General features: G+C 46.2%; 3 protein-coding genes and 1 long non-coding RNA gene across 6 annotated transcripts in view; 1 reads left to right on the top strand and 3 right to left on the bottom strand.

The window, feature by feature from the left end:
* LOC309354384 overlaps nt 1–2,741 on the bottom strand; it is a 4,398-nt gene extending 1,657 nt beyond the window's left edge. The window contains exons 1-2 of the long non-coding RNA XR_014162232.1: nt 480–2,741; nt 1–255 (exon numbers count right to left, since the gene is read on the bottom strand). The exon at nt 1–255 is cut by the window's left edge and continues 1,657 nt beyond it. This is a non-coding gene — a long non-coding RNA (uncharacterized lncRNA). The remainder of the gene's footprint in view (nt 256–479) is intronic.
* Nucleotides 2,742–2,743: 2 nt separating this feature from the next.
* LIN7B (lin-7 homolog B, crumbs cell polarity complex component) lies at nt 2,744–13,185 on the bottom strand. 2 transcript variants are annotated; one of them, XM_081884470.1, is made up of 6 exons: nt 12,552–13,185; nt 11,561–11,679; nt 9,701–9,772; nt 6,871–7,080; nt 5,301–5,464; nt 2,744–3,086 (listed from the first exon to the last, which is right to left on the bottom strand). In XM_081884470.1, exons 1-6 carry the CDS (start codon nt 12,580–12,582, stop codon nt 3,065–3,067), a joined length of 618 nt encoding a protein of 205 aa, XP_081740596.1. In that variant the 5' UTR covers nt 12,583–13,185; the 3' UTR covers nt 2,744–3,064. The 2 variants fall into 2 exon arrangements, with proteins under 2 accessions (XP_081740596.1, XP_081740595.1); XM_081884469.1 differs by lacking the exon at nt 12,552–13,185 and adding an exon at nt 12,211–12,440.
* A 4,364-nt stretch (nt 13,186–17,549) lies between these two features.
* Nucleotides 17,550–31,424, bottom strand: SNRNP70 (small nuclear ribonucleoprotein U1 subunit 70). Of its 2 annotated transcripts, none has more exons than XM_081884228.1 (10): nt 31,277–31,424; nt 29,884–30,040; nt 29,683–29,745; nt 29,391–29,445; nt 29,132–29,196; nt 27,871–27,933; nt 26,894–26,975; nt 20,216–20,317; nt 19,060–19,147; nt 17,550–18,501 (listed from the first exon to the last, which is right to left on the bottom strand). In XM_081884228.1, exons 2-10 carry the CDS (start codon nt 30,028–30,030, stop codon nt 17,811–17,813), a joined length of 1,356 nt encoding a protein of 451 aa, XP_081740354.1. In that variant the 5' UTR covers nt 30,031–30,040; nt 31,277–31,424; the 3' UTR covers nt 17,550–17,810. The 2 variants fall into 2 exon arrangements, with proteins under 2 accessions (XP_081740354.1, XP_081740355.1); XM_081884229.1 differs by having other exon boundaries at nt 17,550–18,465.
* A 5,145-nt stretch (nt 31,425–36,569) lies between these two features.
* On the top strand, nt 36,570–66,009 carry KCNA7 (potassium voltage-gated channel subfamily A member 7). The gene is made up of 2 exons (XM_081884184.1): nt 36,570–37,747; nt 58,121–66,009. Exons 1-2 carry the CDS (start codon nt 37,172–37,174, stop codon nt 59,000–59,002), a joined length of 1,458 nt encoding a protein of 485 aa, XP_081740310.1. The 5' UTR covers nt 36,570–37,171; the 3' UTR covers nt 59,003–66,009.
* The last annotated feature ends 1,843 nt before the right edge of the window (nt 66,010–67,852 follow it).

Below are 67,852 nucleotides of genomic sequence, written 5' to 3'. Positions count from 1 at the left end.
CATACAGGTGTGCCCTTGGGATTAAATGAAAGACTAGTTTGAACAGCCTGCTCAGCTATCTATTTCGCTGTAAATTAGGAAGTCGCTTTACAACAGGGGCAGAGGCTTTTCGTCCATCTGTTCCCAACCTGGGAGATTTATTTTATTTTGTTTGCACGCAGAACCTATCAACATGAAGCTTTCGCTAGTGCACGCTTCGTTTTCTGCGAAGAACCTGCCTCACACAAGGTCAGAGACAATTTTGTCCATCTAGGCCTGGGTGGATAAATAGGGACCGCTTACCAGCGGGAAGGTAAACGGCGTTCCGTGTGCGGCTCTGGCTCGCCAGATGCAGCTTTGTCACGCTGGCCACGTGACCCGGAAGTGTCTCCGGACAGCGCTGGCCCCTGGCCTCTTAAGTGAGATGGGCGCACAACCCCAGAGTCTGTCAAGACTGGCCCGTACGGGCAGGGGTACCTTTACCTACCTTTACCTTAGGCCTGGGTGGAGAACCTGCAATCCTCTATATCAGGCATGCAGAAACATCTCTGGGTGTTCCTGAACTACAACTCCCACCATCCACCACTGCAGTGGCCGTACTGGCAAGGGCTTTTGGGAGTTGTGGTTCGGCAACAAATAGAGGGCTTCCCCCATCCCTGGCCTAGCATAACAGTGTTGTCTATTCTGACCGGCAATGGCTCTTCCTGTGTCTCAGGTATCATCCGATCCTTTCAGCTGAAAAACACCAGGGCCTGAACCTATCCTGGAAGAGTCGCCCAGAGTGGCTGGGGGCAAACCAGTCAGATGGGCGGGGGTACAAATAATAAAATTATTGTCATTATTATGAACTACTGCAGGCAAAGCATGGGCTGTACCCACTGAGCTATGGGTCTTCTTCCTAAATTGCACCCTATTGACACATGAAACCGGCAGATTTCAAGCAAACCTGTGCCAACTCCCAGCCTGGGCGACCTTTCTGCATATACTGTATTTTTCAGTGTATAAGTCTATATTTCCCCCCAATTTTTTAAAGTTTAAAATTGGGGGGTCATCTTATACATGAAATGTTGCAATTAATTATTTCTTAATTTGGGGCTCAAACAATTGGGGTGGTCTTATACATGGGGACGTCTTGTACACGGAAAAATACGGTAACTCTTTGGCTTGGCTTTATGAATGTCACGGCAAGTAACAGTGGGTTTCTCTGACCCATGCCAACTAATTCAGACTGAAGCAATCAGGTGACTTCAAGTCAGCATGGATCAGCTGAAAACTACAGGCTTTCGCATTCTGATGGGGCTGGGAGCCATGATATTTTATGTCAGCATTCTCAAATAGTTATTATGCAGCTAGAGCCACAACTTCTCCCCAAAATTCACCTAAACATTACTTTTTCACAAATCCTGACCAGAGATTCATTAAGTGCTCCACCTGCTGGTCAAAGAGTCAAACTGCACTGCAGCTTATTTCATTCTGATTTTTTCCCCTTTCTGCCAACGCTCTGATGGAGCTGTTGCCCCTGGAACTAACTGAAAGCACACCAGTGCAGGTAGATAAAAAGGTACCGCTGTGGCAGGAAGGTAAACGGCGTTTCTGTGCACTCTGGTTTCCCTCACGGTGTCCCATTGTGCCAGAAGCGGTTTAGTCATGCTGGCCACATGACCCGGAAAGCTGTCTGTGACAGGATAGTCATTTAGAGGCCCTGTTAAGAGAAATCTAAAATAGAGGTCTGTTGTGATTGTTATGGGGTAAGGGGGATTATCTTTTCTTACTTAGTATAATCTGGACAGACATTATTTACATACACGTCGTGTTATTCATAAAACTCCATAGCGTTTTGCTGTTTTTTATCTCATTAATCCTCACAGCAACTTTGCAAGGGAGGCCATTCCAGTCCCCATTTTACTGAGGCCGAGTGTACACAAGCTTACCCAAAGATCGCCAGTGAGCTTTGCAGCTGAAATTATTGTGATTTCCCACATCCATATCCAACCTTGTTTTGCTTTTTTCTTTAAAAATCACATTCTACTATGGGTTGCTATAGGAAAAAAAAATGGTTTGGCTTGGTAAAGTTGTAGTCCTAGAGTACTGAGACAATTCTCTCCCTCCAAGGCTCTTATCAGTATTAATTGGCAAGATATCCCAAGGAACTCAAGGGCACCAAATATGGGTTTTCACTGTTCTGTCCTCACAACAACCCTGTGAGGTAGGTTAGGCTGAGGAGAGAGAGGGACAGGTGATATGGTCAGCCAGGTAGATTTGAACCCAGGCCCAAAGCCAGGGCTACACCACGCCTTCTCATCAGTGTTGGCGTTTCTGTGTCTAAGCCCTATATGGCTTATGACCCTCGTACCTACGGGACCGCCTCTCCTGGTATGTCCCACAGAGGAACTTACGGTCTTCAAATAAAAACATCTTGGAGGTCCCGGGCCACAGAGAGGTTAGGCTGGCCTCAATCAGAGCCAGGGCTTTTTCGGCCATGGCCCCGATCTGGTGGAACGCTCTGTCACAAGAGACTAGGGCCCTGCGGGACTTGACATCTTTCCGCAGGGCCTGCAAGACAGAGCTATTCCACCAGGCCTTTGGCCAGGGCGCAGCCTGACCCCCTCCTCTGGCAATCTTCACAGAACTTTAGCTTAATGGTTGCCATCAATTTGATTTTAATTAATTTTTATAATGAATTGTTTTTAGAATGTTGCACTATTTTATTGTTGTTAGCCGCCCTGAGCCTGGCTTCAGCTGGGGAGGGTGGGATATAAATAAATTTTCCATTTTCCTCTAATTTGTTATAGCCCTGCACATCATAGGCAGCAAAGAACAGGCTCTTGGGAGCTTTGTGGTACCTTCTTCAGTTTCACAAAGGGTAGGGACTCACACAGATACACAGTCACTCACACAGAACATCTTTAAATAAGAGGAATGTGGAGAATAAATACTGTACATAGGAGCCTACCTCCTGGCAAAGAGGAGGAAGGCAGATAAATATGTCTCCTGCTATACAGATAAAACCATCGGGGAGGGTGCGGTGGGGTGGGGGGAAAAATCGCAGGCCAGCCCAAACAAACCAGATAGATAATGATGGAAATTATCCTCGGGATTCCAGGGATCTGAAGAAACAAAGAGAGACAAGAAATACCAACCGTGAGAGCAAGCAGGGAGACAGGCAGCCACAAAAGAAGTTTTTCTTAAAACTCTAAGAAAGGACTAATTTTTTTTCATATGGCCACTCTAGTTAACTAATGTGGGTGGTGCTGTGGGTTAAACTACAGAGCCAAGGACTTGCCGATCAGAAGGACGGCGGTTCGAATCCCCACGACGGGGTGAGCTCCCGTTGCTGGGTCCCTGCTCCTGCCAACCTAGCAGTTCGAAAGCACATCAAAAGTGCAAGTAGATAAATAGGTACCACTCCCGCGGGAAGGTAAACAGCGTTTCCGTGCGCTGCTCTGGTTCGCCAGAAGCAGCTTAGACATGCTGGCCACATGACCCGGAAGCTGTATGCCGGCTCCCTTGGCCAATAAAGTGAGATGAGCGCCGCAACCCCAGAGTCGGCCACGACTGGACCTAATGGTCAGGGGTCCCTTTACCTTTGTCTAAGAGCAAGCTAGGATGTGATGATGGCAAGGGAGAGGCAGGAAGAGGTGGGTGACAAGAAAACCAGATCGATTGGTTTCTGAACAAAGGTGAAATAATGAGGAGGAGGAGCTAAGGACTTTGCATTGTTCATTTCCTATGTTCCTTGTACCACAACCATTTTCTGTAAGCTTGAAAATCATATGTAACTATTAAAAGGGTTAAGGGTTCCTGGTTAACATTGCATAGTTATGATGCTGCCTCTTTGCGTTACTGTCGGTCACCTGCTTCAGTCAATTTCTGAAGACACCTCCTCCTCGTCTCTGACCAATCATTAAAGCCAATCATCTTCTGCATGTTATCGAGAAGCGAGGTGATAGGGAACCAGGCAGAGGGCCTTCTCGGTGGTGGTGCCCACCTTGTGGAACGCCCTCCCATCAGATGTCAAGGAAATAAACAGCTATCTGACTTTTAGAAGACATCTGAAGGCAGCCCTGTTTAGGGAAGCTTTTACTTTTGACGTTTTTTATATTCTGTTGGGAGCTGCCCAGAGTGGCTGGGTATAAATAATAAATTATTAATATTAATATTGTTATTATATTATCATGCCTTATTGCATTTCTGCACTTTTTACTGATGTTGTCAGTACTTTGCATTGATCGTTTTCTTGTACAGTTGTACCTCTGGTTGTGAACGGGATCCGTTCCGGAGGCCCGTTCGCAACATGAGCAGAACGCAACACGTGTCTGCGATTCTGCAGGTTGCGATTTGCCGCTTCTGCGCATGACGTCACTTTGCATGTCTGCTCATGCACAAGCGGCGAAACCTGGAAGTAACCCTTTCCGGTACTTCCGGGTCACCATGGGACACAACTTGAAAACACTCAACCTGAAGCAAACGTAACATGAGGTATGTCTGTATTGCTTTTGGAAATTTGGGTTTGTTTGCTTTTTTAAGTTGCCATTTACTCCTTAGATATATTTAAAATAAATGGCCCTAAATAAATTAATACTGAGGGTTCTGCACCCGGATTTCTCCTCTCTTCTGTGCCTGCATTTTCCCCTTGCCATCACCCAACTGTGTCAATTGCAAGACGCTTTCTGGGAAGTATCAAATATTGACCTCTCTCCCTCTCTCTATAGGGACACACAGATTACCGTATTTTTCGCCCCATAGGACGCACCGGCGCATAGGACGCACCTAGTTTTTTGGGGGGGAAATAAAGGGAAACAATTTATTTTCCCCCCAGGTGCACTGCGCTAAGCCCGAAGCTTGGGGCGTGCTGAGCTCAGCGCGCCCCAAGCTTCTGGGTGCCGGCAAGGTCTCCGCTAGCCGTGGGAGAGCCGCGTGGCTCTCCCATGGCTAGCAGAGCGCTGCGCTAATACCGAAGCTTGGGGCGTGCGGAGCTCAGCACACCCCAAGCTTCTGGGTGCTGGCAAGGTCTCTGCTAGCCGTGGGAGAGCTGTGCAACTTTGCGCGGCTCTCCCACGGCTAGCGGAGCGCTCTGCTAATCCTGAAGCTTGGGGTGAGCGGAGCTCTGCGCAGAGAGGGGGAGATTTTTTTCCTTGTTCTCCCCCTCTAAAACAAGGTTTGTCCTATGGTCAGGTGTGTCCTATAGAGCGAAAAATACAGTACACCTCCTGCCATCTCACCTTCCAGGTGTGGCAGCCCCGCCCTCTTCTCCTCCTGGCCACCCAAACTATCCCCCGGGAGAACCACTTGGAAAGCCCCATTTCCCGGCCCACTCTTACGAGTAGCTGTTATGCTGCTGCCGGCGCCGCGCCGTCCGCATCTTCTCAAAGCGCGCCTCCATTTCTTCGAGTACTTTGGGCGTGTAGCGCACAACCAGCTTCACGGTACCCTGGGCTGCTTTCAGGAGCTCCACCGCCCGCTCGTGTTGCTCGCCCTCCACGCTCTGCAGGAAACAAGGAAGAAAAGCGACGCCACAAGAGCAGTAAGTGCATTTCCTGATGCAAGACTCCACCTTTCGCCTCCCATCGTCACTGCCGAGGTCCGTGAGAAGCAGCCGTCCCTGCCTCAAATGACGTATTTATGCAAGCGGGACTAGCAGCAAAATGCTGCAGTGTGAAGCCAGCCCTGTTTTCCCTCTCCTTAAATGGCTCAGGCCCGCAACACCTCAAGGACTACCTGTCTCCATAAGAACCTACCAGGACCCTGAGATCATCTTCCAAGGGTCTCCATCGTGTGCCTCCTCCTTGAGAGGTCCAGAGGGTGGCAACACGAGAATGGGGCCTCCTCTGCAGTGGCTCCCCGTCTGTGGAATGCTCTCCCCAGGGAAGTTCGCCTGGCACCTTCATTATACACTTTCAGGCACCAGGCGAAAACGTACCTCTTTAAACAGGCCTTTGGCTGATTGACATCCAATGCCCTTTTAAAATGTGTTGGGGAGAGGGGATTATTGATTTGTTTCTGATCTTTTTATTACAGTGGTACCTCGGTTTTCGAACATAATCCATTCCGGAAGACCGTTCAACTTCCAAGGCATGTTCAAAAACTGAAGCAGTTACTTCTGGATTTACGGAGTTCGAAAACCGAAATGTTAATCAACGGAGATGTTCGAAAACCGAGGTACCACTATATTTCTTATTTTATTTTATTGCGATTTTATGTTGTGAACCACCCTGAGATCTATCTATAAATAATAAGGAAAAAAAATAACTATCAGCTGGAGTAAACCTCCAGATGAACAGCACACATGTTTTTTTGGAAACCATGTAATTTTATGTATTAAAGGTAAAGGGACCCCTGACCATTAGGTCCAGTCGTGGCCGACTCTGGGGTTGCAGTGCTCATCTCACTTTACTGGCCAAGGGAGCCAGCGTACAGCTTCCGGGTCGTGTGGCCAGCATGACTAAGCCGCTTCTGGCGAACCAGAGCAGCGCACGGAAACGCCGCTTACCTTCCCGCAGGAGCGGTACCTGTTTATCTACTTGCACTTTGACGTGCTTTTGAACTGCTAGGTTGGCAGGGGCAGGGACCGAGCACCGGGAGCTCACCCCGTCGCAGGGATTCGAACCGCCGACCTTCTGATCGGCAAGTCCTAGGCTCTGTGGTTTAACCCACAGCGCCACCCGCCTCCCAATTTTATGTATTATGTCTATATAAAATCAACAACACATGTGCAACCACAAATAAAATCAGCCAATCAGCATTCCGCAATTGACTGAGCACGCTCTGCACCTCCAGAGTTGTTTTGGATCTCCACCCAACCCAACTGTTTCCGCTTCCTGCGAACCCTTATCCCGCTCCCATACACCCAAAGAGAAGCCTCTCGTATTGCCTGCCCCCCAATATACACACCACGCCATTGACCGACAGCAACTGATCTCCTCGCTTGAGGCCGCCGTGGCGGTCAGCCACGCCCCCTGGGATGATGCGGGAGATATAGATGGGCGAGTTCTGTTCCTTGCCTCCCATGATGTTGAAGCCCAGGCCTTCGTCTGTCTTGGGCAGTTCCACAACCCGTGGGTGCGCGTGGCCTTCGCTCGCTGCGAAAGCAGCCACCGTCGCCTGGATATGGGGAGGAAGCAGAGAGGATTCTGCACCAGTATTTAGGACTGTTTCGAAGACTTCTTTAAAAGTCAGTGGCAACACCCTTCCCCTCGTGCCCCAATTCCCTCGGGTTTTCGTTTCCGACTCATCCCTCATCATCTCTCTTTGAAGGTGATCCGGAAACTACAACTAATCCAGAATGTGGCAGCTGGACTGGTGACTGGGAGCGGCCGCCGGGACCACATAACACCGGTCCTGAGAGATCTGCATTGGCTCCCAGTACGTTTCCGAGCACAATTCAAAGTGTTGCTGCTGACCTTTAAAGCCCTAAACGGACTCGGCCCAGTATACCTGAAGGAGCGTCTCCACCCCCATCGTTCAGCCCAGACACTGAGGTCCAGCTCCGAGGGCCTTCTGGCGATTCCCTCAGTGCGAGAAGTGAGGTTACAGGGAACCAGACAGAGGGCCTTCTCGGTAGTGGCGCCCGCCCTGTGGAATGCCCTCCCATCAGATGTCAAGAAAATAAGCAGCTATCTTATCTTTAAAAGACATCTGAAGGCAGCCCTGTTTAGGGAAGCTTTTAATATTTAATGCTGTATTGTTTTTAACACTCAATTGGGAGCCGCCCAGAGTGGCTGGGGAAACTCAGCCAAATGGGCGGGGTATAAATTATTATTATTATATCATATCATCATTTATATGCTGGCTATCTAACTGGGTTCCCCCAGCCACTGTCAAATTACTCAAATTAACCCATGTGCATATTTCTACCCAGGGTTCTGCATACTCTATGCTAAGAATTTGTAAATAAATTCAGTGCCAAGATAAACTGAATTTTACAACCCCATATAAATTATGCAGATTGCTCAGCTACCATGTCATCACTTATGTTGTAAGACCTATTCTTTCTTTTCTTTTTCAAGTTATTGGGGCAGGCGCTACACAGGGCCCTGAAGCCTCACTTCCAATAACTGGAAAACATATTAGTCCCCAAACTTTCAAGCATATATTTGGGCCTATAAGGACTAGAAACTTGCTTTTTTAAAAAAAGAAATGAAAGCAGAGAATCTCAGAAATTAGATTTTGAAACTACAGTAACATTCTGTGTTCCCCCTCCAACCCCTACAAAACTGTGGCACACATACAGTCTTGTATTCCCCATCCCTCCCTCCTCCCTCCTCCTCCTCTTTTCCTTTCGTGCCATGCCTTTTAGATTGCAATCTTGCACACATAAGGACAACCTACTTTCCTGTTGCTTTTACTCATCTTATGCAAGCCGCTTTAGAACACTATCAAGCAGAAGAGCACAGGGAGACCACTTTATAAACAGCCCATTTCTAGCAATTTTCACATCATATTTGAAATACAGATATTAGCTGTAAGGAAGCTCCATTCGGTTGACCGCCCTGTTTCCAGCACAGGGCACCCAGGTGCCTCAGGGAAGCCAAAAGCAAGGCAAAACAGCCCTCTCTTGCTGTTGTTCCCAGCAAACTGGTACCCTGAGAGTTATACTGCCTCCAAACCCAAAGGGTGCATATAGCCATTATGACTAATAGCCACTGAAAGTCTCTTTGCTTCCCGGGTTGGTCTAATCCCCTTCTAAAGCTATTTAATCAGGGCCGGACTAAGCTGTTTTTGCTGCTTGATGGCATCTTGCCCTCATCCCGGCCCCATGTCAAGGTGCTTGCAGCCAAAGGCCGGTCAAGTTATTTTGACACCCGATGCACAAAAATCCCACTGGTACCTCTCCCTGGGTGTACAACCATCGCATAGTAAATAATAGTTTTAAAAAAGCCCAGTAAAACTAAATATCAGGTTGCTGTAATTCCGTGACATTGAAAATGAGCTGTCTGAGGCATCTGCCTCACTCTGTCTAATGAAAGGGCCGGTCCACAGCCTTTTAAGCAGTGTTAGAAACTCAGCTATATAAGTTAGGCACCAAATGGCTCCTTAAACCAGGGTCACAGTCGCCAAAACGGAATGCTTAGTTGATTTTGGGGCGAGACAGCTCGGAAGCAGTATTTTTCAATACGACTTTGTGGTTGGTTCCTGAAATTCATTCCGATTGTGAAGATAAACTATTAATTCTACAAGATGGGCTGCTAGTGTGTGAAAACAGCCAAGATCCAAGGTTCACCAGGCAGGCATCTCTAGATGGTGGAGACATCAGGCACCATCCTGGCACCTGGGAAAGTCAGGTGCAAAACGCGCCTGGCTAATTTCGAACATTGCTTTAAAGCTATCTAGTACCATTACAGCAAATTCAGTAAGCTGAACGAAATATGAATTCAAGAGAACTAGCAACTTCAGACCAAGCGTTGCACAAGAATTCTAAGGAAGAGAATGATAAAAAATATATAGTGCAGTTTTGAAACCTGCAGTTGAAACCAATGCCGTTTTGAAACCACTGGTTAAAATCAGCACAGCTTTGAAAGGTTCAGCCAGCCACCTCTGTTCAAATTGGCATTTGGCTGGATCCAAACATAGACCAAAATCGTATTGCTTGATCATGCAAAATTTGGTTAAATTGTTTTAAGAGGAATCCCAACAAGCAGGCAAACAACTTCCCAAAATACGTAGCAGGTGGTGGAGGGGAACCTACACAACAGGAAACAAAGCAATGGGTTTCTTCTCATACCTTAGCCGTGGCATGCGCCCGAATTTCAGCACTCCCTGTGATATCCAGTGTGTCGTACAACTGCTCATAGACCTGTCCAGAAAAGAGACAATAAAAGGAGGGGGGTCAGGGAGATTTGTCCGCCGAGTCCAGAGTTGACACCATTTGGAACACAGGTGCTAAGGAGGATACAATACTTGAAAGAAGCATCCGCTGTGGAATGGGAATATGGGATGGACAGAACAGGAGATAAGAGGGCATGGAAGCAAGACCGGGGGGTGGGGAGAGCAGGTAGAACATCTCCTTTCATGGTGCTATGTTTCTATGATTCAGTCCTCGGTACCTCTGAGTAGACCTGAGAAATACCCCAGTATGAATCCCTGGCGAGCTGCTGCCTGCCAGTGTAAACAATAATGCTCTAGATGGGACCTATGGTCTGAGTAAATATATAAGGCTGCTTCCCTTCTTCTTAATACAGTGGTACCTCGGGTTACAGACGCTTCAGGTTACAGACTCTGCTAACCCAGAAATGGTACAGTGGACGTTCAGGTTGCGAACGTGATCCGTGCGGGATGCATGTTCGCAACCCACAGCGGCAGGTCTGCACACACGCGGGTTGCGATTTGGTGCTTCTGCGCATGCGCAAAGCGCAATTTAGCACTTCTGCGCATGTGCGACCACCGAAACCTGGAAGTAACCTGTTCCAGTACTTCCCAGTTTCAGTGGTCCGCAACCCGAAAAAACGCAACCTGAAGCGTCTGTAACCTGAGGTATGACTGTAATGCTCTCGATGGGACCTATGGTCTGAGTAAATATATAAGGCTGCTTCCCTTTTTCCTAATACAGTGGTACCTCGGTTTACAGACGCTTCAGGTTACATACGCTTCAGGTTACAGACTCCGCTAACCCAGAAATAGTACCTCGGGCTAAGAACTTTGCTTCAGGATGAGAACAGAAATCACGCGGCAGCAGTGGAAGGCCCCATTAGCTAAAGTGGTACCTCAGGTTAAGAACAGTTTCAGGTTAAGAACGAACCTCCGGAATGATTTATGTTCTTAACCCGAGGTACCACTGTCTTGACTTTGAGGGGATACAGAAGGGATTAGGAGTGTTTAAAGGAGAGTCCAGACAGAGGCCATTTCAGACATTTTCCCGTGAGAGGCAGCAAGTGGTGTCACCCCGCTCCTATGAAAGGCGCACAGTGCACCAAGGCCCATCAAGTTATTTCGCCACCTGAGGCTGAAAAATCCCACAAGCACCTCTCCCCTTTGCCTAACGTTAAAAGCGCAAATAATAATACAGCTAAGTAACTAATGATTTGAAGCTCTTTTTAGGAAACCTGAAATCAGCTCTCTGAGGTGAGCACCCAATAGTAGGGCCGCCTTGGTTCAGAGGCGGAGTTAGGGAGTGTAACTGGTTTGCCCGCCCTGAGTGGGCGCTGCAAGAAATCATAAAAATCATGGAGTTGGAAGGGACCCTGAGGACCATCTAGTTCAACCCCCAGAAATGCAGCTGTCCCATCCGGGCGTTAGGATCACAGCGCTCTAACCAACTGAGCCATCCAGGCACGAGATGATGCAGAGCGGAAGGCCAGAGGCTAGAGGCACCAAATTTTGGCGTTGTGCTGAAAATTGAAAGCCCCAAGTCTGCCACTGCCTGATTGCAAACATAGGAAATAGGTCGGGGTGACAGGGGAGTGACAAGAGGCCAGATGCGTGTGACACAGGTGCAACTAGCAGTGACAGGTGGGGGAAGCGGGTGACGAACTGGTATAGAGGAGGAAGGCCAGGCAAGGAGCGCGGGAAAGGAGAGACGAAAGTATAAATGAAGGAAAGGAGAAGCGTCTGCCAAGGAAGGAACTAGGAAGAGTCGCTCGCTCACCTCCCTGATGGCCGAGCAGAATTTGCTCTGCAACACCCTCTGGAGGGCTTGGAGTTTCTGAGGCGGCACCTCCCCGCTGCGCTGCAGCCGCTCCAGCAGTTCAACCGCCCTCGCCACATCTGAGGAGAGGGAGAAGAGGCGGCGGGGTTGTCAGCGGAGCGGGAGGAAGCCCCGGGCCGCCTCGGGCGACGCGCCTCGGCCGCCCCGGCGAACATCGCCTGGCGCTTCCCTTGCGCTCTCGCCGCGCGTAAAGGAGCGCGCGCGAAAGCGAAGATCCGGGCGAGCTGCGAGGAAGCAGCTCCGATCTCCTCCTCAGCAGCCATGCCGAGCAAGGGAGGGAGGGAGGGAGGAAGGAAGGACCCACCCGCCACCTCCATCTTTCCGCGGGATCTCGCCTTCCCGCGCGCGCCCCGGCGATGCTCTCTTCCCTCCCCGCCATCCCCCTGGGACGCAGCGAGGGCGCACGGCTCTTGCTCGTTTTGGTGCGTCGGAGCTGGCGGATCCATCCGCCCCGATCCTCCTCCTCCTCCATGTACGCGGGGATCTCCCCCTTCCAGCCACCCGCCGATTTCTCCCACTCCAGGCCAGGAGATGCCCACCCCTCTCCAAGTCCATGTCTCCCCTCCTTCTCCACCGCCGGCGCAGCTTACCCCTCTCCAGCCCCAGAGGCTCGGCCAGCGCTGCCATCTTCGCTCTGGCGAAGCCCCACCGCCGCCTCTCGCACGTCAACGCGCGGAGAGCGGCGAGGGGAGGGAAGAGGGCTTTGCAACCTGATACGCCGCAGCCCTGCCCGCTGGGCTGCTGGTGCGCGTGTCTGCCGCGGCACGTGCGGAGGGCGCCCGGCCCCCTCCCGTGCACCGCTTAGACCCGGCGGCCAGGAGATGCGCGCGGGCCGCGCCGCACAAACGCCCGACCGAAGCAGCCCGAGGAGGAGCCATCATCCTGCGCGCGCCTCTCCACGGATTCCCCCCCTCCTTTTCCACCTACGTACCGCGTCCGACCCTTAGCCGGTGGGGCACCATGGTGGACTGGCCCGGCGAGATCCTTGGTCGTTGCAGCAGCAGCAGCAGGGCGAAGCGACGAGGGAGATCCGCTCACCGCTGCATCCCCTGCTCCCACCCGTGCAGGATGCGCAGCGACTTCCTTTTCTCCACCCCCACCCCGCGAGAGTGCCTTACGCGGATGTTAGCATCGTTATTAAAGCGCATCGCAGGTGAATCAGCGCTTTGAACTTGCCACTTCTAGGCGCCTTTGAAGAATCGGACGCAACCCAACCTCCGTGCAGAAGTCCCGTGCCTTGCGCACACGTTTATTACAGGTTTGGAAAGCGCTGAACAGGAAAATATCTTTGTTAATGTTTCAGGCCTCTTTTCCAGAAGCTCGCATCCAGAGCGAAGTGGAAAGCAGCGGTCCCGTCAGCAGGTGACTCTCACTGTGTCGTTTTTCCCCTTTAATTTATCCAGCTGGTCTCAAGTATTTTTTATAGTAGGCGGATTGTGTAATGAAAAGCTGACGGCGAACACCCGACAAACATGTTACATTTGCACAAACTATCTGGAGCATAAAAATTATACACGCTGGATTTCAATAGGATATATGGGAAGGTAGACGGCATCTAAGGTGGGCTGCATTGCAGTTCAGGATGCAAGAGCCAGGGAGAGGAGGTAAGATGGGGGCTAGGAGCCTACCTGTTTCTCTTCCCCACTGACTCATGCAGATCCCACGGGTTGAACCGCCATCACCATCTATTGCACAAGATGGATGTGAAGATCAAATGGAGGAAGCAATCACGTTTACCAAAATTAGCTCCCTGGATAATTTTCATTTAACAAAACTTGCTGCTTGATTATAAGAAAACCACTTACCCACAGGTGCCTCCATCTTGCCAGGGTTCAAGTTCAGCTTATTTTCACTCATTCACCCCATCACTGCATCCAGGTACTGACTGGTCCAGGGCCTCCAAGGCCTCCTGATATAGATGTTACGGAGAAACAGGGCTGAGTGGAAGAGATTGTGAAGAGCGCTAAAAGGGCCTCTCCAAACTGAGGGAATGGGCAGTAGCATGGCAAATGCAATTCAATGTGACATAATGCAATTCATGTCACATAAACATTCATGGGGTGACCAGGAACGAGACCTTGGATAGCTTGATGAAGATGTTAATCCATTGGGGTGGCAGCTGTGAATAAGCTAATTCCACATCAGGAATCATTAGGACAGGAATTGAAAAGTAAAACTGCTGATATTAATGAAAGCTATGGTGTGGCATTTGGAAAACAGTGTACAGTTCTGGTCATCTCAAAATATTGTAGAGCTGGAGGCGGTTCAGAAAAGGGCAACCAAAATGATCAGGGGTGGAGCAGTTCTCTTATGAGGGAAAGTTGCAGTGTTTGGAGAGGTAAGAGGTCACATGATTTGAGATTTACAAATTCATGCATGGCATGGAGGAAGTGTATAGTGAAGTTTTTCTTCCTCTGCAATGGCCATCCAATGCAGCTGAATGTTTAAAGATTATGGGCAGACAAAAGAAAGTACTTCTCCGCAGAGTGCAGTAAAACTATGGAACTCACTGTTGCAGGTGGCAGTGATGGCCAACTTGGAAGAGCGTTAAATAAACTTAGGTTGGCTATGCTCTGCTTCCAGAAGCAATATCCTTGAATTATCACTTGCTGGAAATAATACTAATACATTTCTGGCTGTGTTTCCCCAGGCACTGCAGGTGGCTTCCAGAAGCTTGTGCTTGGGTCCTGCTTGTGGGTTTCCTACAGGCATCTGGGTGGCCACTGAGAACTGACCCAACATGCTTGCAGAGAAATTGCCACCACTAGTCCAAACCTTCGGAGGTAAAGACTCCACCAAGGGTGTGCCCTTCCGAATCTTCGAATGTTGGACCAATGACAATTTGAGACAGCCCCATGGTTGTCATGGGACCATGACTGGCCCAGCAGCAGAATCCACATGGATACTGAAGTCAACCAGGACTATTGTCCTACGATCCTCTTAACACCATGTCGGAGACCACCTCTGCCAGCTTGGTTAGGGATGCCACTGGGCAACAGGGTGGCCAGTAGACCAGCAGCTCCCCCAATTTGTCTTTCGAGCCCACACCAGATGCAGACCTCTAAAACCACCCCTACATCAAGAGGTATTCTGGTAAAGGAGATGGTGTTTCTATGATAGCCAACACTCTCTCTCTTGACCCAGTCCAGACTGGTGTTGTATTGAGTACCCAGATGGGCACAGCTGAGTGAGGTCAGTGGCACCCAGTGCACCCCCTTCATCCACAATTAAGCCATGGATGTGCATGGTCCTATTGTGGCATTCATTTATAACACCACCGAACCAGAGGAGCCAGTAACCTATGAAGGAGTAGGAAGGCTGCAACAGGGGGCCATCTCCGTCCCAGATGGTGGTCAGCCCTTCCATTCCAACTATAACTTCCCTGGCCCACCACCACTGAAACTGGGGCATCTTCTCAACTCCCTGCTATCTGCTGACCCAGATACTGTACAACTTAGTGCCATCATTAAGTGTCACCTACAAAGCTGGGAGATTAGGCCACAGGCCAAGTAGAAAGTGCATGCCACACTCCTCTTTGCCTCACTCAAGGGGAACCTGCCAAACAAAAATTCCCCTTCCTCCAGGCTATTGCCAGGTCATGGGCCTGTCTCCTGCAATGCTTGACCTACAATTCCCTATCTTGATTGACGGGTGCGTGCCCCTTTACCTCCCCAAAGGCAGCAACCCCATCACAGTCAACTCTGCCAGATGTGTCAAGTCTGCTGCTACAGTAAGGCAGGCTCTGGACCACCCCCATGCCTTAGCTGACAGGCAGTCAGTCAACATTCAAAGAGTATCACTGCTATCGGCACATACTTTAAGCTGCAGGCAGGTATCTAAACAGGACTAACCGATGCAAGGCAAACTCTCTCTTGGTAGCTGGGTGAGTACATCAGGCAGGGGCCATGGAAGTGCCAAACAGCCCCTCCCGGCATAGTCCCCCTGCAGATCTGCTCTCATGAGATACAATTTATATATATATGTCCGCCTGTGGGATTATCATTTGGGATAAAAATGTTCTCTAGCAAAGCACTCAATTTTTCTCCAACAAATGAGCCTGCCGTGGTGGCAGGCTTCCCACACAAGAGAAAAATAGCATGGTAAACAGCTCAGACACAGACCAGCAGATGGGGCTTCTAAGCAAGAGTTCCACAGCCCATGCTCATAGCCTACATTTCTCCCACACACTCGGCTACTGTTCCAGGCATCCTTACGCAATTCTCTACTCCAGTACCAGTTTGGGCTAGCAGCTGTATGCAGCTTGCCTCCTTGCCAAATTCTGCTTGTAGGAGCCTGCCCTCCTATTAAATTAAGCTGCAGTAGAGATGCAGTACGTGAAGGACGATGAGCCATGCAAATGTCTACTTCCCTAAACGAATGATATTAAGACCCTCCAAGAAAAGTAGGCCCCTGCTGAAGAATCATAAAAGGTATTTCTTAATACCTCCATCTCAGCCTAACTATTCCTATTAGCAGATGTATTTTGTATCCAGGGGAGGTGGCAGCAAGGGCACAAAAAACCTTTGATTCTTTCTGCTCATCTAGTGTAATCTACTCATCACCAAAGCTTTCAGCCGCCACCTCTAGGCCTTAATGCCAAGCCACAACTCCAGCTTCTGAGCTGCCAGTGCTAGCAGGGTTATGTGTACACTACGGTTTCCTAGGAATCTCTGCTTTCATATGACTAAAACAGGATTCTGGGCCTTCCCAACACAGCTTCAAAGACATACAGTGGTACCTCGGGTTAAGTACTTAATTCGTTCCGGAGGTCCGTTCTTAACCTGAAACTGTTCTTAACCTGAAGCACCACTTTAGCTAATGGGGCCTCCTGCTGCCGCCGTGCCGCCAGAGCACGATTTCTGTTCTTATCCTGAAGCAAAATTCTTAACCTGAAGCACTATTTCTGGGTTAGCAGTGTGTAACCTGAAGCGTATGTAACCTGAAGCGTATGTAACCCGAGGTACCACTGTACTTGAAAGTGCATGGAGAAGTACAGTGGTACCTTGGGTTAAGAACTTCATTCATTCTGGAGGTCCATTCTTAACCTGAGGCACCACTTTAGTTAATGGGGCCTCCTGCTGCTGGCCCACCGCCACCCGATTTCTGTTCTCATCCTGAAGCAAAGTTCTTAACCCGAGGTACTATTTCTGGGTTAGCGGAGTCTGTAACTTGAAGCGCCTGTAACCTGAAGCATCTGTAACCCGAGGTACCACTGTACTGGCAAAGATCTTGAAAGACAAGGAGGCTGGCTAAAACATGCCCAGTGAGTTGCAGGTATAAATCTTGTCCCCGTCCTTGCCTATCACTTAGAATAAGTTATTAAAAATAATTTTAAAATGCATACTTCTGAACATACAAATTGTGACAGTCAACTTTTCTTAGTGTAAAATCTGGATTATTTGGACACAGAACTAGTTTCTTTCAGTACAAAATATACAGCCTTGACAACACTGGACCTAGACTTTCTTCCTATTGCTGGGCTCCAAATTAAATACTCCCAATCCTTGGCTTTTATCCACAACAAAACCTAAACTTCGTAAAGTACCTTCCTCACAGATGCCATCATTAGGCAGAGTCTAAATAAACTTGAGCTTAATTTCAGTGCAGGGATGAACCCTGCTTGCCTTTTGAAATACTTCCTCCTAACCTATTTTTAGCATTTGGTCACGAACTTCCTATTATACCACTCCTATAACTGAATTCACAGAATGAAGTTCTCACTGCCTTTCGGTTCATTTCCAACTTCTGCTGCTCCCCCCCTACTTTTCACTGCAAGCAAAAGGCTGAATCATTACTCCATTACCAGTAAAGGTTCCAGCAACAGTAATGCGTTTGACATATAACCAAGACCTTCTTTGTGGATCTCTGAGCCGCCGAAAACCTGGAATCCAGCAGAGCCTCTCTTTAAACATGTCAGTTCCAGACACACTTCACATGGAGAAGAAAACATTAACACCACTTTATTCTTGTTTAAAGAAAAATATCCAAATACACAAGGGATCCGTGGAAGGTTACATGTTAAGAAGAAATGGGGTAGGACAGGCAGAACTGAAACAGACTTACCCTTCTAAACAAAACCAGTTAAAATCAATTACATCAACTGGCTGATGGGGCCTCATTGGTTAGGCAGCCCGGGAGACAAAAGCCTCACCTGACTGGACCACACGGGGCACGGATGCGTCTCCATTCATCACTCCATTGGGGGCTCCATCATATATCCATTCTCAGTGGACAAATAACCATCAGCTGACTGCATGGATTCTTGGTCCAGGAACATATCCTGGCTGGTTTCTTCCAAGGCCTCTCCCATGCCATTGTCCTGCCCCCTCTCTTCCCGTTTCTCCCCTCCCCGCTCCCCCCGCTCCCGCTTGTGCTCCCTGTCGCGGTCCCTGTCTCTGTCCCTATCACGACGACGCTCTCTGTCACGATCCCTGTCTCTGTCTTTGTCGCGATGGCTGCGCCGCCGATCCCTCTCTCTATCCCTGTCCCTGTCCCTATCTCTGTCCCTGCCCTTCTCTTCCCCCACTTCGGGCTTCACCTCCAGCCCATCTACGCCCATCTCGCCAAGGGTGGCCTCATCAGGCGGGGCCTCAGCCACTTCTGGCAGCTCTTCCTTCTTGTCTCTATCCCGGTCCCGGTCCCGCTTGCGATCCCTGGAACGGCTGCGGCGCTTGCGCTCCCGGTCTTTATCCTTGCTGCGCTCCCGGCTGCGCTTCCGCTCATCTTTCTCTCGGCTCCGCGTCCGCCGCCGGCGCTCCCGGGATCGGCTGCGACGGCGTTCCCGCTCTTTGTCTCGGTCTCGGCTGCGGTCTCGGCGATCCCGCTCCCGTTCGCGGTCTCGATCCCTGTGAGCCGGGGTGGCGGCGAGGGGACAGAATGTACTTTCTCAAATGTCAAGTAATTGTCTTTAACTACTACTTTGGCACTGTACAACACAAGGGGAAAGCCATGATGGCATCTATACAAGGACACATCTGCACTACAAACCGGTTTAACTGTCATGTCTTCCATGGTCCAGCATTATAAAAAAGCAACACACAATAAAAGGCTTGCAATCCAAACTACCTTAATCACAGAATCTGGTTTAATACCCTTATCTTTCCAATCAAGGGGGGTGGGGGTTGAGACAAATTATACAAATCTATTCAAATCTGTCCCATTTTGTGTGTATTTAATTTTTAAGAGATACAAGAGGAGGGTCTGGCTGCAATTGAGAAATGTTCTAATTTTAAACGCTAGGATATTTGCTTTTGACTTTAAGCCTATAAGCCTTCTGTACATTTAGCACACAGTTGGTGCTAAGTAATACTTTGAATGGGAGCTGCCACCAATCATTCTCTTGTATTATAAATGAAATTCCTTCAACAGTATAACTTTTTGAGGGGAGAGGGAGAATGGCAGTGATACCGCTCTGTTCTACTTTATGCAACTCAACTCACCTTTCATCGTATCGGGAGGTGTCATCCCGGCCTGAATGTCTGATGTTGACGTCAGCACCTCCTCGCCGGGTGCCACCGAGACCACCACCTGCAAAGGAGGGGAAACAAGAAGAGTTTGGATTTGATATCCGCTTTATCACTACTCAAAGGAGTCTCAAAGCAGCTAACATTCTCCCTTCCCTTCCTCCCCTACAACAAACACTCTGTGAGGTGAGTGGGGATGAGAGACTTCAGAGAAGTGTGACTGGCCCAAGATCACCCAGCAGCTGCATGTGGAGAAGCAGAGACGCGAACCCGGTTCACCAGATTACGAGTCTACTGCTCTTAACCACTACATCACACCGACAATGTTGGGTCTTTCCAGGCTTGTTCACAGTTAGAAGGCCAGGGCTGGAAGAAACATCGTCCTTCAGACTTGTATGCCTAGTGTGTGCTGTTCTAGTTCTAATATATCTTGTTTAAACTGAACTCATTTGAAACCAGAGGGAGGGAAAGGATCTCTCCTGGTTTCTGAGCCACATATGCAGTGAGAACAATTCCTCCTGCCTCGCAAAAAACATACGGAAAGCAGACCTTGCCAAATGGAGGGATCAGAAGGAAGGATGAAAGCACCTTGGAACGGTTCATGTTCATCTTTCCAGAAACTGACTAAGAATCGACAAGTACCTCTGGCCCAACACAACAACCTTCAGAGAAAACATCAACAGATCCCTATCCGGCATTATCTTGAAAACTTCTCAAGCACAGGGGATTTCTCTACCTTTCAAAAGCATTTCTCCACTGGCAAACAGCTCCCACATGTAAGCAAGTTTTCAAAGAAACGTTTAACTCAAGTCTACTTTCCTCTAGTTAAGACCTAACCATTCTTGGCCCACCCTCAGAAAACATAGGGAATAGCCACTTTAAGTACACAACTCCCTATGTTTCAGTTTCCTTCTTTCTGGGCTGGACATATTTAGTTCCCTCAGTTTGTCTTCTAGATCTCCACTTACTAAATGTCAACATCCTTGGTGGCCAGAATGCAGCAGTCTAGCAGCACTGATGTCTGCCCCTCACCCCCCCCCCCCGCCAAGACTTCTTGGGGCTTGCAACTATCAGGGACAAGGGTGGGGCAGAAAAACTGGCAAGCACGGTATAGCTCTCTGCACACACTTACCAAGCCTGCGTGGGCGCCATCCTTTCACCGTGCGGCCTCTCTCTACGTCCACCAGCACCCGCCTGCCATCTATTTTTTTCCCATCGGCGTGCTTGTATGCCGCTGCAACAGATTAGGAGGGGTATCCAGGGGGGAGGGGAGGGCAAAGGGAACTGCCATTATCCGGACTGCACATCAACAAGCCCACCCGCCCCCAAAGACATATACCACACACACGAAGGATTCTGAAGGAGGCTCCCATGGCCCCGCTGCCCCGGGCGAGGGATTGCTCCACATCTGCTTGGGAAGTGCTGCCTCAAAGCTCGTCCTGAACACAAGGGCTTGCCTTGATTAAAGTAGCTGGGCAAAATCCACATCATGGTGGGAGTGTGAGGGTGGGGGACACAACCGGCAAGTAAACTTTATGGGCTGCCTGACCACAGCTGCCCCAGAGCCCCAGAGTTGTGGAGCAATCCCCAGCACCACCTCACAATGTAGCCCCCTGGCCTCTGCTGCAAAAAGAAGGAAGGTTATTGAGCAGTCAAGACTCACGCTACATACATCACTTGCCCAGAAGGAAAAAGGCTGGGTACAGACAAGCAAGCCCTCCACCCCAGCCCTCCCAGCAAACCTCAGAGTGGGCCAAGCTCTGCTGCTTATTTGTACCCCCAGCCAGCCAGTCCCAAGATTGGCCATGCCCCCAAACCCAACCCAAAAGCAAGAGTTCCTGCCATCAAAATAAATAAATAAAAATAAATAGGGAGGGGGAACCAAACTGGTGAAGGGGAGGAGGGAAGAGGGATATAGAAATGCTTTCTAGGTTACAGGGGAGTGAAAGGTCTGGTGGGGAAGGAAGAGGGTAGTACGCACAAGGAAAAACACTCAGGGAACTGGCTGGCACCCTCGCTCAACACTCCCAGCCCACTTTAACCCACTATCCCCCCCCCGCCCTCACCCATGCCGCTTTCAAACCCACTGCAAATCTCTAGGACGACTTTAAGGGGAGAGGAAATGTTCTCAAGCCACTTGCTAAAGGAAGGGTGGGCGAGCACAGCTAACAAGTAAAAAGGAAATAAAAGCATTTACCTGGAGAAACTACTTACAAAACCATTGCAACTTTTAACTCCTCAAACTCACTGCATCGGGCTGCTAGCGCTGGGGCCCGAGGCGCAGCTCCCCCCTGCCCGGGAGCCCCCGGCTGGGGCGGTATTTTGGGTTTTGCATTTTAGCTGCTGAGCCGACCTTCCCTGCCTTACCTGTCTCAGCAGCGGAAGTCGGACACTCAGATCCCACCCCACCCTTGCCAGCCCCTCCCCAGTCCCCCCAGCCTCACCCCACTCCCCAAAACTACACAAAACTCTAAAGAGCTTGAAGATAGTTTATGCCTTAAGGGGTCCTTGCAAGCTTGGTGGCTCCCACGCACCACCACTCCTCAAATATACTAAAGGCACCTATATGTGGTCAATAATGCAGGCGTGGGCAGTAGGTCCCATGGTCAGTGAAGCAGCTCTAGACACTACCAGAGGACTTCAATCCACAAATTTCTGAAGTATTCCCTTTTAAAAACATGCCCATCACCAAATTCAGAGAGCCAAATGTTGCTATTGTTTATTATCAGTTATCAAAGTGCTGGGTATCTTTTTAAATATAGAGCAAGATAGTTGACTGTATGTCTTTTTGGGGACACTTTCAGGAATGAAATTTTACTTTTATTGAACATGCACAGTTCAAAAGAGTAGGGGAATGTGTGTACAGTTATTTTTAGATAAAAATGCAGGGGCTGTATTTTGTTGAGAAGCACAAAAAATTAACTATAATGGTTTAAAGCTAACCATGTGCATAAACTGTGCATTAGAGAAAAAATAAACACATTACCCTTAAGCATGCACATAAAAAAGATAAGAGATAATCTCTCTCTTCGATGTGGGTAAATAGGATTTTCCCCTTCCTCATTCATGCATATATGCTCAAGGAGGATGTTTCTCATATACGTAATTGGGGGGGAAAGGGTTGAAATTCCCTTCTTATAGAAACAAATGGCAAAAATCTTCTGATGTACATACATTTAATGGGAAAATATTACTTCAGAAAAAAAAGACTTGGAAGCTCTCCATTTCAAGCAGAAGGTTCCATGAAATAAAGAAAAAAGCACTGGCTCTAACTTATTATGGCACAAAACATTTTCACCTGTTCTGATTTCACCTGTTCTAAATCCTGATGCAACAGTACACAGCAGAAAAGCTCTGATTTTTTTTAAAAGTCCAAAAATCGGTTTCTTTGAAGGAGGATGTATTTTCCAACGGTCTGCCATCCCCCTAACCTTCATTTAAAAAAACAGAACCAAAAGTGGAGATTGTTCAGCTACTAGAGAAAGCTGTGGAAGGCGGAGCTTGACAAGATCTTCATCGTCAAGTCAGGCTTTGTCGAATGACCAATGGCAAAGATGTCATCCTGGGCCTCGAAGCCCTGAGAATCAGAAGCCAGTCACAGTCTTGGGGCACGATGACAGACCGCCACCCCCTACAAATTGAGTCTCCAAGTCAGCCTCATGGCTCATTTCCAAAATGGGCAGCCAGTGGACCAAAGTCAGCAAGGAGCAGCGTCCCTGCCCCCCATATTCACCACCATTTTATTGAAGATGGGAGACGAAGATGGGCCTTTTCTCCAGTGAAGAGGTCAGTCCATGGTTGGGCGAGTCCCAGATTGCTTACCTGAAACCACCCTCTGCATTGCATCTTACCTTCCTGGGACGTTTTATAATTAAGCACAATGGCCCTAGCATAAAAATCCCCAAGCTTTTCTCAGGGCGTTCAAGGGCTTTGAGCAGCAGCAGCAGCAGCAGCTGATATGTTGGGGAAGCTCACCTAGAACAGCTCTGTTGTCACATTACAGTTAGGCCTGAAAATTTACTATTTCAAGCCCTTTCTGGTATCCCATCAATGACCAAGCCCTGGGTTTTCAAAGCTTTTCAATGCCAAGTTAGACCTTCAAACTTTTCTCTCTAGGAGAGGCCAGTTCACAAGTTACTCTGGATAAAATGGTGAATTCATTTTTTCATACAGAAATCTCACCACAAAGAGATTCCTAATAATTCTTCATGCTTTCATTTGCTTGCCCAATTAATAAGAAGAGGCAAGGACACGCAGGGTGTGCATTTCCATTCACTGTACTTCTCTCATCCTTTTTATAAGGGCACACCTTTATGAGAACAAATCAACAGAGAAGAATGTATAAGGAATCCCTCCACCTTGTGACAAGATTGCTATGTAAAAGATGAGTATGAGACTCTCTGTAAGTAGCACTTAATCAGAATTTGGCAAAGTCACACTCTGCTCTGGATTGCTGGAGACACATAATCGCAATGCTGGGGAGGGAGCTTTCAGAATTTACCAAGTCCCTCAAGGAGCCAACAGCGAACACCTGTTAATCAGCACACTAAGCAGTTTATAGCTCCAATACTAAACTCACAGGCACTCTTGTTTTTTCCTGTTCTTTAATAGATCCAAGGGCAGCACTTACCGCTTTTCCCCTAGGATTCAGAGGTCAGCAGTTAAGTTTCAAGGGCAAAGGTGGGTTTTTCTTTGTTTAATTAACTTCCCAACCTTGTCAACAGTGCCCCAAAGCAAAGCAGAGGTGGACAGTACATGCACATTGGCCTTTATGGTTTGCGATTTAGCGATATACTGCTGCCTTTGACATTCTAGATCTTGCCTTGCAGACGATGGCAAGCTGAAGGTCCCCATCTAAATCCTTATTAAGTTTCAATACTCCAAAGCTTAAAGGCCTCTGACGGAACACATCCTTCCAACGTAAATACTGGGAGGCAACAGGATGGTCCTTTTCAGGTTTAAGTCCTGAATTTTACCAAGCCTCCCCCCACCTTGGCATTCCTCGCTATAGCCTGCATTAGGCAGGGTTGAGGGCTCCAAATACTACACAATTGAAAGATCTAAGCTAAAGGAGCCAGACAGAAAAGAAGGTAACAAGAAAGAACAGCAAGGTATGTGTGATGTCTCTGAACTGCCTTCTCTAGCAATAATTAGGAACCCAGCAACAGTGGTATAGTTGCCTGCTTGCATGTTAAAACCCACATTGGGGGATCAACGATTTAGAACCTCTGTTGAGACAGACATCCCAACCGTGTCCCACTTTGCAGGTCCCATTACGGCCTTGGCACGCCCTGCAAGGGTAGCCAGAGGAATTACTCTACATAGCTTTGTGCTCCCACTCTTGCTAACTACCCAACCACCCATCAGCTTCCTAACTAAAAGCAGAGCTCAAATATCCTCAGTCCTGGTTCCTATCAATCGAAGAGCGCAGGCATAAAAATGCACTCCCTCCTAAGAAACACACATCAGCCTACTCAGGGATTATGTACATTAACAGGAGCATCAAAAGATATTTGCCTCCAAGTTTGGCCAGGGGCAAGTTGCAGTGGCTCATGGTAAAACATTGCTAGTCAATGCAATTTCTGTACCTAGAGATAAAGCAGCAAAGCCAAAAGATTTAAAATGTAAGGCCCCGTGTGTCTCAGTCTGATTCAAGTGACCCAATAACTGGGAAGAATCCTCCATTCCACAAATGTACAATCTGTTAAAACTCTTAAATTCAAGAACTGACTCAAGTGGTAGTTGATATAGATGTTTGCTCTCCCCTAACACAGCTGTGCAAATAATTGTTCAGAGGATGGCTTCCCTTTCATTCCTAAGCTTACCAATACCACTCTCACTGCTACCAGTCACTCCACTGCCCAGGCACCTAGTCCGGGTGTCTGTCCAAGTGAAGTGAGAAGACAGCCAGGTACACATGCTTTATGATGCTACCTTGTTTTCAAGATAGAATAATGGAGCTTATATGTGAGTGGCTCTATCCCTCTGGCACTGGAGGTGCTTCTTTGGGCAATTGTCACTGGCCACAAACATCAGGCAAGTGCTAAATTACAAAGCTACCTTAATATGCTGCTTAAGCTAGAATGCTTAAGAATGATGTAGTCTGGGGTTTTCCTACCTTTCCAAAGGGGACTAACAGAGCCCAGTCCTTTCCAAAGAGCACTAACACAATCTAACCCAGGTCTGTCAGGATATTTGGGAGCCTAGTATTAGCATCAGATTTTACCATCACTTGTGTCTACACTATTAATGTAAGCAGTGATTGACAGTGGAAAGATTAACATTCTCATGGCGATTTCAGAAAGTGACCTCAAATACTGTGATGCTTTCTTATGTGTGTTAATGAACTGAGAGAAAACATTTTGGTCTAGCCAGTCTGAACAGGACTGAGGAGCCCCTACCTACTTGGGGCAAACATAATAAAATGATATTTTTGAAATAATTCTCACTCGCCAACTGTTTCTGCCTGCGTTGTTTAATGATTGCCAATCCAGCCTCACAGACTGCAGAGCGTAAAACAGCACATGTGTGTCTTGGAGAGGGAGGGTTCACTCAGGATATTTGAGCCCTACTGGAGAGGGCTGACCTATTATTATTCTTCCCTCCCTCCCCATTATATTTATGCTGCAAAATATAAGGCCAACAACCAAGCATAAGGAACCCATTTCTCCTTCTCCTTCCACACAGAAAGAACAGCGCAGAAGCCAGAAGAGAAACACATTCCTCTTCCTTCCTTCCCTCCACCCCACCTCCACACTAAGTCATGTCACCTAGCATCTGCCTTTGACCTGGCTTGTGTATAGAAGTGTGTTGGGTACTGCGGTTTCTTACCAATTATACAAACCCTTATACCAACCATACAATGAGATGTTGTAAAGGGGAAGCATAAGGATCAGCTGCAAGCCAGCAGTGGCAATAGCCATCAGAAAGGTGGCTGCAGTGACAATAAGAACACAGAATTAATACACCCCGCTCACAACACGCCTCTCAACAACAGCATCTTTTCAAAACACAGCTACAGGTCAAAGTTACACTTGCTTTAGAAGAACTACTTCTTCACAGCATTCATTCTCCCTCTTTAAAAAAAATTAACAGAAAGGAGATGGGCAACAGTTCAGTGTGTGGGGGCAGCCTTTATGACCCTGCTGGGTTCTGCAATGCAAGCAGGAACTCCAGCCTGCCCAAAAAAATGCTGGCATGACTAGTTAGTTGCCCACCCTCGGTCTACAGGGTTCCCCCCAACACAAGGGAATCTTGAGGGGTAAAGATGAGAGCTGTTGAACTGTTGCCTGTTACTTTAGCATACACACGCACCCACACACACACATTGCATTTGCAGCACCCCAGCTACGTTAATTTCTTTTTTCAGAACTAGACAAAGAGATGGAAGTGATGCTCTCGAAAGAGAGCAAGCCTACCTAGAGTAATACTGAGATTCCCAAGTCCAAACCCTACATGAATGATTGAATGACAAAATATATAGGGAGAAGAGGGTAAAACTTCCTCCCTTCTGGATTCTACTGTTGATGTGAATGCAAGGATTCTCTCCCCTGCCTCCCCCTCACTTTCTATTATTGGTATGACTGGAAGGGTCCTCACTCGGAAACCCAACAGGGCCAGATTAACGGAACTTGGGTGCTTGCCAAACCAAGCCAGGCTCCCCCACTCTGTACTTACCTGTTGGGGGGAGCCCAAGCCCTCAAATAACTCAAGGGCTTTGAAAAAACATGCTTTTGTAATAGAAAAACTAATTTATAAAAAGACAAAACACACAAATCATAAAAACATCCCAGAAAACTATTGTACTTACAGTGCATGTCACGTTCATGTTCGTATTCAATGAAGGCGTAGCCACGTGGCTTGCCGGAGTGCTTATTGTACACCATATAGATCTGGAATGGAATTGAAGTGGCAGCAAGGGTTAAATGTATAGCCATAATACCTTCTTAGGACCCAAATGAAGTCCATCTCCTTATAAAACCCCATCACTTGAGACCACAAAGAGGAAAATGGTCAGTACACATTCAACTCTTGGCTGACCATGCCTGCTATGGTGTAATTAAAGGGGCATTTCTGCAAAAAAAAAGATACCTAAGTGATATAGGAAGCTCCAGATTCCAAAGCCCACATTACATTTTGTGTGAACGGAGCCTAGAAATTCCCACTGTGCCCTCTATATAGAGTAGCTGTGAGAGCACTAGAGAAATGAGGAAATGATAGCAGAGAGATGAGGAACGTAGAAATCTCAGGGAACAAGTTGTCTTTCATGTGTGTGCTTTAAAAAAAAGAAAAAGAACAGTGCTCCAATGAGTTCAGAGATAGAAACAGCTTTTTCCCAGGGGTCACTTGCACCTCTCTCCACCCCAGCATTGTGAATGTCTTTGATAAAATGATCTGAGAGACAGGAGGCACTGGAAAGATAGAAATGTTAAAATCAAGTTGGTTTATCCTAAACCACAGAACTAGAGATATGTTCCAAATATATGAAGTGCTTCTGATAAATCAGAAGCATTTGAATGCAAAACAATCATATTTGAAATGAAGTAAAACGATGTGGGAAGAAAACGAAGATTAAAACTTGCTCTTTTAGAAAGAGGTAAACGGGGAATAAAACAATGAAATTAGGGCAGAAACCACTCCACCCACCCACCCACCACAAAATACTGGTCTACGCAATTCATCACTGGGAAATATGGTGATAATTATGTTCAATAAATTATTATCTGACAGCTATTGAATTTTATTGATTGATTGCCAAACAGATTCAAAAATAACCTTTCTACTTACTCTTTTGATAGGGCCATAAACTTCAAACTCCCGCCTCAGCTTGGATTCTGTTGTGTCATAGTTCTGCAAGGAAAATGGGAAGTCAAATAAGGAGAAGGCATAGAGATTATAACTGGTAGTTGTTTTTGTTTGCTTTGCAGATATGACTTAGAAGGACATAAACAAACTGACAGAAGCAATTAAAGGTTCACAGAAGAGAACCCATTTCTCCCCTCAAAGAGCAATATATGATGCAGACCGCATGCTACACAATACAGTATGCACAAATTCTGAAATACCCTGGGAACCCTTCTGTTATTTTCTCATTTATGTGTATGAAATAAAACTTTACCAATCTGCATAGCTTTTCAACCAGACTATTTGAATTCCAAATATTCATTGTAGCTCCAGATTCTTCCACAATTTTTTTGCAATCACTGCCCTCACCAAATAAGCAATTAAGGCCCTAATTTTCAAACCATCATTATTATTTAAAAACAAATGTAATATTTATTTCTGGGGATTTCATAATTTGTTGCCTTAGTTCTTTTGAAAATTTCCTCAAATATCTCATCCTTTATGACATGTCCACCACACGTGTTTGAAATACCGTTTGTCTAAAAACCTCTACAACATAATGCTTATGCATTGTTGTGAAGTAAGAAATTCCTAAGGGAGTTAATTGTGTTGTCCCAGTCCTGTTTCCCAGACTTTTCTTAACTCTTCAGGTGACTGCATGTCCATTGTATTAAGAACTAATGCAAACTGGAAACTAGCCCTTTACATCTTTGTCACTTCTAAAATTATCTTCTCCTACTGACCCAGGTCTCTGGTTGCTTGTCCCATAATGTGGGGCAATCTGAAAATGATCCTACCTGCTACCATGAAAGCCACACAATGTTGGGATGGTATACTTAATGCTTCCACGGCTCCCTAGAGCCACATTCCCATGTAAAATTCCAATAGTTTATGAAGCTTAGCCCGTTTCTGTGATTCAGAAATGGCCTGTTTCTCTCAAGAAAATCAGAATGACCTTGTATCGGGACGACCTGGCACGAGGGGTTCTTTGTGCTCTTTCTGTACTTTTAACACCACCTTAAAAGCTGTGCCATAATTTTTAATCCTGGTTTTTATAAATTTATTTACATAGGGAAGTACTGTTGGCAATGGTGGAAATTGCTAAAGCTGTTTGTTTCCATCTGTAATCTAACCTCTCTTACTGGTAAGGACACTAGCAATTTATTTTAAACAAAGTGTTGGCAGAAGGAAGAAGGTAACTTACAACTCTGGCCACAAAGAGAGTCTTGAAGGCATCTCCTTGAGCATTGGGATCATTGTGCGGGTCCCCTGATTGGAAGAAGAATAAGGTAACGGATAAGAAATGAAGGAAAGGGGGGGGGATGTTCTTTCACACATGTGAACATTAGGCCCATCTTAAGATGAATAAATGAAACATTGAATTCATTCATGGTTAAAGACCAAAAGTGGTGCGACTTTCACAAAGTTCATTCCTTCCCCCACTGCTCCTCTCCCTGACTTACACATCTTCAGCTCAGTCTCAACCTCTTGTTGCCGGCGCTCAATCTTCTCTCGCCTCTGCAAGGAAAGGTGTCAAGGACAGAATATTAATGCTTACCTTCCAGTTCAGATGAACTACCTGAAGAAATACATCCCTTTGAAAACAATAGGGACCCATAAACCCCAGCTTCTAAGGAAAAAAGCTACCAACAAACAGTCAAGGGTGGAACCTGAGGCATTCCCCCATGCAATCTAGGAATCCTGGATCAGAGCTACTGTTGCAATAACCCACAAATTGCTATGCCCTGTACATACCTTCCGTTCCATTCGTTCCTCACGTGTCTCTGCGCGGGTAGGAGGAGGAGCATCACGTGGGTCCTGTAAGAGAAAGAGCTCATTTTTAATAAAGGACAAAGTGTTGAGAAATAAAAGCTGTTCTTGCAACAGCCAAATTCTGCAGGCACTAGCCAACGTTCTAACAAATTACAAATCAGGCCAATTCTTATAAGTACTTACTTCAAATTCTCGAATGTAGGGGGCAATGCCACTGTAGGGCTGATTATGGTGCTTCTCATGGGGTAGTTTCTCCAGAGGAGGTAGGTAGGGTATAGGATCACGGGGGGCAAATAGTGCCAACAAATTTGGGGGCAGGAATTGCGTCATCTTGGAAAACCTGCCACACATAAGAAAAAGAACAGACACTTTGAGAACAGGATAACAGTTCCTGGTGCAAACATTCCCTAAGAAGTTCTTAATATGGCACAAGAACTGTTAGTAATCTACATCTTTGCACAAATCAGTTAAAACAACAAAACACTTCTGAACATCAAAGGTTGGAAGCTGGACATATAGTACAATCCTATGTCCATTTACTCAGAAGTAAATCATACTAAGCTCAACTCAGTATCTCTCAGGCTCCCTCCTCCCTATACTACACCTCTCTTATCAGTTGGTGCAGCAGAGAGTAGTGTTGCAATACTATACACACGCATCTGGGAGTAAGTAGTCCCAGAGAATGCCACTGCTAAGGGACTGCTTCAAAGCAGGAAGTCCTGTTTCGAATCTGCTCCAATCTGAGGCCTGCTCCAGACATGCAGCAAATGGGTGGGTGGGTGGGAAGGGGGCAGAGTGGACTGTACCATTCCACATCGCGAGTGGGCAATTTATTACTGTCCAGCGCTCCTCGGGGCCCCTTCCCCCTGCGTACAAAACCACTTGCGAGGAGTGAAAACAAGCAAGCAAGTTTTACAGACCAAACCGCTCTCTCTCTACAATGCACAGCTCTTCCCATCTCCGTTTTCACAATACAGGAGAGCATTCAAAGAACGTGAGCGCACACATACGCACACCTGCAGTTTGAAGTGGTACAGTCCATTCCACCACCTTAGCCCTCCCCGTCCCGTCCTCCCCCCCCCTCATAATGCATTGGTAGAGGCCTCAGAAAGTGGCCTTATGGAGGGGGTGGGAAATAACCATATGGTGACCTACCTTGCAGGGCTGCAGTAGAAGCAGACACAGCACTTAAGTGCAGTGCTTTGAGAACGATGTGAATACAGTACCACAGTTACTACTACTATTATTACTATTATTATTATTATCCCAGGAGGTTCCTGGATCCCTCCCCCTCTTCACCCAGAATCACAGCCTCTCCTCTCCCTCTTTTTTTTGTAATCAGCCTTTGCTTCTCTGCCCCCCCACTTCATAAAATCGCTGCCCTTTAACCTCCCCCCCCAAAACACCCGTTATTCCCAAGCCCCTCCCCTCTGGCCCAACCGCACACAGACACGCGCGCGACAAATGGGGGGGTAGAAAAACACCACAACAGCCCCACTCCTTCCTCTCACGCAGCGCCCCCCCCCCACGGTTACTGCCCCCCGCCCCTGGGCTGCGACCACGCTCCCTCACGTACTCGCCGCCTCTCTTTCACTGCGGTGGGCCGTGGGCGCTCTTTCCCTCAGATGCCTCGGCGCCCGCCGCCGCCTCAGGCTGGGCCTAGTCCGTGCTGCCTCTGCGCATGCTCAGCCTCCAACATCCAACCAACCAGTCCCCCGCCTCCTCCAGTCAGCATGTCCAGATCCTTACGCGGCCGGCTCTTCTTTACCGCCTTTTTAAAAACGCGGCGATCCCTCCGCGCGAGTTTTACGGTTGGAAGAAGCTGAGGGGAGGCGCGGGTGGGGGAAGGGCTAGGGAAGTAGTCCTGTTAAGAAGAATAAAATGTTACGTATTAGGTGCGCTGAGGCCATTCGAGGGTGGGCGAAGGTTTGGAGTGTATCGCCTCGGGGCTATAGAGGGGAAGCTGCACATTTTGAATGTTTCTCCTCTGAGGAGTTTTAACACCCCACCAAAAACAAAAACCCGCTCCAAAGTCCATGTGGCATTTTGCTACCTTGAACCCTTCCTCCTGACGCGACAAAAACCCGCGCGCAGGAAAGCTTTCGTTGCTGGCGCATGTCAACGTGCCTGTGGTAAATCTCCCGTGGAAGGGAGTTCCGTCGGTTACCTCTGGCCAGAAGGACGACTAGAAGTTTTTGCCCAGATTTTCCTGATGTTGAATACAGAGAGCAGGGGCAATCTTTTCCCACCTTCAGATTTGGTGCAAGAAGCTGTTTTTCCGTTAGCACCGCATAGTAAAAAGTGTTTACCGATTACAGTAGAGTGGTTAAAGTTAGATTAAGGTGCAGTCTTGGGAAGAAAGCCACACTAAAGGGAGGAGCAGTCTGGTTTCTCACAGAAAGAGAATAGGACCGGTTCATTTTGCCTCATATCTCAGGTTCTACTAAGGCCAGAAACCTTTTTTTTTTTTTAATATAATGGTAACTAGGAGCCAGTATAATGGTTTGAGTGCTGGACTTTTCCCACTTTTGAGCCATGAATCTCACAGGATGACCTTGAGTCTCTCAGCCTAACCTACCTCAGAGGATCATCATGAGGATCAAATGGGGAGAGGGAGAACCATGGACACCACCTTTGCGTCTTTACGCCAGCAGTTCTCAGGGACAGGAGTTTCTATCATATTCGTGGTGCCAGTGTAAGTAACAACCTTTGCTACATTGCAATGCTGCAAAATGAAAACAAAGATTCCATGTTCCTTCCTGCATTGCAGGGGGTTGGACTAGATGACCCCAGGGGTCCCTTCCAACTCTTAAGATTCTATGATTCTATGTCAACAGCACAACATCGCCACACAACAAGCCCACACAAGGCAGCACCTGGACATATATGCACATAAACACAGACGTGAACCCAAGTTAGGGTAAGTGAACAGGACAGATCAAATTTCATTTGGGAAGTAGGATAGTGTGTAGCAGGCAAACCACCAAAGCAATAACATGAAACGGAAACGAGACGCTTCTCCAGCTCACAATCATCATCATCAATTTTATATTCTCCATCCATATGATTGGGCTGTCACAGTCATTCTGGGTGGCATCCAACAAAAATACAAATAAAGCTTTTAAAAATTGAACATTAAAAGCTTCCCAAAACAGCTCACCAGAACCTTAATTACTGCACAGCAGTTTGCAGAAAGGAATATATCTGAAGTGAATTGACTGGCAGCAGGTGGCACTGTTAGATAGTGAATGTTTCAGAAATAGTCATCAGGAGAAGATCTGCCTGCTTGTGTAAGGTGAAAGAAAGCAGTAATACATAACTTTTCAAGATTTCTTTATTGGCATAAGTTAAAACAGTAAAATCATAAAATTCATACAAAGTCATCCAAATACATTGCTAATCCAAACACAATATATAAAAGACTAGATAACCACCATTGAATAAATCAGGCAACTTTAGATTTAGCTTTAAATATTTAGGCTAAGTACCCCAAAACAATCTTGGTAGTTTTGAGAGTATCATCCCTCAGGAAATATTGGATTATAGACTCTTTGCAAATCAATATTTTGAGCTGTAAGGGAGTCGGTAGGAGATCTCTGCGATGGGTGTTGAGAAGAGGGCAATCCAAAAATATGTGATGTATTGGTGTTTTCTTATTACAGGAACAAAATCTGATCTGGAAGGAGATTTTTTGAAACCTTCCAAACAATACAAATGAGGGGAATGCATTTAGACGAGCTAGCACAAAAGCTCTGCTATACGATGGAGTATCTAAATTATAAAAGTAATTAGGCATTACTCCATGGTGGGGCAGCAATCCTTTTCAAGACTCCAGGGGATATGGTGAACCTGCTCTCCTTGCAATATGGATGTAAATTGAACTCTGAAAACAAGTTAAGCCCTTGTCTGTTTTAACAATCCACAGTACAGTGAAAGGTGTGGCCATAAACGGGGCAGAGAAACAGTTTGAAAGTGTCAGCTCCAGATACCCTGTTCCCCTCATGGCCTAAAACTGCACAGAGCAAAAGGTCTGAATGTCAAGGCTCACAGCATACTAAGAGCTACAGTTCTATGTAAATAGGTGTGATTCCAAGGGCACAGCACAAAGACAACTGGAGGCCTTATGGATGATGATATTGTGCTCACAACCATTACAAGTTAAGGAAACACAGCAGTCTGTGGTGTAACTTGGATTAGGCAGAACAGACCAGATTCTTTAGACCAGAGTGTGTAAAACACACCCAGAAGCCTTTAATCCTTTTTCTTACTGCAGGGATGAGGAACCTGTGGCTCTCCAGATGATGCCTACAAACCACTTACAGACGGGTTGCTATGAGAAATTCACACTAAAATCCTGATGCTCTTTAATTTTTTTTATTAAATATAAGAAGAAAAACAATAACAGGAACAGACGTAAAGACCCCCGAAACCCTCCTGCCCACCCCTTCCGTCAATAGTACTATGGTACATTGTAATTATACAATGGTACATTGTAATAAATTCAAGTTTTCACATCATCTTTTGTTTCTACAGCATAAAGGGTAGAGCAAAAAGTCTGAGCAGCAGTCAGTTCATCATTCACAAAGAAAGAAAAGTTATTTTTCCTGGAAGGAGATGTAGTCTGTATTTACAACATCCAAATTTGTAATCAGTATGTAAGTCCAGTATTGTTGGTGTATGTAATAAATGGCCAAAATGCTGATGAATTTTGATGAGGATTTTTTTTAATGCAAAATGTAGAGAACTGAATTTTAGATTGGAAAAATTAGAAATTAGACAGAACCGAAACTTATCGATTCTTCCATCCCTTGCTGGCTGGAGTAACTATTATGATTAGTAAGCTACTGATTAGCTCATCCCACCTTGCACTGCTACTATTTCATTATCTGGGACAGAGGCTTTCAAACTTCCTTCCAGAAAAGCCTGGGCTTCCCTCAATGTTTATCAGGCTCTTCAGTTAGAAGACCGGTAATGGTGGCAGTATCCTTGCAACATACCTTGCACACCACTATCAAACTTCCATGCCAAGTGCAGCCATGGGACAGGGCTAGTCATTGTCCCAGGATGCATTCTCAGTTTGCACTAAGCACCAGTAGTAGGGATAAGTGAAACTGCCTATTTCAGCTTTTCTCAGTTTCTCATTTTCCAATTTTTTCTTTAAAAAGAACTGGACTTTTTGAAGTTTGGAAAGTGATAGGGAAATGCATTGAAAAGTGTGGGGAAAGTGTAGGAAGATGTGCAAAGACTTGGCAAGCAAATCAGGATGAACGCAGGCTGAATACACATGCTGTATATAAACCCCTTACGCTGGCAAACAAATCAGAATAAATGCTCAATAAGAAACAGATACAATCTGAGCCCCGTGTATGCTTTGTGCAAACAAATCAGGGTGAAAGCTCAATAAATAGGTTGTCTGGAGGAGCCGGATAGCGAAAATACCTGAATGTTGAGACTCTCACTAGCATGAGGAAAATGCTTGAGGTGCATACATCATCATCACCGCTTAATATTGATAAATGCATCTAAAATATACTGGCTGTTGTACATGGTTAAAATGAACAGATTCCTGCTTGCTGACTCACAATCGAAAACACATGAGACAATTTTGTATGCACCATACATTTAAAGCACATTTACAGCACATCTCCCACCCCCAATAACCCTGAAAACTGTAGTTTACCCCACACAGAGCTATAATTCCCAGCACCTTTAATAAATGACAGTTTATTGCTTCAAATGTGCCATAAGTGTATGTTGTATACACAGTCTTAAGGAGAGGGGCAATGGAGAGAATGGGAAACCTTTGTATTTGTTGAGTGAAAAGCAATTTTTTTTTTTAAAAAAAGAGTTAAATCCCGAACAGTTATGAACCTAGCAGTAGGAAGGAAAATAATTGAAAAAATCAAATAGAATATCCAGAAGGAAATGTGGGAGAGAGACATTTTGAATCAGTTCTTAAAGGAAGAAAGTCAAATATTGAGAACAAGAGAGCAATGCACAAGGGACTGTGGGAGAAAAATGCAAGGAAATTAGAAATAACACAAAGGGAATGAAGTCTGAGGATGAAGCTTTGTTTTCGGTGAAAGGAGAAGAATACAGAAGAAACAATAAAAAGATTAGAAGAACAACTATCATTAAGAGGCATAGAAGATGTTTAAACTTAATACAATGATGAGGGGTGCCATTTGTGCAGGGCCAGGACATCTTGCTACTTGAGTCAGAGCAGCAAATCCTCCCCGCCCCCATCTAGAACCCAAGTCTGGTTGAGTTATTTTGGCACCTGAGGCAGAAAGCCCTACAAGTGCTTCTCTTCCCCCCACACCCTCTGCAGTAAAAATACATTAATAAATAAATATAACTTTGTTGCCCTATCATGACTCTCAGCCACTTGTGGCAGCTGCCTCACTCAGGCTTATGGTAGGGCCGGCCAGCCCTGTGTTGGTGTGTCTGCATTTTCTTTGAGCGTGATTACTGGCAAGCAAGGATAGAGCTAGTTTAGCTGTCAGAGAAGCCTGGGGCACTAAATATGATTTAGTGTGGCGTCTCCTTGGCTGCTGATCCAAAGCTCACAACAACCCTTGAGTCCTCCCAAGTCTCTCAGCCTAGCTCACGAGACCCTGCTCTGTTCTCAGAGACCCAGGTGTTCTGGCAGAAGCACCACTCCTTCTTTCTAGACAGCACAAGAGTTCTGGCTGGCAGACCTCCCTACCATCTTGAAGGTGCCCTGCCCACCCCCTTCTCTGCCCCGGGCACTCTGCCTGCCCCTATGTCACCGCCATTCCAGTTATTTTTAGCTCTCCCCTCCTCTGATCAGTGTACTGCTGGGGATGGGGGCGGTGCTGGGTTTTTTGGCAAGGGGGCCAAGAGTCTGTACCGTCCTGGGCAACCTGATACCTCTAGGTCTGAGGAAAGTGTTTACAGGCAGAAACCTTGGACGCTGGCACTAGAAGGCAGGGGTGTTCTCAGAAAGGGGACATAGAGAAGGGCAGTGGGGAGGGGGATCTAGATTGCGGGTCTAACCCCTTTGCAGAGAGAAAACCAGAGGAAGCTTGAATGCAGTGGAGCAAGAGGGGAAGAGTTAGGGAGGTGGCACGTGGGTGTCAGTGGCAGGAGACTGGCATTACGAAAACAAGTTCATGCCAAGAAAGGAAAGAGATGGTGTGAAGTAGGGAAGGGGTAATAAGCAAATGAGAAAGAGAGAGAGAGAATCAAGCCAGAAGCGAGGTCAGATATGCTTGAAGTAAGGAGTGGATCAGTGAAAGGAAAGGAAAGGGCGCTAGAACAGCAGGAAAGTAAGAGAGAGAAGATGCCATCTGAGATTCAGATAACGGCGTGAGTGAACTGATATTGGGAAGTGTACAGATAGCTGAACAGCCAGAAACCATTCTCTGGAGAGGGAGAGGGCATCAGGGTGAAGTCCAGCTCATGGCTCCTGACCTCATGCTAGGATCACTGTAGCTGCAAACCTGCCATGGAGAAGCTATTGCCACCAACAGCAGTGGACAATGAACCCATTGCCAACGGCGGGGGGTGTCGGCACAAGGACTGCTGTGAGCGGGTGGTGATAAATGTTTCGGGCCTACGCTTCGAGACCCAAATGAAGACCTTGCTCAGGTTCCCCGACACCCTACTAGGTGACCCGCGACGCCGCGTGCGATACTACGACCCACTGCGTGGTGAATACTTCTTTGACCGAAACCGGCCCTGCTTTGACTCCATCTTGTATTATTACCAGTCGGGAGGGCGGCTCCGACGACCAGCCAACATCCCCATTGATGTTTTCCTGGAGGAACTCAAGTTCTACCAGCTAGGGGAGGAGGCACTCAGCAAATTCCGCGATGATGAGGGCTTCATTAAGGAAGAAGAGCAGCCCATGCCTGATAGGGAGTTTCTCAAGCAAGTGTGGCTGCTCTTTGAGCATCCAGAGAGTTCCCAGGCTGCTCGCATTATCGCAATAATATCAGTGATGGTCATCCTCATCTCTATTGTGATCTTCTGCCTGGAGACCCTTCCTGAGTTTCGAGATGAGAGGGACATGTCGTTGCCGGTGAGTGACTAGTTCCACATTGATCTTTCTTCTCTGCACTTGCTTCCAACGTTTGTCTTCTCTTAGTGGCACTGCCATAACATTTTTAGTAGGTTCCAAATCAGGGTGAGGTCCAGAGGGTGGCAATATTGGGCATTTGCCAGGGCTCCAAGTCCAGCAGAGGGCCCACCACCCTAGCAATGCTACCATTTCCAATTTGTTCAGAGTATCCAAGAAGGTCAGGTATCAGAGAGTTCTCTCCCAGTGGGATGGGCACTGAAGGTGCCATTCCTGAGTCCAACATCCTAGAGCCAGTGGCATTAAAATGTATTCTTATTTCCTAGCCCTCAAAATTGTCAGATTATAACTAAGCCTTCTCCAAAGTTTCCACATTTTATACAACTTTCATATGAGTCCTGCTTCACTACTGAGATTTGGAAATAATCATCTACCACCACTACCATCAAGATAGTAGTTCCACTAAAATATAAGGGTATTTTTTCACAGGCAGAAGAGAGGGAGAATCAATTGATGGCAAATATTGAATCTGACGTATGAAAAATGTCAAATGTGACTTTCATATTTTATTTTTTTAAACCCTTCTTTTTATTTCCCTTTCACCACATTACTTTCACATGGAAACCTCAGATTTAGGATGTCTCCTTGTGATAGGGCAAGTCTTCAGTCTATGAACCCCCAAGGCTCTATATTGGCCCCAATATCACATAATATAAATTCCCCAAATAAACTGTTTCTTACCTATAATTGCAGAAGCTCTTTAGTGGGAGTCGCATATGACCAGCTGTGAATATTGGGGGCTGCTGTCTAGTATTGGAAGAAACAGGAGGCAATTCAAAAAACTACTGATGAGTCAAATAAGTGAATTTTTTGGGAAGAACTTCAGCATTCTCTTCTCCATCCCCTACTATCCCTCAGAGATATAGGTCCATATTGGAACCTCTCAGGGCCATCATTAAGATGAAAGTAGCAGAAATAGGGATAAATCACAAGCTATAATATTATGGATTGGTAAGTATATCTCCTGTGAGGCTATGACATCCTGGAATTGTGGAACAATGTCTTAGCAATGAAATACATCCCACAACCCTGCATGCTATGCTTTCATATTTTTAGCATTTTATCTTTATATTTTAGAGGCAACCTGAACACTTTTGAGAAGGGTAGTAAAGGTGGATTCATACAGCTTTGGTTGCCATCATCTAGCCACAAATACATGTAGAAAATGATAGTGGGAAGGGTCCCATTCCAATACATATGGAGATTAATGTTGATGGGCCCACAGCCTCACCATACCTTGGGCCCTTCCGATGTCCCACCTACACATGTGTCTCTATTGGGAACAATCCTGTAGCAGTGGGAGAAACATTTGCATGAATTCACACTTGGAGGTTTAATGTTCTGAAAAGATGCCTTTTCTAGTCTACAGCCCCAAACTGCAAACCTTCAGAAGCCCCAGATCATGTTGCCATCTTCAGTGCCTACACCATCTGTGTGATATTTCTAACCCCCAGTCACTGCCGGGTGGTTATAATCAATCTTCTGATGCTGTGGAATGGGCACACTGTTTTCACTCTTTACTAGACTATGTCCCGTTCATCTTCCATGACCACTGGATCTGCTTTGACCTTGGTGGAATGTAAAGCAACAAATACATTGTACTGAATGTAACTCAGTACATATTGGCTGATTTGGATTTAGGTCCCATCTGCACTGTGCATTTGAAGCCTATCGCTTTAAATAGCCATGGCTTCCCCAAAAGAATCCTGGGAACTGTCATTTGTTAAGAGTACTGATAATTGTTGGAAGATTCCCTATGCCCCTCAGAAAGCTCTAGTTCCCAGTGTGGTTTAACAATCAATCCATTTCCCCAAGGAACTCTGAGAATTGTAGCTCTGTAATGGAAATAGGGGTCTCCTAACAATTCTCAGCACCCTTAGCAAATTACAGTACCCAGGATTTGGGGCTGGCGGGGACAAAGACAACCCATTGCTGTTTAAAGTGTATGATATTGCTTTACATTTATAGTGCAGGTAGGGCCTTAGACCTGGAGATCAGGAATGCCAGTGTGAAACTGGTCAGAAAAATAGGATCCATGTGGTAGGATCTTTAACTGGTTCTTAAGGAAACCTGCAAAAGAGAAGAACTGCTGTGGTGGATGAAAGCTGGGTGCTACAGGGCTTTGGAGTGAGTAATCCCATAACAGTGGCTAGTAAAATCCCTGTGTGGTATGATTAGATCAGGTGACTTAGAAAGAACAGAGAGATTCCATCATCCTGGGAATAGGGAGGGACTATGTTGAGCCAAGGCTCATCTCTAAAACTTGTGGAGAATGCATTTCCCACATCAGTGAGCTAACATAACCTATGTGCTAGGGACTAAGAGATTCCAGGTTGGAAGATATGGCTTTCAAACAGAGCTCAGCAGTTTATGCTTTGAGGCAGAGTGAAGCAGCCACCTCAGGCAAGTGATTAGGGGCATCATGAAAGGGCATCATATAAATTATTATTTCATTATCTCTGTTGTATTTTTGCCACCCAGGAAGAGTGTTCTTCTAGGATTTTGTGCCTCAAGTACCAAAATACCTTCACTGGCTTTGGGCACCTTGAGCTGAAGAACACCAATTGCTGCTTTCCCCATCAGGCAGCAAAATAGCTTAGCTTATTAGAAATAACCGCTGACTAGAAAGCTTGGCCATAACATAATATTTTACATGGAAGTACCAGCAGTGGCGTAGCGTGGGTTATCAGCACCCAGGGCAAGGCAAGTAATTTGCGCCCCCTAACCCATGGATTTGCACCCCCTAACCCGTGGATTTCCCTAACTCCCAGATGTTGCGCCCGGTGCAGCCGGCCCCCCCTGCACCCCCCACGCTACGCCACTGAGTACCAGAGATAGCTGAGTCCTGTTTCTGATCTCTTTTTCCTCTCTCTCTTCTCTGGTCACATCCACACCATAGATTTAAAGCATTCTTAAAGCACTTTAATAGTCACGGCATCCAAATAATGATGAGAATGATTCACCATCACAGAGCTACAATTCCCAGCTACAGTTCCCTGGATATTTGGGGGGGAAACCATGACTGTTAATGTGGCATAAGAGTACTTTAATTGTATGGTATGGATGTGATAAATTTATTTTCCCTCCCCTAAGACTGCATATCATGGAGTTCCCAATCCTGTATTTGTCCCTTTATCATTAATATGAAGATGGGCGATGTTTGCAAGCAAGTATGGTGGACAGGAAGTGGATGCTGAACTCTTCCTCTCCTTGTCAATTCTCCCTTACAGTCTCTTCACCCAGATGTTTCTACCTAGGCCCTCCCATCACCACTCATCCAGCACTGAGGCCAAAAAATCAGTTCATGTGTGCCTGTGTAATTTGTAGCTGTACAAAAGTTAAGTGATAGGGATGGGATGCAAGAGGTGTGATTTCCACTCTCTCTTAACCCATTTAACCTCCTTTCTAGAGAGCCATTTCAAACCTCTTAGACCTTCAGAAACATGCACTCAAAACTCTGCAGGAGTATTTGGCAGAGAGAAATCACAGCAGGAAATTAGAGGGCAGATAAAACTGGGAAGTTGCGGCAGGAAAACATTGGGCTGAGAAAGGGTTAAGCTGCCTATTCCCCCTATTACAGTATTTATCCAGGCAAAAATGTACACTGTCAAAGTTGAGATGATTTGCTAAAGGTCGTCATAGTACACGCATTTGTGTCCCACAGTTAGTTTACTCTAAACCACTAGACACTTTCCAAGAGGGCTCTGGAGTTCTGGCTCCCAGCTGTCGTATTTCTCTGCAGGAATTGAAATAGGGTGTATGTGTGGTGGCTGTTTAACTTTGCAGGGGGATTAGACCCATTACCCTTGATAAATGTGGACTCAGCTGTATGGCAGCATGTGGGAGAGGGAGCCATGACTATTTAGTTAGATATAACGGAAGAAGGTTAACTTAGAGTTATCTGTATTTACATCAAGGGTGTGGCATTTGTGGCCCTCCAGATGTTCTAAGACTACAACTCCCATCATCATTGACCATTGCCCATGCTTGCTTGGGGCTGATGGGAGTTAGAATCTGGCAGTATCTGGAGGGCCATAGGTTCCTCTTTCCTAACTTACGCTCTTCCTGTTTTCTTGTTGGAACATTGCACAACACAACAAATGAATTTCTCAAATGGAGTGTGCTCTTTTTTAGTCATGTGTCTGTTAGTTCTGGTCCTTCAACTGATCTAAGCAAATTCCTTCACATGATCAGGCAGAAGATGACTTATTTCAAAACATAAGACTCTGTTCAGTGATGAAACCTAACACTGAACTGTAGTTGCTGTGGTTGGAAGCATTTATTGATAAATTTGCATAAGGATTTATACCTTGGGGCAGTTTACTTCTAGTGTTTACACATCACTTGGGGCAGTTTACAACAATTAGTTGTACTGAAAGTTTAATTCCCAGTGAAATCTATGGGAGTTTGTAACTAACTTGTCCCATTGATTTTAATGGGACCCAAGTACAGCTAACTGAGTCTGGATCCAACTGATAGTACCAAATGATTTTTTTTCCTTTTCAACTAAAAAATGACAACACAACAGCCACATGTATTTTACCAGCTTAAAATGCAGCCAGGTTGTTCTTTTTCTCAATGCAGATCAAATTTAGCTGGGGTTTTTTTTGGGGGGGGGGGGACATATCTATATGCAGTATTTCATAAGAAATGACAGGATAGATATGGATTGTGGCTGACATTGTGCACACCACTTCCCAAATAATTGGTGGGAGCACACTGGATACAGAGTAAATGGGAGCGTGTACACAGCCTGAATCTTGACTAATTTGTCCACCTCCATCCTCTTTATAACCACTGTGCATCGTTCCTAAAAACTTTCTGCTCATACCTTGTAAATCCCCTTCCTCTCAGAGATAGCCTAGGCGCCCTAATTGGCTGTCCAGCAAGATTTCTCTGGCGCCTGCCTTCCTGCTGGTGTGACTGGCGTTAACCTGCTGCTGGCTCTGCAGCAGCGGCTGGCGGGGGGTGGGAGGGGGCATGAGCAGGTGGGCTGGATTAACACCCCTGGTGCTGTGTTCACTATCAAGGGATCCTGACAGCAGCAGGATGAGGGGAGGCAGCAGGAGATAATTGATGTGATGTTTCTAGCTTTAAAGGCCAAAAGGACCTGGCTTCTGAGGCCAAGAGGGGAATCCCTATGGGGCACACTGCCATGCAGAGCCCCCACTGCCCCTCCACATCATGGACTGCATCACACAGACACCCTCCCTTACCTGATACATGTTTCGGTGCAAGCATGGAAGCATCTACATCACCAATAGAAACACCTGCATCCTAATGCCGCCTTCCAATAACATTTTGCAAAGAGAAGCCATTTTCTTCTTTCAGAGCAACCAGTTCTCTTTGGGCCCTTTTAAAATTCTGGAACCTAAATTTAGGGAGTTTTACAATAAAGCTTGGTGTTTTGTACATTTCCCCAAACCCACTTGCAAGGAAGGAGTCGTCAAAATTGGCAGATGGGTGTAATGGGGCACTAACACTGCGATGTCTACTCGTAAGCAAGGCCCGTTAAGTGCAGTGGAACTTGCTCCCAGGTAATTGTGCTGTATAGGGTTGCAGCCTTTGTAGGCAGTAAGCCCCACTGAACTTAGCGGGGCTTCCTTTTGAATATACTTGCATAGGATTGTACTGAAAGGGACCTTCTTCCTCATATTGCCCCCATGGTTCAACAGCCCCCAGCCTCCTCTGTCCCTGGAGCCTGTGGACAGTAAGTCTCTAGCTACACTTCTCTTTGTCATCTCCTCTTTCCCCACTGCACGCCCCCTCCCTGCACCTTTCTCTCAGGCTCCAGTCTTCTCCATCTATACTTCTTTCAGGTCTCTCCTTCTCAGCACACTTATTATTTTCTTTGCATGAAGGCCCATAGCTTAGTGGTAGTTTCACATCTGCTTCAGGTTGCAGGTTCAATCCCTAGCATCTCCACATAGGACTAGGGGAGAACCCTGTCTAAAATGCCAGAGAGCCATTGCCAGGCATCAGAAAATATTATTGAGCTAGATGGACCAATTGTCCGACTTCATATAAGGCAGTTTCCTATGTTCCTATGATCTCTTCTTTCATTCACCCTTCCTCTGTGCTTCCTATGTTTAGCTCCCCCACCTCTTGGTCTTTATAATCTGTCTGATTAGCCAGCACCCCACCTCTGCTTTCTCCATCAGTCCTGAAGTGCCTAGTCAAACTGACTTTTCACATCCCTTGCAGAGCAGCTGCAATGTTTGAGAATATTCTGTTGCTGATACCAGCCCCCTCAGATGCTAAAATGCTGGTGGTCACCAGCTATATATGGTAGCTGAGCCAATCGTTTGCAAATGACAAAAAGTTTGTTTAGCCATGGAGATGAGATACCTGGTGCATAATGCAGCTCGGAAGGGTTTTTCTTCCCCTTCTGCCTGGTTTTTACTACATAAGTGTTTTTGCTTTTAAGTGATTAATTGAGAACTGATTACAGTTAACAATTCCATATTTCAGTGCGGTGAGGTTTTGACTCTTTTTAATAGAAGTAAGCATTCATTTCAATTACCCACACAAATTTTTGCTTTCTCTTCTGAGACAGCAGCTATGATTAAAACCTTTAAGCAAAATCCTGAACATCTCCACACCCATTTGTTTCTAGTCCTCATGGATTTCAAAGGAAAATCTAACCTAGAAATTAATGAATGTCTGGATAGGTGTTTGAGGCGTCTTGTGGAAGAAGAAGCCACTTAACCTACCTCACAAGGTCATTGTAGGGAATAACTGAGGAGGGGGTGAACTGTGTACTCTTTGGAGAAAAAGGTGGCATATAACTGCAATAAATAAGCTCATTTGCTTACCTGCTTAAGAGGGGTCCGCCAGGTGGAGATGGCGGTTGCCAACCCCGGTATTCAGAGATCTCCACGTGGTCACAACTGGACCCACACCAGTTGCAAAACGTGCCTGGCACCGGGGGAATTTTGAACACTGGCGAGGAGAGAGCTTAACCCCAAGTCCTGGTTTGAATGACATGCAAAGGCAAAACTTGCCTTAGCTAAGTGCAGCATTAAAAAGGTCTAGGGAGAAGCAAAGCAGCTAAGAGCTCCTCTCCAAGAGCCCACACAGTTGCACAGTCCCAGCAAGTGATAGTTTAACTTGCCGTGTTGTATGAACCAGGCCATTGCTGAACTGGATGAACCAGTGGTCAGACTTGGTATAAGGCGGCTGGCTTCCTTTATGTTCTATGTTTCCTTTTATTGACTATGACCTGCTTCACAACTGCAATAAGATCAAGTAAAAACAAAACACCAAAAAACCCCCATGATAAAACAGCATGTAAAGGTGTGAACCCAGCCAATGTATCCATCCCTTACACCTTATTCATATCCAAGAGGAATAACAGATATGCATTCTATTTTTTATCAGAAAAATATTTATTAAACAATCAACATTAACTTACACAACAATACAATATATACTCCACACATTGCAAAACTTACTACATACACCTACTTTACAGAAAATAAAATAAAGAGAAAGATAAAGATAAAAGATTATAATGAATAAAATAAAATAGTTTAAAATATTTTATAAATATTTTATAAATAAAATAAAAGCAGATATGCATTCTAGTCTCCTATGTATCTTCCCTTTTCCCTATCCTCACTCCTTTTCTTTCCTCTGGTCCCCATCTTTCTTATATTGCTGTGTACTTTAACACAAATGTATTCACACCACACATTAGTTTACCCCTCACAGAGCTACAATTCCTGGCACCTTTAACAAATCACAGTTCTCAGGATTCTCTGTGGGGAGCAACATGCTTTAAATGCACAGTGTGGATGTGACTAAAGGCTATGTACACACTATAATACCTTTAAAGCACATCCATAGCACATTCTTGCCATGAAAGAATTCTAGGCATGGCTGTTTGTTAAGAGTTGCTGGGAATTGTGACTCTGAGGGGTAACCTATGGTGCCCACAATTATTCAAGGCAAAGAATGTGCTTTGAACGTGGTTGTCATGCCTTGAGTGTGTCAATAACACCAACCTCTTTCAAAGGTTTCAGTGACATTTTAAATGTGGGGTAAGCTGTAACTGAGTTGCATCGTGAGCAATCATGTGACCACTTACTTTACTACAGGATGAACTGCAGGTTGAACAGACACATTTCACAGATGGTAGCTATCGCTCATGCAGCGCAATGCTATTGTGTCAACTTGGAAGTTAGCTCCACTCAGTTCTGTGGGGCTTAATTCTCCAGGTAAATGGGTTGCATCCAACTTTAGTCAATCTCAGAGCAGACCCATTTAAACTAATGGGCATGACTAAGTTAGTTTCAGGGACGCGGATGGCGCTGTAGTCTAAACCACTGAGCCTAGGGCTTGCCGATCAGGTCGGTGGTTCGAATTCCCACGAAGGGGCGAGTTGCCGTCGTTCAGTCCCAGCTCCCTCCGGTGGGAACAACATTTCCATGCACTGCTCTGGTTTTGCCAGAAGCGGCTTAGTCATGCTGGCCACATGACCTGGAAAAACCGTCTGCAGACAAACGTCAGCTCCCTCGGCCAGTAAAGCGAGATGAGCGCTGCAACCCCAGAGTCGTTCGCGACTTGAACTAACTGTCAGGGGTTCTTTACCTTTTTAAGTTAGTTTCATTAATTTCACTGGACGTACTCTGAGTAGGATACTTACTTGGATACAACCCAGTGTGTATACAATATAGCACCTTATATGAACAGGATGGAAAGAATAGCTAAATTGAAGTAGTTTTGCACACCCATTAAACTTAATGGACATGTCTCTAACTTAGGACCATTACTTTCAATGGGTCTACTCTTTGTATAAACTTTGTTTGGTAGAAAGTGGAAGACAGACTTCTTTAAAAATGCACGTTCTATTTTGTGTAGGTGTAGAGAAAATACAAATGACAGATATGGCAAATGCAAAAGAAAACCCCAGTCCAACAATTTAAGTATCACATGTGCAAACAATCAAGGGTTTTGGAGCCACATGGTGATCTTGGGCAATTTAAAGATCTGAATTTCAAGAAATGAACAAACTGAGTGTTGAGAGATGCTCATCATACACATATATGCATCTGGTAACTCAGAGGGCCCTGTCCACTCCCTGACTTATGCAGGGAGGGGCTAGATCCTGGTGGTAGAGCACATGCTTTTCATGCAGGGTGTCCCACAACCCATCCTGGCATCCCCAGTTAAAGGATATCAGGTGCCAGACCTTGGAGAACCCCATGGAGGCGGTGTTGGTAGAGCAGCTGTCTAAACTCGGGGGCTCAGGGTTGGGGTTCTTCTGGGTTTATGGACTGAACTGGGGGATAAAAAAACAGGCTTGTACAGTGCCTGGTGTGGTGGAAAAAACAGAGCAGGGGTTTAGGTGAGTTGTGGGGGTTGAGACTGTGCGATTGCTTGTAAGAACACATTGACCTGTTTGTATGTGGGTTTGGAAAATCAGAATACGACCACAGTCTCTTGGGAATTGAGCTGCAGGAAACCCAGAGACATTTACCCAGGCTGGGGTTGATCCAGACTATGTTAGTCAAGCTTGAGTCTGGTGATGGGGAGCCTGTGGCCTGCCAGATGTTTTTGGATTCCAATTCCCATCAGCATAGGGTTGATGGGAATTAGAGTCCAGCAACATCAAGAGAGCTGCAAGTTGCCCATCCCTGTCCCACTGAACTCAGTGGAGCATTGGACACGACAAGCTTCCCAATGTTTTCAATAAAACTAAAGTGCTACTAACTTAGTCTGGATCCAACCCAGTCTCTTTTAGAGTAGTTCTATCTCATAAGATTATTTTTACTTCATATATATTTATTATGCTTCCACATACCCTTCCTCCAAGCAGTGGTGGACCTTGGGGTCTCAAATTTCAGCGATGCCAAAATTCAATGCCCCCACTCCTCTTGCCTTCCACATCAATGTTGCGGTGCACCCAAGTCTCTGCACCCAGCACAACCAAACCAGTTGCTCCAAGGAGCTTAGGGCAGCATTCGTGGTTCTTTTCCCTCCTCCATTTTAGGTTCACAACAACCTCAAGAAGTAGGGAAGACTGAACACAAGTAATCAGTTCATATTTACTCAACCTGTTTAAAAAACGGAGTAGCAATTTGTTACTGATTTAGTCACAGTGTAATATAGTAAAGAGGGATGCGGGTGGTGCTGTGGGTTAAACCACAGAGCCTAGGACTTGCCGATCAGAAGGTTGGCTGTTCGAATCCCCGCGACGGAGTGAGCTCCCATTGCTCGGTCCCTGCTCCTGCCAACCTAGCAGTTCGAAAGCACATCAAAGTGCAAGTAGATAAATAGGTACCGCTCCGGCGGGAAGGTAAACGGCGTTTCCGTGTGCTGTTCTGGTTCGCCAGAAGCGGCTTAGTCCTGCTGGCCACATGACTGTACAACTGGACCTAATGGTCAGGGGTCCCTTTACCTTTAATGTAGCAAAATGTATCAAATACAGGCCTTTTGGAAGGGGGAAGAGGATTAGAACAAATATAAAATCATGATAAACTTTTAAAAACATCCGCAAGACTTTTCCTATTATTGACAGGGGGGAACTGCGTGTGAGTGTGATATCTTAAAGTTTGTAAAGTTCCAGAAGTCTTCTGTTACTGTTTTATGTAGTATGGGATCAGCCCTACAAAATGTAAGTAGCTTGAGCGAAGGGACGGGGACAAGAGGTGTAAGTTATACTTAAAAAGTAGTGTTTCATAACTGCTTGAACCAAAGCCCTCTCCCGCAAATTTAATATAGGGTTCTCTGTGTTCCCATTGTGAGACTCCTTCTCCTGTAGGGGCACACAGAGCCTGGAGGTGGCTGTTTTCCTTCCACAAGACACAGTTAACCCTTATACAGGTCACTCACAAGATATTCCTTTCACAGTCTTAAGCCCAGCACCCCCCCCATCCCCTCGGAAACTGAGAAGCTGACATATCTGTGGCGTTTGTTGTCTTATTTTGGTCACCACCACTGTCTAGAAAGCCATCAACACCACAGGCTAATTACTTGGAACTATATTCAGCAGAGCCGTTTTATGTAATGGCCTGATGGCAGCCGGCGGGGGTTAAACTAAGGCACAGTTATTGCTGCGCCAAGCTAGTTCCCTTGAGTAGGAGTTTCCCACACCCCTAATATACACACATATACACATAGCTAACTGAAGAGCAATGTATATTTAGTTGTTAAGATGAACCTGAGCAGGACCAAAACAGTTGTTTTGAGCCACTCAAACGAAAATAAGGGCATAGTAAATTTAGCAAGCTCATACCTAAAACCAGTCCAATTACCATTTACTGGTGTGTGATTAACGTTTAAAAGCATCCCTAAAACTCAAATGTTGAGGTTGGGGATCTGGAATTGAAAATTCTGCTCAATTTGATTTTTTGTTTCAGTTCTATGGCTATGTACACACCATACATTTAAAGCACATGACCCACCAATAAATCCTGGGAACTGTAGTTTATCCCCTCACAGAACTAGTAATTTTAATGGATCTTATGTATAGTTTTAATTCTATTAATGTTTAATTCTTTTTAATGATGGTTTCCCTCCCCCTCCCCAATGTTTTAGCTGTTTCTACTTTATCTGTAGGTTGCCTTGAGTCCCAGTCAAGAGAAAAGGTGGGATATAAATATAATAATAATAATTCCAACCACCATTAACAAACTACAGTTCCCAGGATTCATGGGAGGAAGTCATGTGCTTTCAATGTGTTTTCTGTGTACAGTGTGTACATTCCTCTGTTGCATCCCTTGCTTCTCTGATTTTGTGCCATGATAAGGCTTGTGCCAATGGCCTCAGTTTGGATTGCTATTTGGTTAATTGTTTATTGAACATTCATCCTGATTTGTTTGCAGTGAGATTAGAGAAAGTTGGCTATTTATTGAGCATTCATTCTGATTTGTTTACGGGGAAGTTAGATGATACTGTGTCAAAGCCACTGTTGTCCCACAATTTCCAGTGCATTCCCCCATCATTGCTCTTATCACAAAAAGTCCAGTCTCTTGAGGAAACAGGTTTGCTGCACAAGACCTCCCAATCAACTATAATTTCGCAACTGAATTTACCTGGATGTGATTGAATACTACTTGAAAATGGTGATAATCTGGAAGTCTCCTTAGTTTATTTCCCCTCTTTTCTCGTGAGGCCATGATGACCTCTGAAACGTGAAGAACTTCCATATGTTTGAGGCTAAAGTTGCTTCCTAGATGACCTGTTTAATCAAGCCTTCATCCTGATTTGTTTGCAGAAAGTTTGTGTTAGGAGATGACGTGATGTCAGCTATTTATTGAGCATTCATTCAGTTTTGTCTGTGGAAAAGTTAGGCAACATTGCAACAAGCAAATGTTATCCCACACTCTCCAGTACATTTCCTTATCACTTTCCTTCCAGCAAAAAGTCTGATTTGGGGGGAAGAGGAAGAGGTTTTGTTGCGGAAGAGCTGCAATTCAACTTTAATCGCTGAATCTGAATGTGCTGATAGGCAATTGAATCTCATCCCAAAATGCTGACAGTCTGGAAGCGCCTTCAGTTTCACCCTCCTCTCACCTTGGCTGAAGTACCCTTTTTCCAGATCTGGAAGGAGCTTTGTGAATTACCCTTTTCATGTTGTAACTATTGACTTAAACAGTCAAGAGCCTAGGAAGACAATATTTAATGTCTTAAGTACTCTGAGGCCAGTTCGAGGACGCCCTCAGCATTAAATACTCAACAGACTTTTCTCTGTCACATAATAAGCTCTGAAAAATCCCTATCCCTTGTTCCCAGAGGGGTTTTCAACTGTTTTCATTAGTTTGCTTTTTAAGGTGAAGGATCAATATTATATGGCTGTTTAAAATAAATGTTTTTTAAGTGCAGGCAGCACACCTCAGACATGAAGGGAACCAGCCTGCAGCTTGCTGGTGTGATTATAGGGCAAACTAGATCAGCCCTACAGTTCAGAAAGGTGAGGCAGCCCACCTATGGCACCATTTAAATGACATCAGATTGCTGCATGCACACCATACCTTTCAAGTACATCATTCCCCCCCTCCCTTGAATTCAGCACACCACAAAAGCTGTAAAATTAATGTCTGTGATACACCTCTGTTGATCTTAACCTCTGAGAGCATCTGTAGGGAAGGAGGCGGTCATTCAGATATTTGGGACCTAAGTCACCCAGAGTTTTAAACACTAGGGGGAGCACCTTAAATCAGGCCCAGAAATACTGTACACAATTTCTGCACTCTGGTTATATAGAAATATGTGCATTGCAATCAATGAGAGGCTAAATACAGTGGAACTCCCCCGGTGGAGTAACAAGCTACACATCTGCAGTTTGAATCACTGGAAATCAGTAGGATCAATATGTCTGCGTAATCTCATAATGGCTGCAGGATTTGATCCTCTACATGAGGCCTAGCACAGATTATTTGTTTTATTTAAGCCTAAAGCCTGTGCCTTCTAAAGAGTGAGAATGGACAATAAAATTGCAGAACAAAGGCAACTTCAGTCCTGTTTCCTCCAGGGCAAATGTGGGTAGGATGCTTGTGTCACTTAATTAATTTCCTGTTGGACCAAAAATGGTGTGAATTGGGACAGTACCAGGCTGTTGCCAAGCCTCCCAAGTATTAGCTGCATGTACCCCCTGCCCTCCAACACACTGGTGCCTCCTTCCCAAAGCCCAGGAACCTCATGCGCATGATGTCAGAATGTTGGGACATCACATGTGCAACTCATTGCCCTCACAAACTGGCACCTCTGGCCCTAACTGTTCCCCTACGAAAAATTTCACCGCATGCCCCTGATTAAGCTGTAACTGGGCTTTCTCTCTCCACCTTTAGGATTCCCTCCAAAAGGTTTTTTGTACTTTTGCAAACTGCTGAGATGCCCTAAGCTGGTTGATGTCTCCCTCTTGCATGGAGGTGGTGCTGTTTCGGATGGATAAGGATCTAGCTTGGAGAATATTTTCGCTATTAGTATGTAGGATGTGCTATGGGTTTTAGAGAGTGGTCTCTAAAGGCAAATGATGCAGTTCCCTCTGTAGACCAGAGTGAAGTAAATCTGAGGCCTCCCAATAGCTGGATTAGAGATTGCTTGACAGCTGAACTGATTCCACTCTGAGCTGTCCGGAGAACAGTAGGCACTAAGGAATCGACACAGGTTGCGTGGAAAATGCAGGATTTCTATGGAGACTGCCGGGGTTCTCTCCGCCACAAATGTAAAGAAGCCTTGCTTGCATTTAAGCCAGTGTCAAGCAACTAAGTTCTATTCAGGGGAGGCCCTTTGAAATGAATGGATGCATGGTAGTCATGTTCATTAAAACATGCTCTGCGCATGCCTAACATTGAATGCAGCTCTTAAGTATGCTCTCTACACATGGGCATCAGACAGACTGACCTAGTCCAGGGGCTATTCTGAGTCCAAACAGATCTGAGACAGAATTCCCATTAACCCACTACACACCTCACTTGCTTGCAAAGCAAACAAGTCCTTCTTACATAGTGAACAGGAGTCAAAATTAGCGAGCCAGGAAATTAGAGCTGACCAGAGGACAGAGCTGGGAGGGGTGTTTGACCTTGACATTCGGCTTTTCTCCAGACTTTAGAAACAGCTTTCATTCTCCCTGAGAATATATAGGCCAAGCTGGTATGTGTCCCTGCTCCCAATGGGCAATATATACATTTTTATATGACCCTTCTCTCCCTACCCCACTGTGGATCCATGTGGTTCCCCCAAAGAACCCCCCCAAAGTAGATTACTTGCTCCCACAAAGGATCATGGGAACTGTAATTTACCCCTCACAGTGCTGCAATTCCCAGCAATCTAAATAAGCTACAACTCCCAGGTTTCTTTGAGAGAAACCATGTGCTTTAAATGTATAGTGTGTATGCAGCCCAAGTCACAGAATCATAGAGTTTCAGAAGGGGTCTAAATCATAAAGTTTTAGATGGGACTGTTGAGGCCATCTACACTAGTCCCATGCTCAATTCAGGATTTACATTGTAAGATGCAGCTATTTATCTTCTGCTTAAATACCTCCAGTAAAGCAGATCTCACCATTTCCAAAGGCAGTTTGTCCCACTGTCAAACAGCTCTTACCATAAGGAATGTTCTACTAATGCTTAGCCAAAATCTGTTTCTTTGCAGTTTCCACAAGTTTGTTCCCATCTGCTGTCTGACAGCTCTTTGGATATTTGAAGACAGTTACCCTGTGGCTACATACAGACTGTATCTTTAAAACGCATTCAAAGTACATTTGTGCCCCCCCCCCCGAATTCTGGGTACTGTAGTTTGCGCTTCACAGAATTACAATTCCCAGCAACTCTTAACAAACTGTTGGGCAGGGTGTGTGTGTGTTCTGAACATGTTTTAAAGGAATAGCGACACAGCCAGAATTTTCTCTTCACTGAGCTGAATGTACCCAGAACTTTCATTCTGTTCTTCACAGGTTCCCTCAAATTGCTTTGATTCCCTCAAATTGCTTGTTTCCAGTGAGGATGGGAAATGGCCAGCTGTGGAAACAGAATGGGAGACCTGAGTTGCTTAACAGAACTCACTTGCCAACTTATAAAGGATAAAAATAAATAGCTCTTCCATCTTTCTCATTTTCTTGTATATGTATATCAGTAAAGGAATGTACCGTTTCTGTATACTGCATAGCTTTTTAATTCCAAAGCATTAGAAACAAAATACCATCCATTCAGAACAAAATGTGCTGTTCATTCAACTTAATTCAATTGAAGCATTCAGAGTGAACAGTAATAAAATAATATTTAACACCAGTATACAGCTTGTAAGTGTTCAAAGTGCTTCCTGTGTGTATCTAGCTACAATTCTTACCATAACCCTTTAAGCCAGGCATGCCAGTATTATTGTCTTCCACATTGCAGATGTAAAGGCTGAGAATGTGGCTTGCCTATGGGTTTGTGTCGGCAAATGGGTGGCGCTGTGGGTTAAACCACAGAGCCTGGGACTTGCTGATCAGAAGGTCGGCAGTTCGAATCCCCACGACGGGGTGAGATCCCATTGCTCGGTCCCAGCTTCTGCCAACCTAGCAGTTCAAAAGCACATCAAAGTGCAAGTAGATAAATAGGTACCGCTCCGGCGGGAAGGTAAACGGCGTTTCCGTGCGCTGCTCTGGTTCGCCAGAAGCAGCTTAGTCATGCTGACCACATGACCCAGAAGCTGTACGCCGGCTCCCTCGGCCAGTAAAGCGAGATGAGCACTGCAACCCCAGAGTCGGTCATGAGTGGACCTAGTGGTCAGGGGTCCCTTTACCTTTACCTATGGGTTCGTGTCAGTAGCAAGATTCCAACCAGGGACCTGCAGTTAGAATGAATCTGCCCATTCTGGCTTCCCATTTTCCTATCTTCCACATTTGTTTGATATTCACATTTTTGTATTAAATTTTGCCTGATGTACACCTTTAAGCAAACATTCTTGTATTTCTTTTCACTAACATATGAATTTTTATGCACACTATTTGGTTGAAGAAGTGCAATGCAAAATTCAAAGAAGTGCAAATTTCAAAAGGTACCTTTGGTTTTGGTTTGCATATGAGAAGGTGCCAGTTAAATGATAGGTAAAGGGACCCCTGACCATTAGGTCCAGTCATGACAGACTCTGGGGTTGCGGTGCTTATCTCGCTTTATTGGCCGAGGGAGCCGGCGTACAGCTTCCGGGTCATGTGGCCACCATGACCATGCCGCTTCTGGCGAACCAGAGCAGCACACGGAAACACCGTTTACCTCCCCGCTGGAGCGGTACCTATTTATCTACTTGCACTTTGACGTGCTTTCGAACTGCTAGGTTGGCAGGAGCAGGGACCGAGCAACGGGAGCTCACCCTTTTGTGGGGATTTGAACTGCCAACCTTCTGATCGGCAAGTCCTAGGCTCTGTAGTTTAACCCACAGCGCCACCCTAGTTAATTGATAGGCTTGCATTAAAATCTGAACAGAATTCCCCTTCCCCTTCCCTCCTTCCTGATTCACAGCCAAGTCTCTTAGCTACTATACTCTGTCATCTCTCCATGTATGAATGAGCACCTCACAGTGATGGCCTGTAAACCACCAAACTCTGTATCATGCACATGCCTACCTCTCTTCCCGGTTTCCCCATTATTCTGAACAACCAAGAAGAGGTCATCTGCAGGACGGGGTGTGTAGGATGTCATGGAGTACAATGTGAAAGCACAGCCTGAGCTGCTCTCTGTGGTGCAAAAATTGTGCAACTGTGGTGTCATGTACAGAACAGGAATTATAAGGGGGGGAAGTTGAGGAAGTCTTTTGGGAAAAGTGAGAACTTCTCAGTTGCTGCATACAGACCATGCATTTAAAGCACACACATTCCAAGCGCCCTGGGAACTGTAGTTTGATAAGGGTGCTGTGAATTGCAGCTATGTGAGGGGAACTACAGTTTCCAGGATCTTTGGGGGGGGGGGGAGGTCATGAGCTATAAATATATGATGCGTACTTAGCCAGTGTTGATATTGTGGATTATGAAGCATTCAGTGGAATGTAGTTTCTAAACTAGGAAAAGAAGGCAGGATAGCAGGGAGCAGTGACACAATTAAATCTGCTGAGCAAAGGTTTTTGGTTTTTTTTTTAGTGTTCTAGACCTAGCTCCACATTTTTCATTCCTCCTGCTTTTGTTCCTTTCCGCTTTCCCTATTTTTATAGGTCAAAGTCGCTCTTTTTTGCTGCCACCACCCAAAGTCAGCTTGCGCCTGTTGCTTTCCTCCTCCTGCCGAAGTAGCTTTGGATGGTTTCCAAGTAAAATAATAATGAACAACAACAGTAGATTTCTTACCTGCCCTTCGTCATGAGGTCCAAGAGTAATTTCAAAAATACAATTTAACACAGTTAAAATGGATTTCGATCAAGATAACGAAGTAGGGCCTAAAGTATTGTTACACCTTGTGCCAATAAAGGCTAGTAGTAGTAGTAAGTATTGTTACACGCCACCCTCAATCTCTGAGCAGTTTGAGATTCCAGGGAGTTTCAAGCATACTTACAAGGGTCTCTGTTTCCTTTTGGACAATGAGGCACAGCAGAGACTATGGTGTCTTTATGTTATATGTTTCATTTACCCATATATACAACCTGAACCTGCCATAGAGAGGCTCAGAGCATCAGCATTCCATGCAGGTCCTGCTTCTCCCCTAGCCACAGCAGCATTATTGCTCTGTGCCCTGCAGCTTGCCTCGCTTCCAAAGTCACATCCCAGCCTACTCTCCTCCCTAACCTAAGCAATGGCCTCTTTTAACAGAGGCCCCACTTCCTTTGATCTTCTTGTGTGAACGACCCATTACCCCAGGCTATCATCTCAAGCTTATTACTTTCTAACACATGTTTAAAATTAAGAGATTGGTGAGGTGTCTAATACACAGTTTAGGAAGTTACGGTAACTTCATTAGTCTTGCACATATGCTAATTAAAGGATTGGAAGCTTGTGGTACACATGGATCTATGCTAAAGACATGCATGGATCTATCCTAAAGAAACATGAGTCTGGCTATTTCCCAGTTTTAGTACTCCAAGCCTTAATTAAACTCTAGCACATGGGTAGGCAAACTAAGGCCCGGGAGCCAGATCTGGTCCAATCCCCTTCTAAATTCAGCCTGCGGACAGTCTAGGAATCAGCATGTTTTTACATGAGTAGAATGTGCCCATTTATTTAAAATGCATCTCTGGGTTATTTGTGGGGCATAGGAATTCATTCATTTCTCCCCCCCCCCCAAAAAAAAAATATAGTCCAGCCCCCCACAAAGTCTGAGGGACAGTGGACCGGCCCCCTGCTGAAAAAGTTTGCTGACCCCTGCTCTAGCACCTACAAATCTGTAACAATATATATCTCGGCAGAGGGCTTTCTCAGTAGTGGTGCCTGTGCTGTGAAACGCCCTCCCATCAGATGTCAAGGAAATAAACAACTATCTGACTTTTAGAAGGCATCTGAAGGCAATTCTGTTTAGGGAAGTTTTTAATGTTCGATGTTTTATTATGTTTTTAATAATCTGTTGGGAGCTGCCCAGAATGGCTGGGGAAACCCAGCCAGATGGGCAGGGTATAAATAATAATAATAATTATTATTATTATTATTATTATTACTACTACTACTACTACTTGAGTACATGGGCATAGCCAGGGGTGGGGGGAAGCTGCTCCCCCAATCAAGTAAATCAATTAAAAAAAACTAACTGAGGTTCTACCCCCCTAACATAAATCCTGGCTATGCCCATGTTCAGGTGCCAAAAAGCAAGGTAAAGAGGTGTGTCTTCAGCAGATGATGGAAACTATACAAGGAAGGTCCAGATGCACCTCTGTGGAGAGGGAAATCCATAGCTTGGGGGCTACGAAAGAGTGCTCCCTCTTGGGCCACCAACCCCTGAACCTCTGAGGGTGGTGAAACTAGCAAATTGATCTTAACACCCAATAGTGCTGGAAGAAGGGAGACTTCCAGATATTTGGGGCCTAAGCCACTTAGGGCTTTAAAGTAGCAGGAGGTCACCTATGATACTTATGTGAAAGGATTTGCCTGGCACTAGCAAGACAGACCGTAGTTGTGGCACAACTGTGAATGCTTGTAGGCTTGCTCTGCGAACATGCTGCTGCCTCCCAGACAGCACAGCCTGTCAGGCAGAGGTAGGCAATGGGTGTTTTAGCCTGCAAATCCTATCACCCCTCACCATTGACCACGCTGGTTGGGGCTGATGGGTGCTGCAGTCCACCACTTTTGGAGAGCATCATGTTGGCTACACCTGCTGTAGTGTAAGATACAGCTTCCTTGGCACTCCCATCAGCATCCTTCAGTAGTACCATGGATAGATGCCCCATCTGCCCGAGTGGAGGACCGGCCACGGCCCTTGTGATGGAACTAGTGTGAATGCTATGGTAGTGATGTGAATTGTATGTATTAGCTGTGATTGTGTTAATGGAAAATGTGAAGAAGGCAGGAAGGCTTTGTTTCCATTTTCTGTGTTGGAGGAGGTGATGCAGTGGTCTTTGGGGAAAGGTTGGCAGAATGGCACAAAATATATCCAAGGATGCAAGTCCTTGCATCTTACTTTGAAGAGGTGGACTAAACACTTTCCCTTGACCCTAATGCTTTGTCCTATACAGATATTTTTTTGTTATAATTCTGTTGAAACAGAGTAAGAATTTCAAACAAAACCAAAATCAGGGGGGAAAAACACATATGAGCAGTATAGCTTGGTAATAAGCATCATATTTGAGTCCAGCATGACAGCCAAATTATTCGCTGTGCCGCAGATAGTTTTGTGAACTCTTTCAGGTTTAATAAGTCATATTAACACAATGATGCCTTAACGTCTCTCTCTTTCTCCCACCCCTTCCTGCTTTCCACAGATGGTTCATCACCGTTTGAACAGCAGCATAGTACATCACCTGCCACCACAAAAGTCCCATGCTGAAGACCCTTTCTTCATCGTTGAGACCATTTGCATCTGCTGGTTCTCCTTTGAGCTCCTCGTGCGGTTCATCGCCTGTCCCAGTAAGCCCGCCTTCTTCAAGAACGTCATGAACATGATTGATTTCGTGGCCATCATCCCTTACTTTGTAGCCCTCGGCACGGAGTTTGCCCGCCAGCGGGGTGTGGGCCAGCCTGCTATGTCTTTGGCAATCCTCAGGGTCATCCGGTTAGTGAGGGTCTTCAGGATCTTCAAGCTCTCCAGGCACTCCAAAGGCTTGCAGATCCTAGGACAGACACTCAAGGCCAGCATGAGGGAGCTTGGCTTGCTCATCTTCTTCCTCTTCATTGGAGTCATCCTGTTCTCCAGCTCTGTCTACTTTGCCGAAGCTGACCACGAAGGCACAAGCTTCACCAGCATCCCTGCGGCCTTCTGGTGGGCCGTGGTCAGCATGACAACCGTGGGGTACGGCGACATGTACCCTGAGACTGTAGGTGGCAAAATTGTAGGCTCCCTGTGTGCCATCGCTGGAGTGCTCACCATCTCCCTCCCGGTGCCTGTCATTGTCTCCAACTTCAGCTATTTCTACCACCGTGAGACAGAGTGCGAGGAGACAGGGCAGTACATTCACATTACCACCTGCCCATACACCCCGCCGCCCTCCCCTGCCCCTGCCGCTATCCGGGAGAGAGCCCACCTCAAGGAGAAGCATCACCATGGGGATACCCCCCATACTGTGCCCAATTCGGAACTGCTAGACGGCGTGGTGCCTATGGGCAACTCGGAAAACCCCAGCAAACGTCTCGTAACCCAAGTGTGACCCACCTTACCTATCCAAGTGACCGATCCCCACACCCCGACCTGACTTAGCCCTGCACCTCATTGTCTTAACTGGAAGGCTCTGCAAAAGCAAAACCCAAAATACCAATTAGCCCAAACGCCAGCCTCTGGTTTGGCTTTCGAAGCCAAAGACAGTACATTGGGTACAGAGAGAACCTTTCGCATCACTTTTAGAGAGGAGACTGGAGGAGAAAGACAGCTGTGATTAAATTTGGGATGGGGCAAGTCACAGTGGGTTGCCGGCGGAGCACATGGCAGGACAGAAAATAAGGGGGCATCACGTGAACTCGGTCGCAAGGAGACAGTTAGACAAACAGACACACCCTTTTGCTCTGCTCCTTGCTTGGTTGGCTGAGGGCACAGTCCATCCAGGAAGAAACAGTCCCTCCTGCCCTCCTCTGCTCCTTTTTACTCCCCTCTCCCTCTGCCTTGTCACACGCCGTCTACCCTTCTGTGAGTCAAAGAGGCCCTGGCATGAAGATGCCTCCATGAAATCACAGCAATGCGTTCTTGGGTTACATCTGTTGGAGTGCACAGTGGAACATACCCAGAGTGACCCAGTCCCAAATAGCAAGAGCGGGGAATAAATAAGGGAACGCCATCAGCCACCCGCTTCTGAATCAGGGTATCATAGGGAACACTGTTAGCGCATTGAGGCGGGGGGACTGTAAATACATCTCCAGGATACAACTGGCAGCAGCAAAGGAGTTGTCAGCATCCATCTGTCCCTCTTTATAGGATCCCCTTTCATTAGGTGGCTATATTTCATTTTGCTGACAATCCACAGTGAAAGGGATAGGGGCAGACACATGTTAATTTCTTAGGCTACAGCAAAGGTGTAATTCTTACATAACTCTTGTTTTGTTGTGAGCATAGCTCACTGGTAGAGCATCTGCCTTGCATGCAGATCCTATGGCAGCTCTCCCTTTTCTTCCAAGACTCAGCCCCAAACCATTCTTCCATTTATTACAAGGTGGTAAATGCCAAGCCTGTCCTCTTCTGCTTCTGTGTCCCTCCCAAGAGGGCAGTTGAGTGCAGCACAACCAAACCTTTTGCCCCATCTCTAGGACTGACTCCCTACTGATCATTAGGGCAAGGCAGCCTAGATCGTGCTTCAAATTTTGGTGATACCCATGAAAGGGCAGCAGCTGATCAGTTACTGAGTTCAGGGGTGGCCCGCTAGATGCTGTTAAACTACAACTCCCATCAGCCCCAGCTAGAACAGTCAATGGGCCAAGGAGAACCACAGGGCAGCCATCTTGATTTAGATAGCATTAAATGTTTAACACTAAGGAAAGGGGGAGAGTGAAGAATACTGCTTGAACATTCTGCTTCTGGCACCAGAATGCCTTAAGCTTAGAATTCTGCCTCCTACTGAGTCAAACCATTGGTTCATCTAGTTCAGTACAATCTGCCCTGACTGGCAGTGGCTCTCCCAGGAAATCTTACATAACTAGCAGGTAGAAATCGCAGGTAGAAATCTTCCCAGCCTTACTTTGAGACACCAGGGGTTGAAACTGGGACCATCTGCATTCAAAGCAGTTGCTCTACCACTGAGCTACAGCCTTCCCACCTGCATAACTCAAAAGGGGATTGCCTTATTGCTCCCTCTGAGTTGACCCTTCTTCTCAGCCCAGTCACAATTCTCTGGCATCCTTGGGCAAAAAACCACCTTCCGTTAAGTCATTTTCAAATCCACTCAAGCCGCAGCATGGCCCTCTTCCACCCCAGTCTGGCTAGCTACAAAACACTTAGCCACGTGAGCTCAGTTTGGTCTTCTGCCAGCTGAAGAGCACCCTTCACTCCCTCCAGGGAATTTCTGCTCTGATAAGTGATGTCTCTTTCAAAGTCAACCCCTATGATCTAGCCTGAGATATTTGCGCAGGAGGGGACAGCGAAGCGTTTCTCAAAAGTCTTAACCCAGCAAGTATCCAGCAAACGATCCCTACTCTCCCAGCCACCTTTCTTGTCTTAATATGCATCGTTTCCTGCTCCATTGGTCTTACAGGCTGGGTAGAGCGAGACCTAAGGGGAAGTTTACATTCATTCATCCACAGTGACATTTTCGCCCTGTCTGGCTGCAGAGAGAATGCGGAGCAGAAATGCTTTACAAATGAAGAAGAAATCCATAGCTACTTGGGCTTCATTAGGATGTGCGTAAGACTTATGCCGTAAGAGAATAAAAGCTACTGTGTGAGTAATGTGTGTGAGTAAGCTGAAGGTGTCTGGGTAGAAATGAAGAGCAGTGCAATTACCTAAGAAAAGGGTGATTGTGGTACCTATGAATAAAAGGGTAGCTACAGTTATGCCAATACTGCCTCCCCACCCCCACTTCTTCAATCAGATTTTGGTTTGCAAGGTAATTGTAAGTTATGTCAGAGTGTTAACTTACATTGTAAACCACAGCGGATGAAGATTGTAACTGGTGTGCAGGGACAAGACAGGACCCTGTGATCATTCAGGTGGCGTTCCGTCCATGCAAGTATGGCTCTAGCAGAGCTCCGCTGGGTAAGATCAAAAGCCCATCTAATCCAGCATCATATTTCCCACAATGGCCAGATAGACAACTCTGGGAAGCCTACAAGCAGTTGTAATCCTAGCAGTGGCACACTGCCATGGTCTTCAGCAGCACACTGCCTCACTTGATGCTGCAAGCAGCCATTGTGACCAGCAGCCACGGACAGAATTGCCCTCTACGAATAACTTAGGCCCATTTACTTCAGCGAGTCTACTCTAGGTAATACTTAGTTGTGCACCATCCACTTTTATCTTGGGGCAATGTGGATTAATGCCACAAATTACGTACTGCACAAAGTTACTGCTTCCTTTTTGCCTATGGTCAAATCTCCTGCCGAATGGTTTCAGTGGCATGCCCTGGGTTCCAGTTTTATGAGAAGGGAGAGAGAAAAATTATTTCCACATTCTCCAAACTGTGCATGTGCACTTATTACAACGAAACTAGGTGTCAGGATATGTACACATTAGCAGCTTGAAATGCAGGGATGTCACCCCTTCCCATTAGTGTTTCAAGTCCCTTTTTTTACATTGCTTTACACATCAGAGAGAGGAAGAGGGATGTTTTTCACCCAGAGCACATTACCTGATTTGATCTCCAGTTCGCTGAAGCTGATATCTGTGCATGTGCTGACATCTGCACAGGCATGATAGCTGGTCTCCAAAGTATACAACCTCACCTTCGCTGCAGCTTTTATTTTCTAATTAGATGGAAGCTGGTTTTATAGAATCGTAGAACTGTAGAGTTGTAAGCGAGCCCAAAGGGTCATGTAGTCCAACCCCTTGCAATGCAGGAATCACAGCTAAATAATCCCTGACAGATGGTTAGCCAATCTCTATTTAAAACCTCTAGTGAAGTCCTCCACCTTCCAAGGTAGTCTGTTCCACTGTCAAACAGCTCTTATCATCAGGGAAAGCACCTCACAGAGGACCGTTTTTCAAGAATGCAGGCTACATAGTCATTGCAGTCCTGTACTGAGTCTCGAACCATTGGTGGGAGCACACCGGAACTGGAGTGAATGGAGTAAACTCCCATTTATTTTGCACCCAGCGTGCTCCCACTGCTGGTTTGGGAAGCAGTGTACTGTACAACATTAGCAGCAATCCTTATCTATCCCATAATTCCTTATGAAATACTGTGTTTTGATGCTTCCCCACCCCACCCTCCCAAACTGCAGCTTCAATCCGAATTGAGAAAAGAAAGCTGCATTTTAAGCCAGTGTATACAGCTAAGAAGAAAAAAATTTGACTCTTATTTAGGTTGTCCCCTTCTTTTCTGATTGCTGCTCTGTGCCTTTAACAGTGGAGGAATTTTATAGCTGCACACTAGGCAAACCTTCAATCTCATAGTGGCTGCATTGTAGCTGTTTAACAACCAGGACCACAAATATAGGTGGCAACCATCTCTGGAACAGCTGTGACCTCGCATGTATGCTGCATTTTTCAAACATCCGAGTAGCATGTAATTTCTCTGTGTAATCCAGTAACCGCAGTGTGATTTGTGTACAGAATAGCTGCACTGTCGTTGCTAACCAAACTTGCGCTGGCTGCGTTGCTGTTGATATTCAGTTACCTTGCAATTATTACTCTGCTGTTGTGGACACACAAGTCACTGTTTAAAGAACAGATACATTTCAGAAGTTATAGAAGCAGGGGCTTGTTATTGTGTGGATCCAGACAGCTGGAACCCACGTGGAAACTGTTGCATAAGTTTATCATGTAGAAAAGTGGTCATCTGTTGCCCTCAGAAACATGCTTTCCCATACACATTTTCCTTGCCTGTGCAGAAGATAGACTTGCTTTCCCCTTAAGAGCTAGTTTTCTACGGGCAGATTACAACCCCGTCTTAGGGGAATGTTCAGAGATGCTGCTCTTCTCTTGCAATCTTGTCCAGGAAAGGCTACCATGTGATTCCACTGCATGAGTAGCTCAGTTCAAAGTGTTCCATTACCATTGCAGAACTGCAATTATGGTGAATTTTATAAATGCCTTATGTGTACCTGCACAAAAACAGCATCAGAGATGGGCGCTGTCATGTTAAAAGTAAAAATGACATGTAAATTGCTGAGAATGACTCTCTGAATTGGTGCTACTGTTGAGTGCATAGTGTAGTAAATAAGAGCGACAGCCATTCTCTCCCCACCCACACCCACCCCGTTGAGGTAATGGGTCTTTAACAGCTGCATCACAGGTAGAAATCCCACAGCCAAAGCTGCACCTGTTAAAAGATACAGTGAAAAGGGCCTCCGATGACATGCGCAGGGTCTGGGTCGGTTCATCTGGGGAGAGGCAATCCTTAAGGTATTAAAGTCCTGAGTTGTGTAAGTTGCCAGAGTTGCTGTTAGTTTAGGGTTACCAGACATCCCTGCTTCATGGGGACAGTCCCCGGATTTGCAAATCTGTCCCCGGGAAAGGTGGCAGTGGCAGCCTCAGCAGCCCAGAGCCAACCTGGTAGCACAGTTGACTCTGGCTAGCTTCAGGAGCTGCTTGCTGCCATGGCACCTGCCATTTTTCCTTGCTAGAAGTCCCCATATGATGTGTCATGTGCACAACACATCATATGGGGACTTCCAGCGAGGAAAAATAGCGGGTGCCATAGCAGTGAGCAGCTCCTGATGCCAGCCAGAGGCAACTGCGCTACCAGGCAGGCTCTGGGCTGCTGATTGCCACTGCTGCCACCACTGCCGAAGGGGAACCGGGGACATCCAGTGTATAGATCTCCTGTCCCCTTCCCCCTTTGTTTTGACTGAGCAGGAGAGGTTCGGGAGTTGCGGGCAGGCGGCCATTGCCCAGTTTTTTTTAAAACTCTGCACATTTATATTTCACAGGGTGTGAAAAAAGGGCTTTGCACCTTGCCTGGCAGAGAAACCGCACGCCTTGTGCCCCTCCTGGGCAACGGCCGCCCGATCAGTCAAAGGGGGAAGGGGGCAGGAGATCAGGGGAGGCTTGGCAGTTATGGGCACGCAGCGCACCATTCCCCAGTTTTTAAAAAACTATGCATTTATGTTTCACAGGGTGCAAAAGAAGGGCTTTGCACCTTTATACAATATGCATGTGTGTTTGGGCCCAGGGTCTTTTGCCTCACCATCCCCACTACTGACTCCCTGTTGCTACTCAGCTTAAAAAAAAAAGTGTCCCCGGATTCTTTGAAAAAAATCTGCTAACCATATGTTAGTTGCTAGTGCTATTCATACATCGTAACTGTTGTGCATGGAACAGTAATATGCATGTGATTCACTCCATAGTGCAGGGATAGTGAAACACTGTGCCCCACCAGATGTTATTAGACTCCAATTCCCATCAACCCCAGCCAGCCTGGGATGATGGGAGTTGTAGTCCAATAAGTTATGGAGAGCAACTGGTTCCTCACGCCTCCCATAGCAGCACCATTAAGGCTGCAGTGGTACACATGCTTCCAGGACACATGCTTCCCAGTGAGCCCAGTGGGACATATTTCTGAGTAAACATGGAAATGATTGGGCGGTGGGGGTGGGAATGCTTCAGAGTAAGAGATTGGCAGTTTGGTTGTTCTCAGCTATGTAGCAGCTATACCTGCTGGGGATTGTCCACACACAAGGATTAACTGTGGAACTATGCTGTGAAGCATCTCCCATGACAGCTAATTTGTTAAATGTGAACTATACATAGCAATTGCTCGATTCTGTGATACAATACCCCATCATATTTCAGAGGCGGGGTTTAATATACCTTTGGCAAGGAGGTCTTCTGACCTTCTCCATACATGGAATCTCCCCATCCTTGTCTTGAAACCTCGGAAGAAAGGGGGCTTCAAGTGGACACCAACCGATGTTTTGCCTCTGATGCCATCACACCTTTCAGCAGTGGCACAAGGTCTGCTCTCTGATAATGCCTCTACCCCATATTGTGGAAGTGGAAACGCTTCCTAGTTCCTCCAGCTTGATCGGCCCCTTGCAAAGATAATAGCCAAGTGAATGAACCTCAGGTGCTGATGCCTATCTGACTTACTAGCCCCATGGTTGCTCACCAGAAATTCTGTCGCCTTCCAGCGGAAGTTAAGTTGGGCCTCTATCAAAGAAACCATCTTCCTATGTACATAGGCAACTGGCTTCTGTCAGCAATGACAGGCTCACGATGAGGCCATTTCTTCTGGGGGAATATTTGGACACGTTTCAACATTTGGAGAAGTTGCCGATTTGCTTGCCAAGTGCCGTTTTGAAAAACTCACAATTGACGTTCAAGAGGACTCTCAACCAGACGTCACACACTGATGAATCCAGTGACTGACACAATGGATTACTGGGATTCTGGATTTCCACCTGATGTAAGAGGTTGTGTTTTTTACAGAACACTGCTTTTGCTTTTCACTATAGAGAACTCTCTCTCTCACACACATAGAAGAACTTCCCAGCTGCCATCTTGTATGTTGCCGTGAAGAGAAAAGGTCTCTCATCCCGTTTTATTTATGTACAATAAAGTACACGGCACTTGTTATTTGTTGAGAACAGAGAAGAGTTTTCTATTTCCCTTCCCCAACGGGGATCCTCTTCAGATTGTGTCAACAAAACCCAGGATGAGGTAAAGAGGCTTTTGATTAGCTCAGGAGCAACCCAGAATGAACCTCCTGCTAGCCCCTCCTCTCAGCTTCTCCCTCATGGTACATAAGCCTAGCTCCATCCCTGTCTTGGGAGGCCCAGTCATCACCTCTGGCCCGCTGAGGTGGCAAAGTTTAAATATAGGCTTCCAGAATAGCCTGGATTCCAACTAGGCTCAGGCAACAAAAAAATTGGCTGGACAAGCAAGACTTTAGGGGAGCGGAACACTCTTTTTTAAAAAGGCATAATGCGGGATGACATCTCTGAGGGAGAGGGCGTCCCCTTGTGGAAACCAGTTGCCAAGATGAAGCCTTGGCAAGAGGTTACCTTGGACCAAATCCTAGAGAGGGAAAGGCTGCATTATTCAGCTAAAATGAGTCCGGCTCGGCTAGCACATAGAAAGCAATGTATGTGGCGACAGAAGAGTTTGAAATTTTGCACTGTAAAGCTTCAGGGTGCATGCACACACACAAAATGAATTCTCCTCCCCTCTGTACAGATTTACAAGAAAACAGACATACCGCCATCATTGTTGTTGGTATGTTTAGGGCTTTTGGACAAGGTTTCAAGTTTGGATGGATGTCTGACAATACAGGCAGAGGGCCTTCTCGGTACTGGCGCCTGCCCTGTGGAACGCCCTCCCATCAGATATCAAGGAAATAAGCAGCTATCTTATTTTTTAAAGACATCTGAAGGCAGCCCTGTTTAGGGAAGTTTTTAATATTTAATGCTGTATTGTTTTTAACACTCGATTGGGAGCCGCCCAGAGTGGCTGGGGAGGCTCAGCCAGATGGGCGGGGTATAAATTATTTTATTTATTATTATTATTATTATTATTATTATTATTATTATTATTATTATTATTATTATATTTTACATGCACCACCACCTACCATCACAGAATTCCTTCGATCTGTCCCCTTTTGTCTGTAGCATCTAGGGATAGAAGAGGAGTAGTACCTGCTCCAAAATTTAAGATCTGCAGAACGGGGCCTTTTTCCAAGTGCCCTCTCGAAGAACCCAAGAAGAACTCTGCTGGATCAAGCCAGTGGCTCATTTGTCCAGCATCCTATTCTCACAGTGGCCAGCCAGATGCCTGTGGGAAGCCCGTAAGCAGGACCTGAGAACAAGACCCCTCTCCCCTCCTGCTGTTCCCAGCAGAACCACTACTGCTGTGGAGGCACAGCAAAATAGCCATGGTGGCTAGAAGCCATTGATAGTCTTAAGGTAAAGGTAAAGGGACCCCTGACCATTAGGTCCAATCGTGACTGACTCTGGGGTTGCGGTGCTCCTCTCGCTTTATTGGCCGAGGGAGCCGGTGTACAGCTTCCAGGTCATGTGGCCAGCATGACTAAGCCGCTTCTGGCGAACCAGAGCAGCGCACGGAAACACCGTTGACATGCTTTCGAACTACTAGGTTAGCAGGAGCTGGGACAGAGCAACGGGAGCTCACCCTGTCGTGGGGATTCTAACCGCCGACCTACTGATCGGGAGGTCCTAGGCTCTGTGGTTTAACCCACAGCGCCACCCGCGTCCCTCTTGATAGTCTTAACCCTCCATAAATTTGGCCGTGTGTACACATTAGCAGCCTAAAATGCAAGGAGGTCATTTTCCTCGCTGCATTTTGAACCACATTTATACAATACTGTACACAACCAGAGAAGGGGCAGGGAAGTTTTGAAGGGAGCCTAAGAACAGAGGAAGGGCAACAATTTCTATGGGGCAGACAATGGTGGCGCCCT

The sequence above is a fragment of the Podarcis melisellensis genome (assembly GCF_964234715.1).
Source record: "Podarcis melisellensis genome assembly, chromosome: 13".
Classification (NCBI taxonomy): domain Eukaryota; kingdom Metazoa; phylum Chordata; class Lepidosauria; order Squamata; family Lacertidae; genus Podarcis; species Podarcis melisellensis.
Note: the sequence above shows the minus strand (reverse complement) of the source record. Positions and strands in the feature narration are given on the sequence as shown.

Coding starts and splice junctions, on each gene's coding strand:
- KCNA7 (XM_081884184.1), top strand. CDS start 37,172: ATGGAGAAGCTATTGCCACCAACAGCAGTGGACAATGAACCCATTGCC. Junction 37,748..58,120: donor AGAGGGACATGTCGTTGCCG/GTGAGTGACTAG, acceptor TGCTTTCCACAG/ATGGTTCATCACCGTTTGAA.
- SNRNP70 (XM_081884228.1), bottom strand. CDS start 30,030: ATGACGCAATTCCTGCCCCCAAATTTGTTGGCACTATTTGCCCCCCGT. Junction 29,197..29,390: donor TGAGACTGAGCTGAAGATGT/GTAAGTCAGGGA, acceptor TCTTCCAATCAG/GGGACCCGCACAATGATCCC. Junction 26,976..27,870: donor TTTATGGCCCTATCAAAAGA/GTAAGTAGAAAG, acceptor ATTCCATTCCAG/ATCTATATGGTGTACAATAA.
- LIN7B (XM_081884469.1), bottom strand. CDS start 12,247: ATGGCAGCGCTGGCCGAGCCTCTGGGGCTGGAGAGGG. Junction 9,773..11,560: donor TCTGCTCGGCCATCAGGGAG/GTGAGCGAGCGA, acceptor TTTTCTGGACAG/GTCTATGAGCAGTTGTACGA. Junction 7,081..9,700: donor GGGCGCATGCCACGGCTAAG/GTATGAGAAGAA, acceptor CCCCATATCCAG/GCGACGGTGGCTGCTTTCGC.